This window comes from Mytilus galloprovincialis, chromosome 11 (assembly GCF_965363235.1).
Source record: "Mytilus galloprovincialis chromosome 11, xbMytGall1.hap1.1, whole genome shotgun sequence".
NCBI classification, from domain to species: Eukaryota; Metazoa; Mollusca; class Bivalvia; order Mytilida; family Mytilidae; genus Mytilus; species Mytilus galloprovincialis.
In genome coordinates this window covers 39,284,608-39,356,696 of record NC_134848.1, presented here as the reverse complement: position 1 = coordinate 39,356,696, position 72,089 = coordinate 39,284,608, and the positions used below count along the sequence as shown (strand labels likewise).

Below are 72,089 nucleotides of genomic sequence, written 5' to 3'. Positions count from 1 at the left end.
CTTATAAGTTATATTTAGACGACACTCCTCAAAACTATACCCGATAACCCAATGTGAAAAACAACACTGTGCCCAATATTAATGGAAACGCGGATCATATCGGTAACGGATTTGATTCCGGAAAAATAAATACTATGAAAAAGAGAAAAAAACAAAATATTATGTAAGTGTAATCACAATAATTTATCAAATATGTTTTGTGAAATGACTTGTGTTATGAATACTAATATTATGAAGAAATAATATCTTGCCAAATAGTGCCTCCCTTAACTATTAGGTAAGCTTACACGAGGAATACTAAGTTAAAGCTGTAAACTTAGTAAATTGTTACAGCAAATATGCAATATAGATGTTGTTATGTTGGAAAAAACAGATGACATCAAAATGACGACGAAACGTTTCGCGGGCCTTACATCACTGTAAATATAACGGGATTTGATGAGACTGGCATACAAAGTGAGAGGTTAAGCGCTATGAAAACAGGCGTATGTATGTTACCTTAGCCGTATTTGGCACAACTTTTTGAAATGTTGGATGCTCAATGCTGGCACAGTTTCAAACATTTTCAAGACTCAATTTGCAGAATTTCACAATCCCCACAGGAACAGTTTTTGGCATAATTATCACAACAAGTGGGTTTATTTCCTTCTTTTTTAGCAAGTTCTTCCAACTCAGTATCTTGCAAGAAATTACTGTTCAGAACGTGTCTTCTGCAAGTATTTGTTGTGAATACTGTCTTGACTTCCTTGTTGATACTTTTAAATTGAAGGAGTTGAGCAGTAAGATTGCAACAGAGTTAGCATTGTCCCGGACCACTCTTCATATTTCCTGAACTAAATCCAGTATACTTCTCGGTGACTCATAAACATATATATAAACATTATTAAGACTATGTACATGAGTCAACTATAATTATGTACAAATTATCATTATTTATTTCAACCATTAAATGTCATATAATTTTTTTAGCACTTAAATCTTTATAAGCTGCAAACAGTGGTCTTAGTGTTGGCATTGGTTCCTCGGATGTATTGCGAATCGTTGTGACATCAACAATTTTCTTGATAGATCTCATAAGTGTGTTAACGTATCCTGAAATATAATAAAGTAATATGTTTTACTTAATATAAATATCATTCAGAAGAAATTGTCACAATATGTATTAAATTATCAAATGAAAATACACAATTGAATTAATGTTTTAATTATTTTTTTACAGAAATGAAATATATATCACTAAGTTAGCAACCCAAAGACAAATAGAAAAAAAAAAAGAAATTTCCATTAACACATCTAGGATGCACACACAGTCTGAAGAGTAGACTGGTTTAAGCAAATTATATGTTTACCCCTATTAATGTTACCAACTATAAATTAAACACATGAAAATTTGCAGTCATCTTCTCAGGTAGAAAGCTGGTTAGATAGCAGTGTTAAATTTTGGATTGTCATACAATTTTCTATAACCTCTGAAATGAAAAACTTAATGATTGATTGGTCTTTTTTCCTTGTGATATAGCCGCCACTCTTGTACTTAAGAAATTGTATACTATATCTTGCTACTCCATTTTTTGTAACTGCTTGTGGTCTGGCAGATTTCACGTTGAAATGCAGTGCAGCAAAAAGCAGTCTGCAATAATAAATTTCAACATGATACGGTACAAGATTTGTCTAAATGTACAATGATGCAAGGCTTTGAGACTCAATTAACACTATTGAACAAATTTTTTTAAAAATAAATAATATGGTTAAAAAGTAAGTGTTTTGTGTCCATCTCCATGAGAAAATTATCTGATGTAATGTGATTGGTTTAATTTCTATAAGTTAACAAATCTATATTGAACTTTTTTACCTGCAGTGCATCCCATGAAAGGAGATAACTCTTTTAGTCCAAAAGTTTGCTCTCATAACTTGTTTGCTTTCATTAACACCATGTTTGCTTTCATAAACAACATGTTTGCTTTCCTTTGAAGTATTTAAAATACATATAAACAACTCATTTAATGACATCTGTGTGTTTCCCGGAAGTTGTTATATTATTATCATCTATGTGAAAACAATGCGTAACACTTCGAATGGCTATTATGTGCCTATAGTATACTTCTAGGACTGTATCGTATGCCCTTAGATAAAAATGACAAATTATAAATTATGTCACTCTGCAGAGTTAAACAGAGTGCAGCGTGTTATATTATTATCATCTTTGTGAAAACAATGCGTAACACTTCGAAAAAAAATCCTTCCAGCAGTATATACAAAAAAGTATTGAGCTGTTCAATCAAAAATAAAAATTCAAATCCATTAAAACATACACGGCATACACAAGGAAGACAGTTTTAAATTGCTGTGATTGCCCATCATGGCAAATTTATTACACTTTCAATGCATTTGATACCAAATCATATATGTGTGATTTTAAAGTGCCTTGTCGTGGTTGTATGCATGTTCTTATCGAACATCCCTTAACAGTCATTCATGTAAAGTTTATGGTATGAATAAGACTACATTATGTACAAAATAATACATGAAAAAAGTTTCCTTTTTAACATGATGGTTTATTCACAGGTGTCCATTAAAACCATATCATTATAAGTACAAAGTGGTAGCTTATTTTAAAGTGTTCAAATGTTCAATCATCAATTTATTTTTGGATTTGTCTCTTCAACTTTTTCCTTGCATAGGCAATGCATTCACTAATGGCATCATTCATCTCTAAATCTGTAGCTTGCTTGCAACTGTGTTTTCTACGGAATCCTTCAGCATACACTGAAATATATGGAGTACTATTTGTTTGTATGATTTATAATTGAACATGATATGACATTGACAATTACCACATATCTATAATATCTGGAGTAGGTTATAAGTTTATATTCTGAACAACAAAAATTAACCTTTTTATATAGTTTACTATTAAAAATACCACATATTTTCCATTCAAAATCTTATGAAGTGATTTATTGTACTAGTGATAAAAGGGAATTCATGTCAAGAAGATTTGAGAAATATCTATACAATAAAGAAATTTATGTTACCTTTCACCGTCTTTATTTTGTCAACATCTAGAGGTAATCTGATATCTCCAGTCTTGGCAGGTCTTAAGCCTTGGCCTCTTGAATTTGCCACTTCTTCAGTTCTAAATACCATTGGCATAAGTTTTATTACCATCCAAAATATACACAGGATTTTTTTTCCCTTTTTGCCTTATTTGTTATATTCCTCAACACCTCAGATTAAACTGTAAATGAGGCACTCTCAACTAGCTTGACATACTGAAAATATAAGAATATTAAATATGTTATAACAAGACATTTGTTTGGTTATTGTTTCTAATATGAAACAACAATTGAATTCAAATTGTATAATAGTGACGTATAAAGAATGGAAACAGGTAATGTGACTATAGACAAGAATTTTTTAAGTTGCTTATGTTTTTAAAAGAGTAATTTCGGAGCCTTCATAGTTTATTGTTGGTGTAAGCATACTTGTGTTGAAAGCAATATTGTAACCTATAAATACTTACTTTACGTTGTGCAAGTTGATAGATTGTTGTTTGCTATATATAATTTTTTATTTTTTTAAAAATATTTCTTTAAGTTGACATTATATTTTTTTTAAAGGAGTAGGTTCATTCAGTAAGACCTTTTTTTGGCCCAAAATATAGCAGTTTTACAAAATTGTTTAAATGTCTACTTCGTACTTTATGTGGACTATATGATGTGTTTATTTCCACGCCTCGGTCCGTAGGTGGCCTGTTGCAAGGCAAAATTTCTGTCCCTATCCATATACCCTCATTTTTTAGTGGCAGTCCAAATTTCCTTGACCATTATCTCAGATGGCCTCTTTTGTATCAACCTACCTATTGTATATATTGTGAACTTGTTCTCGTCCTGAATATACATGAAATATTTGCCACTGGACGTTAAGCAACCAACAATCAATCAATATTTCCACGCCTCTAAAACGTAAACAAGTTTTTGCTGCATGGTTTAATCCTAATTCTGAGGTGCATACGTTTTTTTGCGACTTTTAAGTAATTTTCTCCTATTTCTCCTGTTCTCCTTGAACTGTTTTGTTACCAAGTAGTGGAGTGAGTGTTATATCTTTTTCAACCCTGTATACCACCATTCCCCATGTGAAATTGAAAAATCGCCGTAAAGAAATAATCCACAATGACTTCCAAAATAAAAATGGCTGCATACGCTATAAATTGATTACTTTGGGATTTCATAAGGCATATTTCGTTAATAGTGGCAAACAAAAAGGTAAAACATACTACACAGAAGAACAAGTGGTCACAGTATGCTGAAGTTTCTCATCGACAACATATTTGTTGAGTTTGGAGGTAGACTTTTCTAACAAATTGTCGGCATTCCTATGGGAACAAACTGTGCGCCTCTTCTTATTTTCATATGAATCGGAGTTCCTCCAGACACTTGTCAAAACAAGAGGATCAAAGAAGCCAGATTATTTAATTTCACTTTCAGATATATTGATGATGTTCTTTCCATAAACAACCCGAACTTTACTGATTGGGTTCCATTAATATATCCCCCAGAACAAGAGATTAAAGAAACAACAGACACGGCTTCCTCCGCCTCAATTTTAGACTAATATCTCGAATTTGGCTTATACAGTCATCTCAGTACCAGAATTTATGACAAACGAGACGATTTTATTTTTGAAATTATAAATTTTCCCCACCTTAGTAGCAATATACCAACTTCACCTGCATATGGAATATATATTTCCCAACTTATTCGATATTCAAAAGCTTGCAGCTCCTACTCAGACTTTGTAAAACGTCATCAGTGTCTGAGTAGAAAGTTGATGAACCAGGGGTATGTCAAAGAACGTCTCTTCCTTTTTCTAAAAAAGTTCATCGGAAGGTACCAAGACCTTGTTGATAAATATTCCGTATCAACTTCTCAAATAATACACGATGGTCTTGATGTATAGATTCTGCGTACTGATGTTGTTTATCATCTTAACAACGTGTTTTGTTGTTCTTTCATTTGTCTTTGTTCTATTATTAATGTTACGTTTACTGTTGAATTGTTTTATGTGATATCCGTTTGACGTGGCTCGGTACTTGTACATCTCGTCAACGTGCTTGTATCAGCTTTCATTTTTTAGTGGTTTGTTTTGTATATGCAACTTTTTGTATTTCTTTTGTTCTTATAACGTGACTCTGTACTTTTAAAGATCCCGTCAGTTTGATATTCTTCTATTATATGTCATTATGATATATTTCTATTATGAAGTACTATATACGTTGAACCACAAACGTCTAAATCATTCAATCGCGTAGTGGAATCAACTGTTTTTAAATTCTTATCAATACTATATATAACATTTAGACTAGTTTAAATCTCGGTCTATTTCTGAAATTTATTCTTACATACTTTTGATTTTTTAACCCTGTATGCTAACATTGCCTATGTTAATTTTAAAATTGTTTGTATGCACATTGAACGACAAATGGTTTTTTTTTCTGTGCAAACTTTTTTTTTCGCCTGGGGCGAAGAACAATCTATTATTTTAGCGACAAACCGAAAACAATTTTTTCTTTCAATTTTAGCATTACATATAGTGGCAGCTGAGGGTGAAACAAACAATTTTTTTTCTCAGGGTCCAAAACAAATTTTTTTTCACCAAAACCTGGAAACAAACTTTTTTTCCAAAAAAAACCATAGCTCCCCCAAGAAAATCAAATGGTTGCTGCCTAAAGTGTTCCTTTTAGAATTGTTATACGATGATGACTGATGTACCCATATTGAGACTATTTTATTTATTTTGTCTGTTTAATTAACGCATCAATGTAAATATAACGGAATTTGATGAGACTGTTATTAAAGTGAGAGGGTTAGCGCTATAGAACCAGGTTTAATCCACCATTTTCTACATTTGAAAATGCCTGTACCAAGTCAGGAATATGACAGTTCTTGTCCATTCGTTTTTGATGCGTATTGTTATTTGATTTTGCCATATGATTATGGACTTTCCGAAGTGATTTTCCTGTAAGTTAAGTATTTTTGTGATTTTACATTTTTTTCACTACAATAAATTCTGCTTTGAATATAAATAAACTCATCATAGATACCATGACTAAATTTAGTATACGCCAGACGCGCGTTTCGTCTACAAAAGACTCATCAGTGACGCTCGAATCCAAAAAAGTTTAAAAAAAAAAGGCCAAATAAAGTACAAAGTTGAAGAGCATTGAGGACCAAAATTCCTAAAAGTTTTGCCAAATACAGCTAAGGTAATATATGCCTGAGGTAGAAAAGCCTTAGTATTTAAAAAAAATCAAAAAATTGTAAACAGTAAATTTCTAAATATAACAATATCAATGACAATTCATGTCAACACAAAAAGTGTTGATTTGAATTTAGCATCATTCTTCGGATTAATTAGTTTCACCTGGCAAGTACCAAGTGGTTTTATTGTAGTGTTTTTGTACATTTTAAGGACTTGGCTTGTTTTCTTTAATTCTTTAATTCCTGATTTTTTCAGTGCATTGCCATTTATAATGTTACATGTTGCACCACTGTTTAATTGAAATCTGACTGGCATGATTTTGTAACCTACAATGTTCATTGTTGCGTATACATGACGGCTATTCTTACCATCTACAGTGTTGATCGGTACAAGGGTAACTGCTTTGATTTAAAAAAAAATCATCACTGTCGTAGTCTTCTGATGCATGATCATCTGACAAAACATATTTCTTCTATGGCCCCACGAAAGCAACACAAATTTGGACCCAATGAATTAAAACGAATCCACAGTATTTTCATACCAACCTGAGCAGATGATATATGATGTACTTGTTGTACTTGTTCCATTTCCTGATAGAATCAAAGTGCTGTATAGCACTGCTGGAAAGATTGTAACTAAAGTTGTTTATTAATCATAGTTGCAGGTTTATATCATCAATCTGTAGTTTTTTTCAGACAGTTTTGTTACTAGCTATCATATGAAATCACCATTATGTATGCATGAAGTATATTATTGTACTTTTTTTATGTAGACTTACTTCTCAGTCAATTGGATTTATTGACTTTATGATGGATAATTATATAGCTTAAGTATGCCAAAAACAACTTGATAAGCTTATTTCTATTATTAAGCTATAACAATATGAATGTGCTGACACTATACATGTAGAAGTGTGTATTTCAATGGTTGCTGTTTATCATCATCATCTTTTACATAAGGCAATTTAGGAGCTTTATTTTTTTACCATGGTATATGAAGGGGTTCATTGTTGAAGGCTATATGCTAACTAATAGTTGGAAATTATAATGTTATTTGGTTGATTATGTATACTTGACTCATTGGCAATCAAACCATATCTTATTATCTTATGAAGACAGATTTCTTTTGTAACATTTTGATTCTTCTTTATGAGAAATAATCAAAATATATTTACTTGTATAATAGTTTTCAATACTTTCAAATTAAGAGATGAATTTGTAGTTCGATTGAATTATAGATGGCAATATGTAAACAGGAAAGAATATTATAAAGTTGTTTTAACAATTTATTTTCTGTAACATATGTACAATAATATAAACAAACATTTCTTTTTATCCTGCAATTGGGTGTCCTACTATACAGATACAGCACTACAGATATCGCTTTGCTGTATCTGTATACTTTACAGATATCGCTTTAAAGCTCCGCCCACTGCCGGACTGAGTATTGTTTGAACCTGTGTGACCTCAGAATGTGTATTCCAGTTGCATTCCAATGACGATGACAATTGTCGATTTCAAAACTTGAATGTGTATGATTGTGTTACAAAATCAACCATGTCAATTTCAGCATGCATGTTCAGTGAATGTCAAGTCTGAAGCGTAGGACAATTCGTACACCTTTGTTTCAAATTTGACAATGTTTTGTTATTTGTTTTTACTGTTGAAATAAGTTATGTTAAAATAGATAATTATTCACCTTGAGCGATGTATTATTGTTCACCATTCGAGATTCTTTTTTTGCGAACCCATCTTCAGCGTAATGTGTGATTTTGATATTACTACGCGGGCCTCAGTGGATTACAAATCGAAAATAAATGCTTAATATGTTAGTTTTTGTGTCTTTCAAAACACAAATAATATACAGAATTAATTGCAGGATAAAGACAATAACTGTTTGGTGTCTTTAGATATCAGCTGTATTTTGTATTCGGCTCGAAACAGGTGTAGTAGCTCGCTGAAAGCTCGCACACACCTTGTTTCCTAGCCTCACCACAAATACAGCTGATATTTAAAGACACTAAACAGCTATTGTCTATGTAAAGTATATAATATGTTTACATGCATAGAAAATGTTATTGCACCTTAACATATACGGATGGATTATTGTTATGACATAATGTTAAGGTGCAATAACATTTTTCATGCATGTAAACATGCTTTACATTATGCATAAGAATGTATATTATTAGTAAAAAAGTAAATACAAAATATAATGTTTATGGAAATGGCATTTTATCAAAACAAAAAGATTTTCTGTATGAGTAAAGCATGAAGAAATTTTAATTTGACATCTTTTTCAATGTTTGAAAGCAAAACATATGTTTCTTATCAAAAGTACCAAAAAAATCAATAACTTTTAATTATGAAAACATAATTTCAACATAAAAGTGTATAAAGACATAAACTATAACTTAGCATTTACTTATATTACATAATGTATTGGCACTTTATACATGGTGTCATGGTCTCAAACTTGGCAGTTAATAATAAATATTAATTTTTTGGCACTTTTTTGTAGAAGTAACTTATACAACTTTATATCTGTGAATAATCATACTATGTTTAGATTAAGGGACTCATTTGGTAGGTGTCAGTGCACCCAACTGTTGTGTTTATTATATTTCATATTCAGCACTAAAGTAGCAATAACTGCAGTCAACTTGGCAGTGAGTGTTATAATTCTTACAAGTAACTCTTGTATAAGAGTATCTGCACTCAACTTGCTTGTTAGTTATATATTTTCTTAATTGACACAACAGTATTCAGAGTAAATGATATAAACTTGACACTTAGTATAACAAGCTATGTTTTAATGGTGTTTACAACAATATATGTTTGTTGTATATACTGATGTTCATTATTTCTTATTTATGATATATATTGACGGGATCTATAAACTAATTAGACAAGTCATATAATTTTGTATCAAATGGTATTATAATAGAATAAGCTGCACCTGTCTTGCAGTCATGTAACATTGCATCAATTATGGCACTCTATTGAGAAGAAAATCATGTCACACATAATTGTGACTAACAACAATAACAAATATATTAAAAACAAAATGAAAAAATGTGTAAATTGTTTAGAAAAGTTAACAGAATATATTTTGTAAAATTGTTTAAAAACATTAACAGAATAAATTTAGAAGACTGTCTTTATCAAATCTTATAGACATGTGAGTAGAGAAAAGTTGCAATAATCACAATATACTGATTTTTTTTATATATAAACAAAACATAATATATTCTTTTACATAAAAAATCATAACAGCATTCCCATTTCAACATCTATATACATAGTTCTTTACAATACACCCATCATATGTATAACCTTTATAACATTTAATTCAATTTGAGTTCTCTCCCTTGTTTTCCAATAATCACATGTTCTTAAAGAATGTTTTTTAATATACAGTATAGTCATATACTTTGAAAACATAATCATTGGATACAAATTAAGTCCCTGCTTGAATTTTCATAAAATGGGATAACTCAAGAACAATTAAATTGATGGTATCTAAAAATTAAGCTTGGTAAAATTTAGAAAACTGTCGTAACTAGATCTTATAGACATGTGAATAAAGATCACAATACACTGATTTTTTTTTATTAACAAAACATAAAATACTTCTTTTACATAAAAAACCATAACAGGCATTCACATTTCAACATCTATATACATAGTTCTTTACAATACAAACATTATATTTATAACCGTTGTCACATATTCAATCTGTTTCTTATTTTCCAATAATCATATGTTCTAAACGAATGTTTTCCAATTAACAAATTAAATCATATAAATTATCAATATTATCATACAGTTTAGGTCCCTGCTTGAATTTTACACCAAAATGGGTATAACTCGAGAACAATTAATGTGATGCTATCCAAAGGATTAAGCTTTTTTAGTGCAATAATTAACCCTGGTTATAAAGTTTAATGTTAAAAGATAAATAGTTTGTAAAGTTGACTAAAGAAAAGTGAGAAAGTTTAAAAAGTCCTTTTTTTCTAAAGCATTGAATTGAAAGCCAGATAGGTCAGAATATGGCATTATGCTGGTATTTTACTTATCTGCTGAGTTTCAACCAAATTTGTAATAAAAAGACATTGAGTGCAGTTGTTGACATATACCATAATCAAGTTGGACAGGTAAAATGTCTTTACGAAAATAATTATTTAAGATCTATGTTGGAAACATTTTTCCTCTGTTGCCAATTTAAAAAACCAATGGATATTTACCCATTTACATTATAATATGTGGGAGATGATTTTGTAGTCATCACTATTTTATCAAAAAACATTCTATCAAGCAAGACTTTTACTGTTTATTCTACTTCCTTCTGAAGTGCCTGGTACAATCTCTGCCCTTACAGAACCTGGTAGGATGTTGGACATGCTTATGGTTATATCTTCTTCCTAGTCCAAGATGAAGAGTGCCTCAACAAGATACCTGGCACAGAGATAGTCTTTTATATCTCCACTCTCATCTGTGCACACTAGGAGAACATCTTCTTGCAAGCTAAACCCTTCAACTGTCAGCATTTCAATCTCTGCTGGAGCTTCTTCAGTCTGAAATATAATAAGGAGCATATAAAGTTATACTTACATGTTTAAACAGGTAGCTTTTCATAAGTTGATTTTGTCACCATGATAAGATTTAAGTTTTCTTTTCAAAGCATACTTGTTAATATCTGTGACATTTTGTCTCTTGTGGAGAGTTATCTCATTGGCAATCATACAATTTCTTATTTTTTATATACACAGTGTTAGACATGTAAGGCTTATTGTGATGAACTTCCATAGGATTTTATAATTGGAAAATATCCTTATAGTTAGATAGAAAATTGTTTAAGTAAAAATGAGTTAATGTACAGTGTTCTTTCAAATTACACAAATGCGAGGACTGTCAACTGAACACCATGTATGTCTAGTCTTAGAAGGTTGAAATAATATTGGCTAAACTTCTTACTGTGATTGTGGTATTGGAGAGACTATTAAAGCAGGTCTCATTCCTGAAGTAGTTGGTCTTTACATTTGCTACACAAACACAAGACCCCACGGTCAATGGCAGTTGTGTATGGTTCCTCCAAAGTGGTTTTTTTCCCTCTACACTTTTTTCTCGGATCCAGAAAAAAATATATACAACAAAAATCAGCGAAAGGAGATGTGGTATGGCTGTCAATGAGACACCTATCCACAATAGATAAAAATGAAGTAAATGTTAGAAATAAATAGGTCATACTACCCTCTAAAAAATGTGTTTAGAGCCTAAACATCAAGCTAAAAATATTTATACGTGTTATGCATTTGTAAACATTGATTGATTGAGTGATTATTAGTTGCTTTACGCATTTGTAAACTAGTTCGTATCCTAAATACTTATACGATCCTCTCATAAACGTGTAAAGGAAAGTGTTTAAAATTTAAACATTTAACCCTAAATGTATTTGACCTGACAACATGTTTTGGTACTGCCTCTTATCAACAGAAATAAAACATTTTCAGTTAATCACATGAGAACTTAAATACTAGTAAGACTAAAACCTCATTAAAACTCAATATATATTTGTTTTAACATGAGTTTAGTGTCCCATAAAACACAATAAATCATCATATATGAAGAGACCAAGGCATCAATAGAACGTTTTGTGTTCTATCCAGTTGAAAACCTTGCTGTGAGGCATGGTTCCTGACATCAGAATCAAAGAGCTGAATAGCTCTGAGGGGAAAGACGTCCCTTGTTTCTATTTTTGTTGGAGAGAGAGGGGGGGGGGGGGGGGGGGTTATCGTTTGATAGTTTTCATATAAAGAATGAAAAAAAGAACAGCTAGAAACATGTAGAAAGGTTGACAATATTGAAATCAATTGTTGTTTAATGTAATTTCGTTTCTTTAGTTTAGGATTCAATTTGGACCAATGGAAGAGATCTGCATCTTCTAAATCTAAACATTCAATTAAAGTTGATAGTTAATTATCTAAAATTCAACTAGTTGAATTCGGTCATTTAACAACAACTACAATATTTTTTGAAATCTTGATAGTGTACGACTGAACTGGAGGCTAGGGCCATTTTCCATTTCTTGTGACAGTACTTTTTTAAAAAAGATTTTAAATTTTTTTCTCAAGAAAATTAGGACTGAAATTTCCATTGATAAAGTTCCCAGTTAAGACTCTCATCACACGGGTACAGGTACTAATAAAAAAAAACAATATGATTAATGTAAACTGTGAAGCTTGTTTCCAAATCCTACATTTTAAAATATTTGTAAAATTTCATGAAAAAATAGGTTTAAACAACAAAATGCAACATTTGAAATTTAATTTTTTCTTGTTACCATTACAATGATTATGTTGGCACACACAATTTAGATTTAATGGAAGACTATATATAGCTACTTATCATATACCAAATGTTACATTTTAAGTGTTTATTTTAGTGGATAATTACTCATAAATTGAGGTGCTCCTGATTTGGAAGAAGATTCTCAAAACAAAGTTTTGCATAAAAAATGAAAAAAATCGATTCTCTCCCCAATCTCATGTAGCCCTTGGACTTTGTTTACTTTGAAAATTGATGACCTACAAATTAAAGTATTGCATATTGATGTTTGAATTATCTAGAGCAAACATAATTATGTTTAAATTAAACAAATACGATTTTTCATTAGTGCACAATCTTTGAGAATGTCTGTCATGTCTGAGACATGTGACAGAGTTGTCCAGTCACAACTGGAGATTTAGAAATTAAGGTGGCACAGTAGGGTTCCCTGGTCCCTGTTTACAAGGGATAATGATAGCCTTTTGAACACTGCTAAAATGTTTACATTCACTGTTAACTGAAGTATTTTCATTTAACTATTCAGAAATTAATTTGAATGTTTATCATGACCGTTTACTTGTTTTGCTTGTGTTGTGTACCTGGAGATATAAAGGAAGTCTAACTAGTTGAGTTAGGGAAGATCTTCTTTGGCTCAATTGGTTAGAGCGCTGCCTTTAGATCCCGAGATTGAGGGTTCGAATTCCGCTGGTACCATCCAGGGATTTTCACAATAATGGCGCTGCGAGCATCTGCTACTGTTACAAAAATTTGTATATATAATATTGTCTGGCAGTGAGATGTTAGAATTGGTCTTGAGGTTTGACCAGCCGGTCATAGGATACCATGACAATTCTAGGTGACATCTAAGAAACTGGCCAGAGGGTTTCCGAGTAGAAGTCTCGGGGTTGTACATTAGTGGACCTGTGAGTTGCTCGGATGGATGGTACGCAGCCCGAAAAAAGAAAAGGGGGAAGAGTGTTGTATACCTGGAGATATAAAGGTAGTCTAACTAGTTGAGTTAGGGAAGATCTTCTTTGGCTCAATTGGTTAGAGCGCTGCCTTAAGATCCCGAGATTGAGGGTTCGAATCCCGCTGGTACCATCCAGGGATTTTCACAATACTTGTAATTTACCTATATGAAAATGAAGCCAGGACCATTTTCTTCTCAATTGTAGAACGCTTTAATCCATGGATTAAAAACCCCAAGGTCGACTGGGGTATAGAAATATGGTCACTTGGTCGTCTCCCGACCTGTAGTAAAACGCTTGCCAAAGTGTGGCGTCCGTTTGGCTGTGCGGGATGTATCAAGTTCGCAGTCACGTCCGGTCAGAAGGGGGACGTTAAATCCGATGCCTCGTGTAAAGAGAGTGCCACGCTCTTTGCACGCTAAGAACCCTTGCAACAACTCTTTTGAGGGGTCCGTAGGTGGCCTGTTGTAAGGCGAAATTTCTGTTCCTATCCAAGATCCCCTCATTTTTCAGTGGCAGTCCAAATTTCCCCGACCATCATCCCAGATGGCCTCTATCGTATCAACCTACCTATTGTATTTATTGTGAACTTGTTCTCGACCTGAAAATGCATGAAATATTTGCTACTGGACGTTAAGCAACTAACAATCAATCAATCAATCCATGGATTAAAACCAATGATATATTCTTTTTGTGCTAATGCGGCGTAAAGCAACCAACAATCAATCAATCATATATTCTATTATGATCACATGGGAAATAATGATAAATTTGACACTAAATGTTACGATGTACCGACAACTAAGTCCGACCCTAACAATAGCAACTAGAAGCTCTCAAGAGCCTGTGTTGCTCACCTGTATTAACTGATGCTTTGGAAGTTGTGTAAAATAAGGCTTACATTGCAAATTAATCCATAAAACTTCCTAAAACAGATCCTCCCTTATTTGATGTTGAATAAGTGGCCATTGGTATCAATAACCAGGTTCCTATCCCTTTCGTGCCCAAACCAAATGCTTAAGAGCTACAATGCAGATAGGCACTTGATTCACACTAACCAGATTTAAGTAGCGGGACCAAGACATAAGCTAACTGGTTATTGTATTTAGTACAAACTGAACAAACACCGGTTTGGGAAAAGCACAGTTTAATATTTTCTTTTCATATCAATACGCAATAAACATATTTACAAAGAAAGCAAAATCAAATTGGCCACCTGGTATCATTTTAACACGAAAAAGCAGTGCATGTAAAGGACAAAGAGTGTTAACCACATGTGGAGCAGGATCTGCTTACCCTTCCGGGGCACATGAGATCACCTCTAGTTTTAGGAGGGGTTCGTGTTGTTTATTCTTTAGTTTTCTATGTTGTGTCATATGTACTTTTGTTTGTCTTTTTCATTTTTATACGCCCGTCAAAATTTTGACGGGACGTATTATGGTGTACAAATGTCCGGTGTCCGTCCGTCCGTCCGTCTCTCCGTCCGTCTGTCCGGCGTAAACATGTCGCACTGTAACTTGAGAACGACTTATCCAAATTTCATGAAACTAAATATAGTTGTTTCTTATGATGGTCAAATGATCTGTATACTTTTTGGTGAAAATAAGATTTAAACTTTTTGAGTTCCGGCACTTGGTAACTAAAACAGGGGTGTGTTTTTTTTTCACATGTCGCACCGTATCTCAAAAACGTTTCTTGATTATTGCTTAAAACTTTACACACTTTTTAGTTATATTAATCTTAATATCTGTATACTTTTTGGTGATGATTCAAAATTTAATTTTTGAGTTTTTTGAGTATTTTGTAAAAACGGGGGAGGGTTTTTTTACATGTCGCGCCATATCTCAAAAACGATTTATGATTATTGCTTAAAACTTTACACACTTCTTTGTTATATTAATCTAAAGATCTGTATACTTTTTGGTGATGATTCAAAATTTCATTTTTGAGTTATTGAGTATTTTGTAAAAAAGGGGGAGGTTTTTTTTTACATGTTGTGCCGTATCTCAAAAACGATTTATGATTATTGCTTAAAACTTTACACACTTCTTTGTTATATTAATCTAAAGATCTGTATACTTTTTGGTGATGACTCAAAATTTTATTTTTGAGTTATTGAGTATTTTGTAAAAAAGGGGAGTTTTTTTTTTACATGTCGCGCCGTATCTCAAAAACAATTTATGATTATTGCTTGAAACTGTACACACTTCTTTGTTATACTAATTTAAAGATCTGTATACTTTTTGGTTTGATTCAAAATTTTATTTTAGTGATATTTTAAAAAAAAAACAGGGTTGGGGGGGGGGGGGGGGGGGGGGGGGTTCACATGTCCCGCCGTGTCTCAAAAACAATAAATGGTTATTGCTTAAAACTTCCTCGGAAACTATTTATGATTATTGCATAAAACTTCCACACAAGACGTCGGGCGTATCATGCGCTCATGGCGCAGCTGTTTATTAGCCATGGCGTTGTCAGTTTGTTTTAGATTTATGAGTTTGACTGTCCCTTTGGTATCTTTCGTCCCTCTTTTTTTTTTTTAACTCTATGGCACTCATAACAAATCTTTATATCTCAGTACTAATATTTTGGACACTTTGGACTTTACTATTGAGTAATTTGATATGGGGGTTAAACTATAAAATTCAGTAAGATTAAGCATAACCAAGAACTGATATATATCATTTTTTATCGAAACAATTTACCGAGTTTGGGTCATAAACCCCAACTTAAATGATTAATCCTGGTTTCTTTATATGATATTGAACCTTTTGTATAATTTTAAATAAGGACCCATACTTTCATAAATTTCCTTACACTGATTATTGTGCAGAAACAAAAAAAAAATCTTTGTTTTGTTTCTTTATTCCTAAACTGTTGGAACCTGAACGCTAAGAATTACCCTGTAGTTCCTTTTATAGTATCGAATACAGGCAATCCATTTACTAATTAGATTATACTACAGTTATTGTCTGCAATAAAATTAACGGTACCAATTTTCTTGCACTAGATGCGCATTTCGACAATACATGTCTCTTCAGTGGTGCTCGTGGCCAAAATATTTGAAATCCAAAGCTTATATAAAAGATGAAGAGCTATAATCTGCAAGTGTGATGTACAACAGCGCGGAAGTACCAATATATAAACACATATTTTTGATGATTGTAATATCAGATTATATTTAGATAGAAACTCACAACATACTTCCACAATTAGTCCTTTTGTTAATAGCATACTACCAACTGGCATTGCAAGTGCTTCCTTTATATTCACAAACGGTGATGTAGGATGGTATATTAATTCTCTGGCCTGCCTTTCTCTTTCTCTGTCCACCATCACTTCACTTGTATTAGCCACTTTGGACTTGGTGTTAACCATTACACTGTCAATACTGACAGTGTAATTCGTTAGGAGGATTGATTTCCCTTCCTCTATTTTATCAGCTAATTATACGTCATACAAGACAGCCTTCTTTATACCAGTACTGTCGGCATTGACATTGTCATTTATTTGTTACCAGCTTTGGAGGTCATCTGCTGACTCATGGCTACTATCTTAACTTTTATTGGTGACGTGAATGGTGCAGACCTCTCCCTCAGCTTTTCCAATGTGTTCATTTGAACTGAAAAAGACTTTGTATTGCTTGGTATACGATACATGTAGAACACTATTTATTTAAAATTATGTTCAATTGCTGTACTTCTGATATTCTTTGTTAAGAGATGTACAGTGCTCACTTTAACTTGTATCATTTAACATATTTACATTTTTGGTATGAATACGGTCTTAAAATGACCTTTTGACAGTTTGCTGCTGAACATTATTGCTGTTTACAGTTAACCCTATTTATAATCTATAATACTAAAATAACGAGGTCCAATTTGTCAGCCGTCATCGGGTAAAAACGACAAATCAAAGAATTCAACTTTATATATAACTTATATAGGACAATGGTGTAGATTACAAATTACACCACTCCAACCCTTCTGTTTTCCACATAATTTATATTGCCAATAATTAACAAGTTCCGGGTCGAATCCGATACCGATACCAATGGTATATTCACCTGTTAACTGTTACCTTATCTGTACGTTCTGCATCTGACAGGCGCACCACCAAACGGTGTATTTAGGATTTTGCTATATACACGGGTCATAATCACAGGGTTGACACTTCTTAATTCAATCATTGTCAAATTGTTCTCTAGTGAAGTATTTAAATCAGTTAAGACTTTCTAAGATAACAATACGAATACTAAAAATCTGGACTCTAACTAAGGCGTATACATGTAAATGTAGGTACAGTTTTTCATTTGTAAGCGTGCATGACGTAAAACAGCGAAAAAAAGAATTAAAATCCATTCCGGGACCTTATGGTTTTCAAATAATTAATATTACCAATGATTGATAAGTTCCAGGTCGACGGGTTAAAACAGAAAGAGTTTGAAAACAGAGAAAACTGTGTATCTAGTAATCGTCATGACTTTATCACGTTTATCAGATGACAATATCAATACTTAAATAAGGCTTACACATAGTTATATACTTTAATTCAGTCACGAACCCGCAATATCACGGGTGTGTTCTTGATCTATTTAAGATAATAACCAAAAAATGCGAAATTTCCTTAAAATTACCAATTCAGGGGCAGCTACCCAACAACGGGTTGTCAAATTGTATGAATATTAGGGAACAGATAGATCTTAATCTGACGAACATTTTACCCCATGTCAGATTTGTTCTAAATGCTTCAGTTTCAGAGATATAGGACAAAATCTGCATTTCACCCCTATGTTCTATTTTTAGCCATGGTGGCCATATTGGTAGGTTGGCGGAGTCATCGGACACTTTTTTAAAAACTAAATATCCAAGTGATGATTGTGGCCAAGTTAGGTTAAATTTGTCCTAGTAGATTCGAAGTAGAAGATTTTTTTGTAAAATATTACGGACGACGGACGCCAAGTGATGAGAAAAGATCACTTGATAGTTGAGGTCAGGTGAGCTGAAAATTAAATTGAGTTAAATTTCTACAACCCAATTGTATGATTGATTGATGGTTGCTTGACGTCTAGTGGCCAATATTTCATGCAGATTCAGGACGAGAACAAGTTAACAATACATACAATAGGTAGGTTTTGTAATAGAGGTCACCCGGTATGATTGTCGGGGAAATTTGGACTGCCACTGGAACATGAGGGCAAATTGGATAGAGACAGACATTTTGTCCTGCATCAGGCCACCTAAGAACCCCTCAACGAGTTGGTGCAAGGGTTTCTTACGTGCAAATAACGTGGCGCCCTCTTACACGAGACATCGGATTCAATGTCCCCATTCTGACCGGACGTGGCTGCAAACTTGATACATCCCGCAGAGCCAAACGGTAGTTCTTCATTTCTTTATGAGATTACAGTATCAAATATCAGTTTCATAACGGTAACATATAGAAAAACTCCACTTCAGTTCTTATATGACAGAAATAGAATTATCAGAATTCAGAGAATTCTCGCATTTATCAAAACTGGGGTATTCACTCTGACGTGTTTATAATTTATAAAACACTAAATATAAATACTGCTTAATTCTGATTTTCCGTGTTGTTAAAAATACGCATATAAATCAAGGGAAATATCAAACATGAAGATTATGAGAATAACATTACAGGAAAGTTATTTAAGTTCAATCCTTTTGCTTGTTTTTACCTTTTAATCTGAGATGTTGCTGACTGTTTAGAATAAAACGGTTGAAGTGAGGGCATGGAGCCCTGAGTCCATGGTATAAGTCTACAGATTGCTTAGAAGTAATCGTATCCCAAAAAATGTGTGTTTATCATCTTGTGCAGTTATATAGTAATATAAACAAATATTTCAATAAATACTTTTTACATGATCAGGTGAGATGATAGTTGAGATCAGGGACGTACATGTCTATTGGGAGTATTGCATGATGAAGTTAAAATAATAAATATGCCACTTCACACGTATTTTTTTTTATCGAGTAAAATCGATAATCTGCAAAGATATTAACTTACTGTGCAGATTTTAACCACTGCATCTTATATGTTTCTTCTTCGGACGCCATCTTGGAACTCGCGGAATCGTGGTCCACTCGTGGGTTGAAGAGAGTTATTCGATGACGTCACTCGAGTAGGTACTCTATCCGTTTAATTTTCACTCGAGTTACTCGACTTCTTACCCTAGTAGACCAATAAGCTCGTCCCATAAGACTCATCAGTGACGCTCATATCAAAATATTTATAAAGCCTCACAAAGTTGAAGAGCATTGAGCATCCAAAATTCCCCAAAGTTGTGCCAAATACGGCTACGGTAATCTATGCCTTTGGGAAGAAACTAAGAAACTTTTAATCTCTGGATGTATGTCGTTTATGTGGTGTTTCAGCGTTGTAACTTGGGCAAATTGTTGCGTACAATGGAAACAAGCTGATTCGGCAGCTACATACCATGGCAGATGAAGTTTTGCTGTATGCCTAAATGGATGCCTCATGGGGAGCTGACAGATAAAGCAAAGCTTACATCTTGGAGGACAGGGTACCAGTACCTCAGGTTCTGAGGGAGATATACAGGGATCCTCACCAGCCTCCTTCACTATCTGTTGATATTGTTCTTCCTTTGTTGGATTACTCCTTACCACGATTGGTATCCCCATATCTTCATCTGCTGCCTTCAGTACTTCCTTGTGATAACCAGAGGAAGGCAATGGTCCTCGTCAGCCTCTCTCATTACTTGACGGTATCGGTCATCCTCTTTCTCCTGCCTCCTTCTTTCTTTCTCTCTAATTACTATCCTAACATCTTCCTGTTCTGTCTCCTGATGAGTATCTTCCTGCTCTAATTCCTGCTGGGCATTTTCCTCCTGCTCTATCCATTCATCTTCCTGCTCGTACTTTATTTGGCCTTTAAACCTTTGGCCAAACATATTGCCCCTGGCCCGTCCTATTTTTCGTAAGGATTACATGTGTCCTGTTATAATCTGTGCAACATTTTCCCGGTTTCATATTATGCATAAACCCCAAGGGTGACTGGGGTATAGAAATATGGTTACTTGGTCTTCTCCCGACCGGCAGTAAAACGCTTGCTGAAGTGGGGCGTCCGTTTGGCTGTGCGGGATGTATTAAGTTCGCAGTCACGTCCGTCAGAAGGGGACGTTAAATCCGATGCCTCGTGTAAAGAGAGTGCCACGCTCTTTGCACGTGAAGAACCCTTGCAACAACTCTTTGAGGGGTCCGTAGGTGGCCTGTTGCAAGGCAAACTTTCTGTCCCTATCCAATATACCCTCATTTTCCAGTGGCAGTCCAAATTTCCCCGACCATCATCCTAGATGGCCTCTATTACAACAACCTACCTATTGAATTTATTGTGAACTTGTTCTCGTCCTGAATATGCATGAAATATTTGCCACTGGACGTTAAGCAACCAACAATCAATCAATCATATTATGCATATGGCAATTATGTTATCAAACAGCAGTAACATTAAAGAGATGTTTTAAAACAACTATCAGTAAAAAGTTATGACATTGCAAAGGACTGTAAGAGCAAATCATACATGGGGAAGGGCCAGTATCACTCAAACATATTGCAATTATTAGGCTACACCTACATATTGTCAATAATTAAAATAAAAATATCCACATCATTAAGTATGAATTTTGTTAATTTATATACAATTGTAAAAAGAAAAATGTATCTTCTTTAAGACCATTATATATAAACTTTGCATGTTGGTTCAACATAAAGTTCTAGATGACTTTGACCTGATTTAGTTTTACGTTCTGCCTGTTTTCTAAAAGACTTAGATAGAGCAATGAAACATCACATGTAGGTTCAGGATAAAAATGGAAGATCTTAACTGCAAGATGACTTTTTTAAAACAATTATTACAGCTAAAACATTGAAACATGTACCTTTCTACCCTCCCAGGGAAGGCACTGTTACTAACTCCTACCATCCACACAAATATACAATATTAGGTCAATGTCAGGAAAATATCAACTTTTTTGTATGGGGAAGGGCGAGGTTCTACCCGGTTTTGCGCCGAGTACAAATAAGTTGATATTTTTCTGACATTGACCCAATATTGTTTTTATGCTGCAACTTAAATAACTAAATGCATAGCTATTCAAACTGTAACACAAATTTTAAACTTATTTTCATCCCTTAATAAACCCGACTCTGGAAAAAGTGTTCCATGATGAAATTTACATTGCACAAAATATAGATGTTACTATATTTAGGAAATGAACTAGTTGCAATACAATTAGCAATAAATTAGAACACCACTCCCTTTGCATTTTTATAATTTTAATACAACCACCCACATAATTTAAAAACAAATGGCTTCCCTGTGTGGAAAATAGAATAAACGGTAAATATCTTGAGTTGTGTAGATATAGTTAACTGAAATCTATATTTAAAATAAAGTTGCCGTACAGGATAATCATAACCTAATTATGGTGCCCAGACAAGAGACGAATATATAAGAGTCATTCTCAAAATCAGTAAAAATCTTTGTTTTCAAGCTATTAATTTATTAAATTGTAATACATAATTTCCAATCAAGACTTTTTAGCTCACCTGGCCCGAAGGGCCAAGTGAGCTTTTCTCATCACTTGGCGTCCGGCGTCCGTCGTCGTCCGGCGTCGTCCGTCGTCGTTAACTTTTACAAAAATCTTCTCCTCTGAAACTACTGGGCCAAATTTAACCAAACTTGGCCACAATCATCATTGGGGTATCTAGTTTAAAAAATGTGTTCGGTTACCCGGCCAACCAACCAAGATGGCCGCCATGGCTAAAAATAGAACATAGGGGTCAAATGCAGTTTTTGGCTTATAACTCTGAAACCGAAGCATTTAGAGCAAATCTGACAAGGGGTTAAATTATTTATTAAGTCAAGATCTATCTGCCCTAAAATTTTCAGACGAATCGGACAACCGGTTGTTGGGTTGCTGCCCCTGAATTGGCAATTTTAAGGAAATTTTGCCGTTATATGGTTATTATCTTGAATATTATTATAGATAGAGATAAACTGTAAACAGCAATAATGTTCAGCAAAGTAAGATCTACAAATAAGTCAACATGACCGAAATGGTCAGTTGACCCATATAGGAGTTATTGCCCTTTATAGTCAATTTTTAACCATTTTTCGTAAATCTTAGTAATCTTTTACAAAAATTTTCTCCTCTGAAACCACTGGGCCAAATTTATCCAAACTTGGCCACAATTATCTTTGGGGTATCTAGTTTAAAAAATGTGTCCAGGGACCCGGCCAACCAACCAAGATGGCCGCCATGGCTAAAAATAGAACATAGGGGTAAAATGCAGTTTTTGGCTTATAACTTAAAAACCAAAGCATTAAGAGCAAATCTGACTATTAGAAAATTGTTTATCAGGTCAAGATCTATCTACCCTGAAATTTTCAGATGAATCTGACAACCTGTTGTTGGGTTGCTGCCCCTGAATTGGTAATTTTAAGGAAATTTTACTGTTTTTGGTTATTATCTTGAAAATTATTAAAGATAGAAATAAACTGTAAACAGCAATAATGTTCAGCAAAGAAAGATTTACAAATAAGTCAACATGACCGAAATGGTCAGTTGACCCATATAGGAGTTATTGCCCTTTATAGTCAATTTTTAACCATTTTTCGTAAATCTAGGTAATCTTTTACAAAAATCTTCTCCTCTGAAACTACTGGGCCAAATTAATCCAAACTTATCCACAAACATCTTTTGGGTATCTAGTTTAAAAAATGTGTCCGATGACCCGGCCATCCAACCAAGATTGCCGCCATGGCTAAAAATAGAACATAGGGGTAAAATGCAGTTTTTGGCTTATAACTTAAAAACCAAAGCATTAAGAGCAAATCTGACTATTAGAAAATTGTTTATCAGGTCAAGATCTATCTACCCTGAAATTTTCAGATGAATCTGACAACCTGTTGTTGGGTTGCTGCCCCTGAATTGGTAATTTTAAGGAAATTTTACTGTTTTTGGTTATTATCTTGAAAATTATTAAAGATAGAAATAAACTGTAAACAGCAATAATGTTCAGCAAAGAAAGATTTACAAATAAGTCAACATGACCGAAATGGTCAGTTGACCCATATAGGAGTTATTGCCCTTTATAGTCAATTTTTAACCATTTTTCGTAAATCTAGGTAATCTTTTACAAAAATCTTCTCCTCTGAAACTACTGGGCCAAATTAATCCAAACTTATCCACAAACATCTTTTGGGTATCTAGTTTAAAAAATGTGTCCGATGACCCGGCCATCCAACCAAGATTGCCGCCATGGCTAAAAATAGAAGATAGGGGTAAAATGCAGTTTTTGGCTTATAACTCAAAAACCAAAGCCTTTAGAGCAAATCTGACGGGGGGGGGGGGGGATAAATTGTTTATCAGGTCAAGATCTATCTGCCCTGAAATTTTCAGATAAATCGGACAACCCGTTGTTGGGTTCCTGCCCCTGAATTGGTAATTTTAAGGAAATTTTACTGTTTTTGGTTATTATCTTGAAAATTATTATAGATAGAAATAAACTGTAAACAGCAATAATGTTCAGCAAAGTAAGATTTACAAATAAGTCAACATGACCGAAATGGTCAATTGACCCCCTAAGGAGTTATTGTCCTTTATAGTCAATTTTCAACAATTTTTATAAAATTTGTAAATTTTTACTAACATTTTCCACTGAAACTACTGGGCCAACTTCATTATAGATAGAGATAATTGTAAGCTGCAAGGATGTTCAGTAAAGTAAGATGTACAAACACATCACCATCACCAAAATACAATTTTGTCATGAATCCATCTGCTTCCTTTGTTTAATAGTCACATAGACCAAGGTGAGCGACACAGGCTCTTTAGAGCCTCTAGTTATGAACTTAATAGTGAAAACTGTATATATTTGAGATGTTTTTTTTAATGTCACCTCTTGCATGAATAATAAAAAATAACAAAAAGTATATCCATTTCTGTAGCTTAGAACGTGTTCCCACTGCCAAATCCATTAATGATAAGTATTTTGAATAGATATTTGCCTGTTCCCCCCTCCAAATATAGCATACGATTACACACATTGACTTAATTTCTATTACTAAAAACTACATTTATGGCTCGCTGAACTAACGGTCATTCCAGTAACATTTGCTAAATTTATAAAATAATGAAGGATCCTTACAGTTGATTAGGCTGCAACTTCCTGTTAGAGCCTCACTATCATAACTCTTTGAATATAGCATGCAGCTGCCAGAAGTTGAAAACCAAAAATTTTGAAAGAAAACAAATTTGTAAGTAGCCCATTAAAATATATTATGCATATGTCAATACTGTAACAGTGTTTTGAAAAACAAAATTAAAGTTTCATGATTTGATCTTTTAACAGAGATAAGACAGAATATGTTCATCTCTTTTTTAGTAGAAGGCAAAAGCAAAAACAGAGGAACAGACGAATACTGAATTGCCATTTGACATAAATGAAACAATATATTGCCTTAAGAATGTGAAATAACACAGACAGTTAAAGAGTAGATGTAGCCAACTTATAAAAGACCTTGGTACCTTGGAAAGTAACCCATTAATGGTTAATATCATGGACCAAAGAATGGAAGTTGATGCAAAAGCAACGGATAATTATCCAGATGATATTCCAGATACAAGGGCAATATACCCCTGTAACGTAAGCAGTGATGGCAATTGTCTCCCATCATGCAGAAGTGTCTTTGCACATAAATAAGAATTTAAAGAATAAGAAATAAGACGAAAATTGTATTAGAACTTGTCCAAAATGAACATCTGTACTTGGGTAATAACTTTCTACTAAAAGGAACAACAAACACAAAATCGTCAAAGAACCTACCCGCAATATATGCACAGTATTCAGACATGTATTTGCCTGATCATTTATCATTATAGGTTCTGATGATCAGGTTTTTGATGTCATTTATAAGAATAGAAAATACGGTGAATGAAAACAATGAAAGGCTGAGAAGACTTGTCAACAAAAACAAAAGCAACTATGGGGACACAGACCTGGAAGACTTAATTCCAGTGCAGATCTAGGAGGACCTTGAATGGGAGGAGTTGCAGACCCGTCTGAAAAACTTCAGTAAAAAGCTGGTATGATATAATTGATTTCCAAGAAGCGTATTCTTCTGATAGGGAAATGCATTTATAGCAAGGTGGCCAGTGCTACAAAATAATTAGTTTCTACTGAGATTTAGCTGAAAATGCATGTATCATTTGTTATCCTTTCTTCTTGTGGTTACTGTAATGTCCATTTGACGGAAAATGTTATTCTTTTGCTTTTTATGCTCCACCTACGATAGTAGAGGGGCATTATGTTTTCTGGTCTGTGGCTCCGTTCGTTCGTCCGTTCGTCCGTTCAGGTTAAAGTTTTTGGTCAAGGTAGTTTTTGATGAAGCTGAAATCTAATCAACTTGAAACTTAGTACACTTGTTGCTTATGATATGATCTTTCTAATTTTAAAGCCAAATTAGACTTTTGACCCCAATTTCACGGTCCACTGAACATAGAAAATGAAAGTGGGAATTTCAGGTTAAAGTTTTTGGTCAAGGTAGTTTTTGATGAAGCTGAAGTCCAATCAACTTGAAACTTAATACACTTGTTGCTTATGATATGATATTTATAATTTTAAAGCCAAATTAGACTTTTGACCCCAATTTCACGGTCCACTGAACATAGAAAATGAAAGTGGGAATTTCAGGTTAAAGTTTTTGGTCAAGGTAGTTTTTGATAAAATTGAAGTCCAATCAACTTGAAACTTAGTACACATGTTCCCTATAATATAATCTTTCTTATTTTAATGCCAAATTAGATTATTATCCAATTTCACGGTCCATGGAACATGGAAAAGGATAGTGCAAGTGGGGCATCCGTGTACTTTGGACACATTCTTGTTAAACTATGCACGCTAGTAGGTCTGCAAGCCACTTTTTAAATGATCAAAATACAAATATAAAAACAATTTACTAAAATAAATGGCAACTTTGTTGAAACTGAACACAACAACAACAGGTTTGTCACTGAGGAGTTTACTTCCAACTAGATATTTTCTAAATGGTCATTACTTTCAATCTAAAGATGTTTTTTAAATGAATTAGTTCTGAATTCATACTAAACTTTCGATTTGAATTTTTTTTATTTATTGTATTTTTCAAACTACGGGCGCCGCCATTTTGCATAACCCACCGAAGGTGTTTATGTAACGGCGTTTCTCATTGGCTAATATGTTCAAATCTCGTTACTTTGATTACGAGATTACAAACTGAAAGCCATGCTTTCCAATGATATTAGACAAGACTTACTTTCACTTTATTTTCTCAAGGTATGATTTCATTGAAAATAGCTAATTTTGGCTATTTGAACTCAAACACAAGATTTTGCTGGAAAAAGCTGGAAAAGCTAAGGGAGTTAGTTTTGATTTTGATCAGTAGTTTGGTTATTACATTGATGAAATCGAATGAAGCGCATTTCAGCGCAAACGTAAACAAACATACCTCCCCCTTTTTTTGTGATTGGAAAATCTACTTCCGGTTCCAAAACTATTTGCATTAATCAATAGCAATAGTTGTTTTTGTTTTATTACTATATAAATATCGATATTTTATGTATGTCTAAGTATAGTATAGACAATCAATGCCTCATATAAGCCCAATCTGGCACCACAGTTATAAACACAGTACAATAAACTTCACAACAATCCTTGAAAAAAGGGTGCAGTAAATTTCTGAAAGTCAAAGATTAACTGATGACAGTGATGATCATGTTGCCAACAAAATTGTTATACAAAAAATGTGGATGTTGAGAAAGTTTCCTACATGACCTACATATACCCTTATTGCTATTCTTAACATAGCATATTTCCTGAGAAGATGGGGGGGGGGGGGGGGGGGGGGTCTCAACGTGTGAAATTGTTTGGTACAGGCATGCAGCTCAAGACTTCAACACCTGTGAGAGACTATACCCCACCCTCAAATTATGGCAATTCATATATTGAACATTTGTGTTTAAGGTATTTCTACAGGTATATGTATTTTTTTTTCAGTCTCGATTAACCTTGAAAAACACTCTATGGACGAGGAATACACTTACAGTTCAGATTTATTTGAAGACCTTGTGGTAAGACAGAGCTCTAAAGTAAGGGATTCTATGTTCACACATATATATTAATATAAGGCAGGTGTTACCTAATGAGCTGCTCCAGAAGGGTAAACATATATCAGGAAATATGTTTCCATATCTTCCATGAAAAATAATAGAAGGGAGGATTTGAGACTAGAAAAGTTAAGAAAACAAGAACTATATACCACTAACATTCTTAAACATGGATTATGGCAATCAGAGAATCAAATCGACAATATGGTTCTATCATATGTGAAAAAATCTGACAAAATAGAATCATTAAAAGTTCAATTGAAATTCAGGAAGGAGGTATCAAACCAGATACCAGATGGTAAATCTATGTTCAATTTTACTAAAACCAAAGAGGGCCCAAAATATAGAAAGAATTTAACTGTAGAAGAATTAATAACCAACCTCAAAATGCTAGTGCGACAATCAATCGTGAGGGACAATTTAGATGAAAGCGACAAACACGTCTTAGTTGGGAAAAGTTGATACCAATGGAGAAGACCAATGGTACACTGGAAAGGTTGTATCTCGGGTACAAATCTACCATAAAATAGCGACCAAACCGATATAGAAAATGTCATGTAATGATCTATTTATATGGCATATTAACAATGTTGTAGTTTTGGGCTTATACAAAGACTAATAGATATGGGGTTTACATTGAAATAAACCCATTTCTGTTCTTGATATTTGACATGCAAAATAATATTGATTCTTAGTAACCTAGATTTATATTCTAAACTGACACAAAATCTATTTGCAAGTTTCTGTATATTCCTTGGTCATGTAATTTTGCCATTGCTTTGCATGTAACTTCATATATATATTCTTATCATAACCCTGCTTATTAACACTATACTTTGTAGATGATAGCCAAGCAAACGTCATTTTCAACATCATAATATTATAATCAACTTAGTTATAACAGTCCAGGAAATTAACGCAAGTAATTGTGAATTAAATAAATAAGAAGTGTTTATTTGCATATACTGATACAGAACTAAATTAATAAATTTATAATTTGGTAAAACAATGAATGCAAGACATGTTTCCTTAAATTAAGATATTATCATTGCAGTGGTATTTTCTATGTGCTTATATATACATGTATTCTATGTAAATCTCAGGTGAAATAAGTGTTTGATACATTTTAATTTATTTTCAGGTTCCTGCATTCCAGAATGGTTCAACATTGTTTATGACGAGGACAGTGCGGTCTACACCTACCACCATCTAGATGATGATTTAAGCCGTGCTGACCTCGTCATATTGATTTAATTAAATATAAAAAAAATTAACATTATTTATTTCTAAATGTTACACTTGAATTACATACTCCCAATATACCATATTAAAACAAGTGAAACTGCGAGCTACTGCTCACTGATGATACCCTCGCCGCAAGTGGATAATATTAATAGTGTAAAAATATGCAAGTGTTCGGTAAACAGGAAGTTGTCGAGTGATGAATCTGAAAACGCATCACACGGTATAGCTGACTTATAAAAATCCTGAAACCAAATTTCAGAAATCCTTGTATTGTAGTTCCTGAGAAAAATGTGACGAAAATTTTTAACTTGGTTATCATGTGTAAAATCATACAAGTGTTCGGTAAACAGGAAGTAGTCGAGTGATGAATCTGAAAACGCATCACACGGTATAGCTGACTTATATAAATCCTGAAAACAAATTTCAGAAATCCTTGTATTGTAGTTCCTGAGAAAAATGTGACGAAAATTTTCAACTTGGCTATCATGTGTAAAATCAGACAAGTGTTCGGTAAACAGGAAGTTGTCAAGTGATGAATCTGAAAACGCATCACACGGTATGGCTGACATATATAAATGTTGATACCAAATTACAGAAAGGGTGGATGTGTAGTTCCTGAGAAAAATGTGACGAAAGTTTCATGGGACGGACTGACTGACGGACGGACGGACGGACGGACGGACGGACTGACAGACAGAGGTAAAACAGTATACTCCCCCTTTTTTAAAGCGGGGGTATAATTAGAGATTTCACATTATTTGCAAACAGCAAGGTTCAATGAGAATGAAGAGATGGTGGTGATGCAGGAAATTCATATTCCCCTGCTCAAAATCTGAAGCCTCAGAACTCATCCAGAGGTCATCTATATGTCTTCAAACACACCCTATCCTATACTTATTAGCTTCTTGAAGAAAATTGTTAATGTTGTTAGCCTTCTTCAAGTTATAACAAAGTATACTGTATAGACCGCACAGTACGCTACGGTACATTATTAGCTTGAATTAGAAAGAAAGCTTTCGGCTGTCTTCGGAAATGGTATCGTGTCGTTCCGAATGCCATTTTTAGCATCCCGCTACTAGTACTTATTCGAAGCGTTCGTTACCATTGTTTTCGTCTCGACATTTTGATCAATAATTAAGTTTTTGTCCTGTTAATTACATCTTTCTTACACATATTTCGTTAATCTTTATACAAGTACCAGAGAAATGGATTCAGAGGCTGCAAATAATATTGTAAGTAACTTGATATCATAGTAGCTTTATAAAATAATGACCACGCGGTGCTTTCCAACTACAAGACTAAATCGTAGATTCAAAGCCTCTGGTCTTTTTACTTTAATACGTATTTATTAATGGAATGCACATTTATACCCCTAAGGTTTGAAGGCATATAAACAATACAATACACATTATATGTCAAAAGTTAAAGGCGGATCCTGCCCCCCCTTTTTTCGTCGGAAAAAATTGGCTAAATTGACTGCATTTTCCTCAAAATTAACTCAGATTACAGACACACATAAGCATCTGGAAAAGTCTCAAGTAATAGCATGCCCTAAATTAATAAATTTCAAATATTTTTCATGTTTTAGAAAAACAAAATTTTAACAGGATTTGGCAGTGCCCTTTTTTCATTCCGCCAGAAGGTGCCAAAACAACCTATGTTGGGTAAAGAAAGAGGTTAAAGAACTTCCCCACCAGTATTATTGAAATTAGCTGTATTGATTAATATGGTAAATAGCTGGACAGTAGATACCTGACAATAATTGGTGATTTATAAAAGCAGGAACATATATATATTAGATATGCTGTCCCCAGTTTAAACTGTGTAGTGGACCATATCAAATGAAACTGTTTGTTTATTTTATTGGTATCTGCCGAGTAAAGAAAAAGTGCACTGCAACATCCAATTAGGTTTTCAATTTTCTGAAACGTACAATTCATTTGAATTTTATTTATCTACGACAGGAAGGCGTCCCAGAAAATAAAAATAGCCTTGCCAGATGTCATTGGACTAGGAAATGCCTGTATTGCTATGCCTTTACAGGGGGATCCAGCCATTTTTAAATGGGGGGTTCAACTATATGTCCCCATTCAAATGCATTTTTGTCCAAAAAAAGGGGTGGTTCCAACCTCCTTAAAACTTTTCCAGATGCACAGGTTTGTCTGTACATAAATGCTGTACTCAGTATATTTTGCGTTGAAAAATTTAGCCATAGGGTTGACATGAACCTTGATAGGGTTTTGTTTTTATTTTATATGTGTTTTCTTTTTATATACCTACCTATGTTGTACTGTTACACCACTTTCTCAGGTTAGGTTGGGATCTCGCTAACATGTTAACCCCATCAAATTCTGTATGCATGTGCGTGTCCCAAGTCAGGAGCCTGTAATTCAGTTGTTGTCTTTTGTTTATATAGATATAGGAAGATGTGGTGTGAGTGCCAATGAGACAACTCTCCATCCAAATAACAATTTAAAAAGTGAACCATTATAGGTTAAAGTACGGCCTTCAACACGGAGCCTTGGCTCACACCTAACAACAAGCTATAAAGGGCCCCAAAATTACTAGTGTAAAACCATACAAACGGGAAAACCAACGGTCTAATCTATATAAACAAAACGAGAAACAAGAAACACGTATATATTACATAAACAAACGACAACTACTGTACATCAGATTCCTATAAGATGTTCATATTTGTTTTTGTTTTTATTTATTTTTTACATAAATTAGGTGGTTATTTTTCCGCGTTTTAAGGCCTTTTTTTGTATCCAACTATCATGACTATGCAGCATTGGCTTTGCTCACTGTTGAAGGCCACACATTGACCTATACTGTGGATTCATTTATTTTCATGGGTACCAATTTTCGTGGATTAAGAAAAACTTGCATATTCGTGGATATTAAATTTCGTGGTTTTGCTGAAGTCTGCATGCAAACCTTTTGAAAAATTATCATTCTTTGAAAATATAATTTCGTGTTTTGACTGTGCCCACGAAATCCCTGAAAATTGGTATCCAACGAATAATAATGAATCCACAGTATTTGTTAATTCCTGTGTCATTTTGTTCTGTCTCATTGGCAATCATGCCGCTCCTCTTTTTATATCCATGGTAGTTTATCGATTTTTAGTTAAACTCGGCTAAGGGCGATAATTCAATGTTTTTTAACTAGAAAAAAAAAGGATATTAATTCTGTAAATTCATTTATACTTTGAATTTAATTTTTTATTATGCCAGAAGAGAAGTAGAGAAATAATCTCTGATGCAACCTTAACTATCTTGGAAGAAGCCTGGAATGATGGATTGAGGTCTACAAAGGAAAAGGAAAAGATACAGGCATTAGGAGTAAAGACCAATCTCTCAACAGAAAAAATTGAGGTAAAGTGGATTAGTTGGGTCTAGGCCAGGCATTCTGTATTAACAGTGTAACTTGTCTCATCTGACACACTTGGACCAGATTTTTTTAGGATTATGTAGGGTGTCGGAATACTCAGGTTTTTTCTATAAGGATAAGCATACTTTTGGGACAATCAAAATGTGTCTGTTAAAGCACACTGTTAGAATACTCAAGTGTTGGATTAATCAAGTTACATTGTATCACCATATGGAGTAATTATATATCATTGCGTGCACTTTTTTCCTAACAACAGCAGGTACTTTACACATTTAGATTGTAAATTTCAAAGCAAAAGGTTTATATTAAAGGTTTCAATGAAAAGAAAAATAAAATGATACTTAACCATGTTAACTGTTTTGAATATTGTATTTATTTTTTATATTTAGGTGTGGATTGGGAATAGAAGGGCAAAGGATAGGAGGGGTGGAGTAGCACCAGCCTACAGCAAGAAGAAGGTGGCTGTAAGGGGACCATCTTCATATACTTTGTTTTCACAGCAGTTTAAGAGAGGTATTTATTCAAGTTATTGTAAATGACAGTAAAGTGTTTGTTTACCTTATTAGCATTGTAAAAACAAATTGAAGGTACAAGTCTAGTGGAATATCCCTCCAAAGAAAAGGTACATGCTGAAACTAAACTTAATGTAGAAATAAGAAGATGTGGTATGAATGCTGATGAGATGACTCTCCATCCAAGTCACAATTTATAAAAGTAAACCACTGTAGGTGACTATACATGTTATATGACGATTTAAACTTTTTTTTGCATTTTGACTCATGGATAAAAATTAATATCCTATTTGAGGATTCAAGGACATTTGCCGTATACATGACATAAATTTTCTGAATAAAAAAATTTAAACAGTCTTCAAAGGGACACTAGCTGTCATGGCTGTCAAATTAATGTTCATGGATAATAATTAAATTCTCAAATTTGATTTATAACAATGTAAAACATTTATCCAAACTATTACAAGTCTAAAATGATAAATTAAAAGGGCACGGGCATTGAAATGCGTAGCTTTGTTTAGTGTGTATTTTAGTCTAGACACCTAGGAATCTGGTGTACAGAAGTTGTTGTTTGTTTATGTTATTTTATACATGTTTCTCGTTTCTCAATTTTGATATAGATTAGACTATTGGTTTTCCTGCTTGAACGGTTTTACACTAGTAATTTTGGGGCCCTTTATAGCTGAAGTTCACATGAATACAGAATCAGCGAGGTTTAATTATTCACTTGCAAGTGAATAATTCATAATCAACGTTTTTTAGTTTATTTTGACAAAATTGAACCTTATTGGTTTGCTAAAGCCAATTAGTATTTCACTATAAATTGCATTTCATTAATGGTTTATCAAAAACAAATATATTAGATTTTTTGTTATATACCTCGTAGCTAGTGCCCCCTTAAATAATCTAATTAAACTAGTAAATACATTGTAATCTATCTTTGAATAGAAGGGTCTTCAAAATCAGAGCACTTTCAAGATGTTGCCAAAAAGTGGAGAGAACTTTCACCAACAGAGAGAGAAAGGTTCCAAGAAGATGCTAGGGGAATCAGGGACAGTGAGCTGAAAGGGATGCCAGAAGAGGGTGCTATTGCCCATCACTTCAAACAAATTAGATGTTCGGTATGATAGCATTGTTAAATATTTTCCCCCCGTAATATAAAAGTGCTTTCATTGTCTTAAAATATGGAAAATTAGTTTTTGAGAGTGGTAATTTTTCTTACAGGAAGCAGATCTATAAGCCAATTTTGTTTATTTAACTGGACAGTAACACATTACATTTATTTTACAGTTAACCCTTGAAGGTTATTGTCTCAATAAAAACGCAACCTACTGGTACATTGTGCTTGTAAGCAATAGTCTCTAGAGAACACTTTATTTTTACTATCACTTTCTCAAGGGAACCACTATCATTATGCATTTTATGCAAAATATTAACATGAAATTTATCACTACATAACCTTACACGAAGCCTTACAATATATGTCATTTAATTTGGATAGTTAGTGATATAGATATACCTGTAGGATCCTTAAGGAGAAAAAATGCAAAATATACAGATGACTGTGTTTAGAAATGACAAAGTATAACAGTATTTTCTTCTTATAATTTTCTTCAGATTAATATCTTAGAATCTATGGGTTTTGAGTCTGTGATGGTTGCCACAAGAGAGCATGAGGATCCCCACCTGTTTGGAACCAACAAAGGACTAGAGTACATTGTACAACCTCATGTAATGGAGAGTTTCCGGAAATCAGTGTTTGGTATGTTTATGAGTTTACCTTTATCGCTAAACTCCTTAACCACTTCCAATAATACAAGTTACTATATATAGGGGGTCTGATCCAGGATCCTGCTTTCTGTTTTGTCAGATTCCCGTATCCCGCTTACACTATGTACATAAGCAATTCTCATTTTTTGTCATTTCCCGGGTCCTGCAAGACATTATTTTCCGCAGCTTACAATAAATCTGCAATCCCGTGCCACGCTTAGACCCCAATGAGACCCACTACATATACAAAGCACAAAATAGCCATAAAATCTATTTTAATACCCCACCTACAATAGCTGATAAATGTGACATTCTTTTTTTATTTTCTACACATATTTATAGCCTGGACAGTTTCAGTTTTAGACTCACTAAAATGTCAAGATAGGTTAGACAATACTCAGGTATTTTAAAAGTTCAGAAAAATAAACATTCAACAATATGGTTATCTTTTTATAGAAATGTCTCTGTAAAGGACTTCATGAATTTTGTACATGTTGAAATTAGCAATTCAAGGAATATCTTATTTATTTGCAGGAAACACAGTGTACATGAAACAGCCAAGCAAGAAAGGAAAGGGTGACCTGCGGACTGAAGTGAGACATATTTTAAATTCTTGCTGGGGTATGCTACCTTTTAATTTAAAATGACTGAGAATAAGGTATATAGAATAACCAGATGTTGATGATGTCGTATCAAAACAACTGTGAATGCAAAAGATATAGTTCCTTTTATTGTCTTCTATAATTTCACTAAAATTTCTACTGTCAGATGACTGTCAGTGTAACAAAAAGAATAGCTAAACAAAGAATTTTTAAAGATATCGAAAAATATTCAATCGTAACATAACATTACTGATAAAAAGGTAAAAACAAATTATAGTGAATAGGAAAGAGGACAAACAAATAGGTAGTGTACATTAGTTGAAGTTTATTTCAGCAACATGCCTAAAATTAGACATGTTTCCTTTTTAAAAATTAAAACTATTTCTGTAGGTGGTTGGAAGGAATGTGAAATGCCATCAGACACTTTTTTTCTAGAACAGCCCTATATGAGATTTCATCACTAGTTTTCCATTTTTAGAAAAGGCCACTGGGGAATCAAAGCCAATACCGTATTCCTCACTGCTGAAAGGTAAGATTCCATGGAAGCTAGTGGGACTTCCAGTACCTGTGAAAGAGCCCAGCAACTATGGAATAAGTGATTTAAAGAAGATATTGGACAGGAAGGGAGATATTAGATTCGAGTGAGTTTTAATATTATAATTTATAGTAAAAGCTTTATTAATATAAAAATAAAGAGATAAGGTATGATTGCCAATGAGACAACTATCCAATTTCAAATAAAGTGCATGTAAGTATTGTAAGGTATTATACAGGCAACTATGTTGCATAGTAAACTTGTACAAAAACTATTGAAGTTAAATAAATTCATCCATAAAACCAGGTTCAACCCACCATTTTTTCCTTTAAAAATGCCCTGTACCAAGTCAGGAATATGGTCATTGTTATATTATAGTTCGTTTCTGTGTGTATTACATTATAACGTTGTGTCGTTTGTTTTCTCTTATTTTTTAGTGTAAATTCACATTGCGATAAGACGTGTCACGGTACTTGTCTATCCCAAATTCATGTATTTGGTTTTGATGTTATATATATATGTTATATTTGTTATTCTCGTGGGATTTTGTCTATATGTGTTACATTTTAGTGTTATGTCGTTGTTCTCCTCTTATATTTAATGCGTTTCCCTCGGTTTTGGTTTGTTATCCCGATTTTGTTTTTTGTCCATGGATTTATGAGTTTTGAACAGCGGTATACTACTGTTGCCTTTATTTAAAGCAAAAAAAGATGCTTTTTATCTTTAATTTCGGAATTCTTGTCCAAATACATTAAAGTTTGGGTATTTACTAGTGTTGTTGACAGTTAAGGACCAATATCAAATAGCAAAATTTCTAACTGGTTAACAGGCCCTTTTTTCAATACTGACTGATTACTTATATATAAATGTGTAATGAAATCTTTTATCAATTCATGAAATGATAGTCGTGCTAAGTAATTTCACAGATCAACTGTCCAATATACTATTACCTTTGTTATTAACCATAAAAACACTCAAATATTACAGATTATTTTTTACAAAAAACTTGTGAATATGAACCTTCTGTTAAAGCTGACTAAAAATTATAAAATTTAAATTATGTGAATGAAGTTAATGTATACTATTGTGACACTATTAAGAGTTACATGTTTAATCATCTCTTATTGAAACACTGCACAGAATTTTTTGAGACATCAGAAAATGTAAACAATCATTGGTTATAGACTTTGTCAATTTTAATATTACTTGTTACACTTACCTGATATCCTTACATTATGGATTATCTTTCCGGTATTTGGTCACATCTCGCTCAAAACGCTTGACTGATCAAGAATTCAAACCTCTCGGTGAATCAGTCCAAGCGTGAGAACCCCTTCAGTATTCTTTCCGGCGAAATCCAAAGCGGTCACGTTTCTTTATTCGTCAGAATTAACGTGTCTATGACACAATTTTTGCAATTTAAGTTTTTGTATGCGTGCAAGGATGACGGAAGCTACCGTTCACCACACGCTCAGTGAAGACAAGGTATTTTCTACTGCCAGCAGTCCAAAGTCGTCAGTGGCAGGTGATACTCGGGATAAAATGGCGGAACCCAAAGCCTCGAGAAAGACCAGTTCCCGTAGGTCCAAGAAAAAGGACGAGGTCGAGGAACTGAATAAGAAATGGGAAAGCCGTTTCACACAGATAGAAACCAGGTTTGATAAATTTTTTGATTTATTTAGTTCAAACGATGGTATAAATATAAACAAGGATACTGTCACATAAGGTGAGCAGAGACCTTGTCAGAATCAATCTGAACAAGATAGTGGCTCTTCAGGAGCGCACAGACTTGTTGAGGATTCTAACCATGAACATTTTCCAACAGATTCAGTTCGTGAAAGGGAAAATGATGATGTTGTATCTTTGGCACCAGGTCATAGAGAAAGACATGACATAGGTTTACTTTCAGAAGATGAGTCTTCTTTAAAAAGTGAAACTGAAAATCCTCAAAAATCTTCATCAAGATTTAGTAAATATGTGAAGGGTAATGAAAGTGATTCAGATGAGAACAATAATGATCACTTAAAGTCTTTATTTGGGGATGATGTAAAGACTAAAAAAGAGACAAGCTCTGGAGGTCTTATTCTTGACAAAAGTCAAATCGATATTTTATCTGGTTCTTGGAGGTGTAAAAATCCAGAAAGGTTGACAGCCTATAATGATGAGTATAGACACAGTTTTCCTGTTCACGAGAAAACTAGTGACATTTTAGAAGTACCTAGTCTAGATAATATGGTACCTGATTTATTAGTGAAAAAACATGGTGCTAAAGCTTATGCAGTAAGCCAGAAAAGCAATCCTTGTTTAAAATCCCTTGAAAAGTTGGCATATCAAGGCCAGGTAGCTGCACGCATGGGGATAATTACTACAGCATACACCCAACAAGCTTTGGGCAATTTGTTAAATACTTTGTCAGAAAATGAAGTTAATTTGGATAAATCTATCCAACTAGTAAGAGACATATTTGCAATGTCTACAAAATCTTTGGACCAAGTGGCACGGGCTGGTGCATTTCACCACTTAATTCGTAGAAAAGCTACTTTAGAGGACACAGGTCTTAATGATATTAAAGAGCTTAAGCATCCAATTGTGTCGTTACCTTTGACAAAGTCAGGTGTCATTGGTGACAATATGGAACAAACTCTTAAAGACAGGGTTGACAAAAATAAACAATTAAAAGAGTTACTGCCTGAATTACATGTGAATAAAACTTTTTCAGTGAAAAGGAAAGCTACAGGCAATAAATTTTCTAATGATTGGTCTAAGAAACCAAAATTTGACAATGCACAAGGTTCTACATTCACAGGTGCAAAATCTGGTACACAGCGTACAGTGCAAAGAACTAGTACAGTAACAAGACCAGATAAAGACGACAAGAGTTCTGGTACAACAAACAATTTTCGTCGCTTTAACAACCCATTTCATGCAAAAGGGCAACAAAAGAAATGACTATCAGAACAAGGTAAGCAACTTTCATGTGAAAATGTTGCTTCCAGAGATACCTGTAGGGGGTCGTTTAAGCCTATTTCTAAAGGAATGGACAAAAATAACAAACGATCAGTGGGTTTTATCAATTATAAAAGAGGGCTACAAACTGGAATTTCAACAGTTTCCTCCAAAAACAGGGGTAAAAATAACTTCTGTTCCTGCAAAAGATTTAGAAATTTTACATTTAGAAGTAAAAGAACTTATGGAAAAAAGCGCTGTAGAATATGTTCCGCAAGCGGACATTCTAAACGGTTTCTACAGCACATTTTTCCTAGTTCCGAAAAAAACAGGGGACTCAACATATCAATTGTCTAGAGTTAGAAGCTGTACTGAAAACAATACAACATTTTCTTCCTCAGTTGAAAGGGAAAAATGTACTTCTGCGATGCGACAACTCGACAGTTGTACAATACATAAACAAACAGGGGGGCACCAAATCAATTCAGCTTTGTCAAAAAACTTGGGATTTGTTGAAACTCCTAATAGAACACAAAATTCAGATAAAAGCAGCAAAGCGAATGTGTTAGCAGATCTTCTATCACGGACAAAAATAAGACACACAGAGTGGTCTCTTCAGGAGACTGTAGCTCAACAAATTTTTGTCAGGTTGGGCAGACCAATGATAGATTTGTTTGCGTCAGCGGAAAATCGCAAAGTGAAAATATTTTGTTCATGGTTTCCACACCCGGAAGCATATGCAATAGATGCTCTATCCATACCATGGGACAATGTTGTCGGATATGCATTTCCTCCGATCTGTCTAGTACCGAAAGTGCTTCAACACATGAATCGATACAATTGCCAGATAATTCTAGTAGCTCCTCATTGGCCAAGGAGACACTGGTACCCAGAACTGCTAAAAATGATATCAGATTATCCCATAAAAATACCAGTTCAAAAAAATCTACTACATCAGCCAAGAACAAAAATATACCATCCAAGCCCAGAAATATTCAGTCTGGTTGCATGGCCTCTATCAACAGAATTTTCAAAAAGAGAGGCTTTTCTAAAGAAACTAGACAACTCATGTCAGCTTCTTGGAGAACAGGAACTCAAAAAGACTATTTTAGTAAGTTCAAAAAATTCTGTGGCTGGTGTAGTGAAAGGGAAATTGATCCCTATTCTGCCTTTTTAACAGAAACTGCAGATTTTCTTACAAGTCTGTATACCAGTGGTCTCCAGTATAGTACAATAGGGGGCTACAGATCTATGTTATCAAGTGTTTTACCACCAGTCGAAAAAATACCAACATTATTCGGTTATTGAAGGGTGTTTTCAATTCAAGGCCTCCAAGGGTCAAACTACTTCCTGAATGGAATTTAGATTAAATACTTGAGATGTTAAAGAAAAAGCCTTTCGAACCAATGAAAAAGGCTGAACTCAAGTTTATCACTTGGAAAACTGTATTTTTAATTGCTATCACTACTTTCAGGCGTTGCAGTGATTTACAGGCCTTACGTTTGGGAGATGGAAATATTTCTGTACATAGCAGAGGAGTTTATTTTATTAGAGAAGGATTGTCAAAACAAGACCGTCCTGGACATTTTGGTGCTAAGATTTTTGTACCTGCTTTTGATGCAGAAAAGCTTCTTGACCCTAATAGGGCATTAACTGACTATTTAAAGAGCACTGACAATTTTCGTGGTGAAAACAGACAAGATAGTAAATTGTTTTTAGCAATAAGCAATCCACATAAGCCAATTTCAAGTCAAACAATTTCATCATGGATTGTGAGTACCATTCAGATGGCATATAACGACAAAAAGAAATCAGTTAAAGCTCATTCGACAAGAGCTATTGGTCCTTCTTGGGCTCTTTATAAAGGTGCATCAATGAAGAACATCATGGAAGCTGCTGATTGGAGCAGGGAATCCGCATTCACCAAATTTTACTTACGTCACATAGACCCTCATGTTTTATCGAAGTAAAAAAAAGAAAAAAAAAAGAAGAAAAATACATAAAATTAAAAACCAATTGTTCAGAGAACAATTGAAGGTCTTTCCACCAGTAAATATCTATTTTGATATTAAAATATTAAAAATCAGTCTAAAATGTCAGTTCCTATGGCTTTATGATGTATAGATATGAATTTTAACCAAAGGTCATAATCTAAAACGCCAAATTTACCTATGACCTTGACCTCAATTTCAAGGTCACAAACTGAGGATCTCAAATCAAAAGACCCTAGGTCTCTAATATGTATGGTTAATAAGTAATATCACTTTACGCATAATTTTAGATGTGGTAGGGGCTAAAACTCCCATTTATTGTCTACGCATCCTTTCAACCAAAATTATTATGTTACGACATGTCGCAACTAACAATTTAGTAAAAATAATTTGTCGATATCTGATAAGGTTAATGAAAATGAGTGAAAATAAGCCAAAATCAAAATTTAGAATATGACCTTGACCTTTGACCTTGACCTAATTTTCATTTTTTTGGACCAAGGATCTCAAATCAAAAGACCCTAGGTCTCTATCACTTATGGTTTTCCAGTTTAAAATACATTTCAAAATTTCAAATACAAAAGGGGAAATAACTCTCATATGGGATCTCTATACGGCTTCGGTCAAAATAAAACAGCACATCCTGAAGATGTAATGAGCAATTTGCAAAAATAAATTTGTCGGTTTCTTATACGGTTGTGAAGATTATGCGATAACAAGAAAAACAGTGTTTGGGGAGATAACTCTTATATGGGAAAGATTTTGGTTACACGGTGTCAGTTACAAAAGCGTAATAACTGTTCGATATCATATACCATATGTCTAAGCGACATCTTGCGAAACAAAAAAATTGCGGAGGAACAAAAAGTTGGCGGAAGAAAAAAAATAATAATAATAATCAGAAGAAAACCAATAGGTCTTTCCACGGAAAAGTGGAAAGACCTAATTAAAAAAGAAGAAAAATGTGTACAGTTTTTAACTTGTAATATAGTTTGTACAGTGTTGGAACTATTCATATCCGACGAGATGCGATGCAAGTTTTTTAAACCTTTGTGTGTGAGATGAAAGACATCTATTTAGACTTTGTATATAGTGTAATATAGTGTACATTATTTGAACAAAAGAATTACAGTCCACCGCTTGAGTTGGTACTGCTTTGGAATCTAATGATATCCACAATGTAAGGATATCAGGTAAGTGTAACAAGTAATATTAAAATTGTACAATTTTGTTCACAAATTGGAATTTTGTGAACGTAGTTACACTTACCTGATATACTACCCACCTCCTCCCCATTAGTAATTCTTTTGGCAATCTGTTTGGATTTCGCCGGAGAATACTGAAGGGGTTCTCACGCTTGGACTGATTCACCGAGAGGTTTGAATTCTTGATCAGTCAAGCGTTTTGAGCGAGATGTGACCAAATACCGGAAAGATAATCCATAATGTAAGGATATCAGGTAAGTGTAACTACGTTCACAAAATTCCAATTTGTGAACACAATTGTACAATTTTACTGAGATCAAGGAAATAATCTTTAGTTATTACAAATGCCATTGTATAGTACTGAAGACCTTTTAACCATCAACTTAAGTACCAATTATTGTGAACCCAATTTTACCTTTAATTTCATCTGTTGGCAGTTCTATTGTCCCATTGAACATATACAATAGTTATTGTTTTCTATGTAGTTTATTCACCAGGACCTTTAAATTTCATATCCTAGAAATCTATCACTCATTGATTAATTTACCTTGATCTGATAAATTGATGGAAATAATATGGAAAGGTATAATTGCATGGCTTTGCAATAACTGGTGGTAAGATTTCCCAAGTCATTTGTTAGTAAAAACTGTTCAATTTGACAAAACTAAAATTTACAGGCAATTGTAATTTTTGTGGTCCTAAACCCATCTGACAGACCTAAATTTGTTAGTTATATATACCGGTGTATAATATTTCTTTCTTTCAATAAAAATTTGCTGTGAAAGAGGCAAATGAATAGAAAATAAAACAAACTATAAAGTTTTTATGAAAGTATCTATTTAAACTTTCTATCCATTTACATTAATTAATATAATGCTCAATTTTAGGAAGACACAAGCAAGCCAGAGTGAGCCAGACAGTGCAGAGGATATTGTGGACTCTATCATTTCAGATCCATCAGCACTTGAACCTGTTCATGACTTAAGTGAAGGTATGCCAACAAGTTATTTTATTACATTTATTTCAATTTATATATTTAAAAAAATATATCATTTCAGATATTTTTATGCTTCCTGTAAACAGCCAATTAAGCATTTTCAATCAACTATTCCCGTTATATTTCTGTCTTTGTCATTAACTATTTCTTAAAGCATGCTTATCCAATGAATCCACTGAACTAAGAACTTTAGAGGGATAATGTTTGGCATGTCCTATACTTTTTTCAGTTATTGTTATTTTATTGAAAATTGTCCGATTGAAAAGAATCCCAATTTGAACAAAAAGGCTTAAAATTTTTCCCAAAAAGACAACTTTATTCCCAAACAGTGTGATCTCAGTAGTATTTATGTATAATCACTGACAAGAAGGGATCTTATTTCAAAGCAGGGGTTGATTCATGAAAGGGGGTCTGTGAATTGAAGTTTCAGTCAAATTTGTGGTTTACTTTAAATTTCCCAATTTGATGAGAAGGACGCATATTTTCCCAATAAAAAAGGGTAGAGGTAGTTTTGAAAAAAGCCAACTGTTTACAATATTGGAAAGAAATAATTACTTTTGAATGATACTTGACCGTTAGGAACCAGAAAAGGGGAGAAAATAGGCCCCCCCCAAAAGAAAATAATAAAAAAATTGATAATAAATCTATATTTAATTACAGTGTGTCATTTATTTAGATTCAAGGTATATCATAATTCTAATATGCTTCCTATTGGCTAAAAACATATTGGAATTATTTTCAATATATTTAGTGTGGAGAATCACAAAGTATATAAATGCATTACTGTTTTTAAAAAGTTGAAAATATAAAAGTAATCATTTAATATTATCAATTTTACTTTAACATTTTTTTGGTAAATATCTTAAGTCTTTTAATGCTTTTTCCTAATTTGAGATTTATCTTTGTTGTTGTTTATTATTTAGGTGAGAACTCTGCTACAGAAGAACAAGTGGGTCCTGCAATACCATTAGGTAAAGCTATTATGTAGGACATATTTGGGTTCTTGTCTCCCAAATTTTCCGTCAAACTAGTTGGAATCAACTGAAGTAGTCACTTGGATGTTTAAAAAGTGTACAAAATATTTCATTAGATCTATGAACCTTAAAAACTTGAGGCCAAAATGGGCCCTTCTCCTTCAAATATGTTTTTAAGGTGGTACCTAACACTACAGGGAGATAACTCTGTAAAATCAGCTAAACATTTTAATTATGTTGTGTTGTTAAGAAAATATTAAGCTTCTCAATGATCAAATTAGTGTTTGTCAAACTGCTATATAACCAGTGTAATTTTTCTGATAAAACGGTTGGTTCAAATTTTCTAAAAATTTTATATTTTTGTCAATGGGTCGAAGTAAATACTTTGTTAAAATTTTAAGAAAATTAAACAAGCCAAATTAATTTTAGTCAAAGTGTTGGGTACCACCTTAAAAGAAAATTATCTTAAAAAGATTTTCATTGACATTTAATGTTTAAGTAAGCAGATTGGTGATTTCTCTGAAAATGGAATTTCCTTTGGAAGATGGTCCATGGCAGGTCATTACTCTGATCCAAAACACCACATGACCTCATCTTCTTCTAAAATAAAGTATTAACAATGATAAAATTTATAAAAATAAATAACACTACACTTTTGTATTATAGAATTTTATCACATTGGTTGCAATGAATTACATTTATTTCCCAGTTAAATAAAAACCGATAATTTCACATGTGAAATAAACATGGTTTATGTCATACAACAATAGGCGTTGTAAAGACGTCGATAACTGGATAAAAAATATTTGTGAATGCATAGAAAAAAGATATAGTTCCTTACATGTTTTTATATTAATTTAAAAAAAAAACAACATTTGCCAATGTAATAAAAAGAATAACTCATTAAAGAATCAAAACATAAAAAAAAAAACTCTTGGCTGAAACAACACTGAAAATTTTCTCATGCGCTAGACACATTTGTGAATTAATGTGTTGTTCGGTCACTCATCAAATAATTTTCTTTATTTTAATTCCTTGATTGGTGATTCTATCAATATCTTATTGAAGACAACTTGAAGATGGCCCAGCTGATTTCATTAACTTGAAGCTTATTCTACTAATGTATTGTGGTTTTTTTCTTAAACTTTAATTTGTGATATTTTTTTTTACTTTTTATTACATTGGCAAATTTGGATCCTCAATGCTCTTCAACTTTTTACTTGTTTGGCTTTATAAATATTTTGATATGAGCGTCACTGATGAGTCTTATGTAGACGAAACGCGCGTCTGGCGTACTAAATTATAATCCTGGTACCTTTGATAACTATTTACACCACTGGGTCGATGCCACTGCTGGTGGACGTTTCGTCCCCGAGGGTATCACCAGCCCAGTAGTCAACACTTCGGTGTTGACATGAATATCAATAATGTGGTCATTTTTTTTTTATAAATATCCAGTTTACAAACATTGAATTTTTCGAAAAACTAAGGATTTTCTTATCCCAGGCATAGATTACCTTAGCCGTATTTGGCATAACTTTTTGGAATTTTGGATCCTCAATGCTCTTCAACTTTTTACTTGTTTGGCTTTATAAATATTTTGATATGAGCGTCACTGATGAGTCTTATGTAGACGAAACGCGCGTCTGGCGTACTAAATTATAATCCTGGTACCTTTGATAACTATTTGATGCCATTGGACTATTTTAGTAAGATTTCAATGTGTTATTATTTTAATTTATATATATTAAACCATACTTTTGTTTCATGTAGCTATTTTTAATAAAAAAATAACTATGTTAGTTGAAATGATGATGATAATGAGATGTTGACTCTTTTTAATCAATGGGTCGTCAACTTGCAATATAGCAATACTTGTATAATCTTTCCAAAATTGTGTTTGACTTCACTTATTTAACACTTTCAGAGCTAGTTGATAGTCTTAATAACTTGTTGGGGTTGAAAAAAGATGACGAATCTGCAATAATCAGCATAGGTAAGATAAAGAGTGATTGGTAAACAATGTTGTATAAATTACCAAAATGAATTTTTGTTTCAGAATTACAACTTGCAATATATGACATTATTTTTCTATACCTGTCTTGTAGTTTACATGATTCTCATTTTAATTGTATGATGTAAAAACTAGTCTGCTAAGAAATGAAATTAATATATTTGAAAGAGTCTGGCATCAATTTTGTGTCTTAATTGATAATTTGTTTAAAAAATAACCAATTTATTTTCAACAGATAGATTTTAGAAAAAAGTCACAGATTAGTAATAGTTGTTGCTTTTATATTTTAGGTAAAGTTGAGAATGATATCACGAAGCGAAAGATAACTGCTACAAGTAAGCTATTATAAGTTATCTACGTTCATATCTGTAGATATGGATATTTTAACACCCTGAAGTATCCAAGTACACCCTGAGGTGCAGCCAAATGGTGTACAGGGTACTGAAGGATATGAACTTAGATAATGAATTTATCCCCGATCTTAGTCTAAATTTGACAATTTTTAGAGCAATTCGACCACAAAGTTCAAAGTAAAAGTAATGTTTTTTTTTCAATTTCAATATCTTTTATTGAAATTTGGGATTTCCACATATTTTTAACGGGGTGTAGGGTAGAAACCTTCTAAAGACTGAAAGTGAAATGGGTGGAATTTGGCGTTCAAAGTTGTGTGACGTCAACGTGGGTCATTTGCATAGCTAGGTCAGTAGTTCCATTCATTGACAATGTGACAAAATAGTGATGCATTTACTTAGATGAGTGCAAATAATCGACATAATAAGATAAAATCAGTAGTGGATTAAGTATATAATTATACAGACATCATGCATCATCTACAGAATTTAATATTTCAAAATGAATTAGGGACCAGCTGAAGGATGCCTCTGGGTGCGGGAATTTCTCGCTACATTGAAGACCTGTTTGTGACCTTCTGCTGGTTTTTTTTATTTGGTTGGGTTGTTGTCTCTTTGACACATTCCCCATTTCCATTCTCAATTTTAGACATAGAAAATGCACATGACTTTCACCGATGTAATTGGTAGCAAAGTCTGGGGTTATGGGTTTTGTAACGCTGTGAGTTAACCAATCAAAATCCTAGAAATATACTAAGCCGAAGATAATATATTATCTCTATTTGAGTATTCATTTCATTATTTATGACTCGTGTTTTCATACTTCCCTAACTTTGATTGTTGATAACCTTTGGTAGAAATAAGATGACACTAAGATTTATTTTTAAAAAGCAAAAGACTGGACAATCAGAAGGATAACAATAGATTAGTCAAAATGTCAAGTAAGGCTTTTGTTTCAATTTTTTAAATGAATGTTGTGATATAATTGTGTGTTATGAACTTTTATTTACAGATGACAATAAAGGGAAGGTAGTCGTTCCTCCAAAGAAAAAAAAGTCCAGTATAGGAAAGAAAGGTAGTCAACTTATTTCCTAAGCTCCATTTGGACTGTTATATTGTCTTGTTTCAGTTTAAATATGATTTTGTCTGAATACATAAGGGTATACGATAGACTTTTTTTCAAATTTCAAGATATTTCATAGGATTAGTTTTACAACAGTACATATATCTTTATTACCAAAGTCTATATAAACTATAGGTATACAATTATATCAACATCAATAATACATATAATACATACATAAACACAGACTATGTGACAGCAGAAGGTGTTGTAGTAATAAACACACATTACTTTAACATTTCAGATCTAAGCTTAAGAGATCTAAATATAAATTTACCTAAATTACACAATTCTTTTACATTATTAGTACTCATCAGTTTAATAAATTTGTACATCGACGGTTTTTCCCAATAAAATGGCTTAATATAAATTGTTCTAAAACCTTGAAAACGTGGACATTTGAGGATGAAATGAAACTCATCCTCTATATTATTTTTACAAAAAGTACATATTCTATTATTTCTTGCTATACCATAAAATCTTCCATTTTCTATAGCTAAGTTGTGGCTACTTAATCTTATTTTCATGTATATGTAAACAAAAATATGTTCAAAAATTACTTTGTGGAAAACAATGATTTGACAACATAAGACAACATCATATACCTGGTTCATGGATAGTTTTTCCTTTTCTCCAAGTCTTTGCTCATTAATCAAACACAACTTGAAGACTGTGTACAAATTGTTTCAAATTGCTAATAAGTCAACATTTGGTATTCCTGTGTTCCAGACAGTTGGGTTTTTTTTTTATTCCCTGTGGTTGACAGTACAATCCAGCAATTTTGTGTTTTTTTTTTATTTTACAGATTTTTAATTGGTAGAATTAACAAAAATTCATAACCACTTATGATTTATCTTATGGTGGGATGGTAATGGACAATATTTTTTGTAAGCTGCATTTATTTTTATGTATTTTTTCCACTACCTTTTGAATATTTATAAATACAATGAAACACCATATTCTTATATTTCTTTCAGATTCAACGAAATGTGACATTGACTATCTTGTTGAGGATAGAGATGGGAAATTGGGCCAAGAGTTCCTTGTGCATTGGAAAGGCTATTCACCTGATCAAAGAACATGGGAACCTGTTGTATCGTTACCCACAACTGCCTTGAGTTTCTATTGGCAGAAGAAATACAGCAAAAAGGAATAAAAATATGTATAAGTAAAAAAAAGATGTGGTATGATTGCCAATGAGACAACTCTCTATTAGAGACCAAAACTGAGACAGAATTAACAACTATAGGTAACCGTTAGATCTTCAACAATGAGCAAAGCCAATACCGCGTAGTCAGCTTTAAAAGGCCCTGAAATGACCATATAAAACAATTCAATCAAGAAAACTAACAGCCTTATAAAAAATGAATGTAAAACAAATATTTATCACATAAACAAATGACAACCACTGAATTACAGGCTCCTGGCTTGGGACAGGCCAATACTTACATTAGGTGGCAGGGTTTAACGAGTTAGTAGGACCCCAACCCTCCCCTTTACCTGAGACAGTGGTATGTTACAGTACAACATATGAACGAACCATAAAAATAAGTTGCAAAAGGCTTCACTCATCAGATGGACAAAAATACAAGTGGATTATAAAAAAGAAAATGTGATATAATTGCCAATGAGACAACTCTTCACAAGAGACCAAATGACACAGTTATTAACAACTGTTGGTCACTGACAAACCTTCAACAATGAGCAAAACCAATACTGCGCAGTCAGTTATAAAAGGCTAAATAATGACTTGTATAGTACAAATAGCCATAAATAATAGATAAACTTGCAAAATTTGTTTACATTGCATAATGTTTGTTATTGAAAATGTAGAAAGCACAGTAAAAAAAGATTTCACAAAATGATTATTGTATATAAATCAGCTTAATGCATTACAATGTACAGACAACAAAATGTAATCGGTTATTCAGGTTGGGTTTGCTGAGGATTGTTCTTAAATTAATATAGATAAATTTTGAAATCTATGGAGCTACATTATATGTATTTAAGCAGCTTTTTTTTTGGTATGTTTGAGTTACCACTATGCAATATTTTCTAAAATTGGTTCCTTGTAGACATATTTTGAATGTTCCTCCCTCCCTACCATATACATTTTAAATGGAATAGCCCTTTAATAGCGCTCTATTAACATGTCAATTTTAATATATTTCAACATGAAGCTTGTTTAATCTTTCACCTATTCCAACTTTCTCCTATTTGGATTATTTTTCTGGTGGTTTTTTTTTTAATGTTTTTCAGATATATGCTAAGTTGGTGATCCAGAAGACTGTAAACAGACCAAGCCAGAGATAATGGTTTTCTGACTGAATGGAGTATCAATTATTACAGAGATATTGCAGTGGTTGTGTCCTGTTTAAATTTTAATTGTTATTATGATAACAAGTTTTCTTTCATGCTTTTGAGGATGGAACATTTTATTCAGTATTGTGCTACTGTATTTGAATAATGGATACTTATTAGAAACAGATATCTGCTAGTAATGGTGGACATTAACTTATTTAGAAATGAGAGAACTATAATTTTTAGAATTTCATATATATATGTATGCCTTTTTAAAGAAGGATATCTTGTTAATGCATTAAGATATCTTTAATTGTTTGTTTGTAATATTTTAAATAAACAGTTGTCGCAGTTCTCATACAGAGGGGATCTGGCAAGATGATGGGGGTCATTACACTTCTTTAGTCCATATGCTACAATATTTTACTAGGGTATCTTGTGGAAGATTTGTTTTTATATAAATGGTTCTCTCTAATTTACGACAGCATCCGTTTCATTACTGGTACCAGTTTTGACTTATTGTATCCATCCAATACACAGGCACTAGTCTCATAAAAAAAATTCCTATATACCTTTATATAACACAAGGTACTTAACTTGCGATAACATAATTTTGTTACTGCCTAACATTTTCATGCCCCCCACCTGCGATAGAGGGGCATTAAGTTTTCTAGTCCCTCCGTCCTTCATTCTATATATGTTTATTTTTTCGTTTCTCCTGTGAATATGAATTTCAATTTTAGAAAATATTACAACATGTTTATTATTATATTAAAATTAAATAATTTCAGTTGATAGCAAGCAATGTCTCATTCTTACTTGATATGAAAACTTTAAATGAAAAATTAGAACAAATTGCAAAGTTTTAAACTCAATTGGTAAATATTTGACCTGTATTATCCTGAAATTACAAAAATGTTGGTCAAACAGCTACTTTATTCTAGAGAAAATAATTTAATAGTATTGAACAGTGTTATGACTTACTATCATGCATCAGATAAAAACAGTATATAAATAAATTAGATGGTGGTACCAAACACCTAGACTATAATTAATTGGGCTCCTTTGCTTTTCATTTAATTTCGACAAATTATTTCTTCTTATTATTTCAGTTTCTAGTGATCCTTCAATTATTGAAGATTATTCACTTGGTGTAAAATAAAATTTCATAATTTAGATTGTAGCTAGAAAATAAAAAGAAACAAAATCAAAATAATATATTTACATTTGTAAAAATTATAAAAAAATCAGTATTCAAAGTATAAAAATCATTACGTTTGACGGGGATCCGCTTCTGGATTGCCAAATCGTCGACACACGTGGTTTTCCAAACTGACAACGTTCCGATGAATTTTCAAACTTCTCAATCAAATAAAGTCACAATAGTCACTACTTCTGACACCAATGTGATGCCTAAAGCACTTCTTAAATAACGTTGGTCCTATTTGGCACCGCAAAGAGCAGGTATCAAACACAAGCTTGGCTGAGACGTCTGCAGTACTCAAACTTTATTGATAGAACGAACATGAAAACTAGTTTACAATCCCGAACCCAATAACCGTTACAATACCATTGAAAAGCTGCAGGACACAATTATAATTTTTCAGTTACTATTATCCTATAAAGAAATTACGATTATCAAATAAGAAAATGCCATCAAATTACGATTATCATCCCGAAATTGTTCACGGCAATTTTCTAAGCGCGTAGACAATTATAGCGCACTGTTACGATTCCAATATGATTTAGTAGTATAGAAAATCTTGTAAATGAGTAGCTCTTGTCAACAACAGGCTTCATTTGAGAAAAATGACTGATAAGATTTTTTACCTATTTCTGCCGTCGCCATATTGGGATTTAGTGGGAACAGGTGAACTACGAATTTATAGATTCATCAAAAATGTTTTCTTAATGCTAGTTTGCAGATTTTGGCAAAACATCGAAATCACACCTCAACAAAAATAGATGTTTTACAATAAACGTCTTTGGGGCCCACGAAAATAAATGAAGCTACAGTAGTTAAGGTTTGTTTTTCGATTATTTGTCACTGCAGTTTTAGTTACGGTAAATTGACTTAAAGTGTTTTACATTATACTCACAAAATAACACAAACGCGAGACATACAGATGGGTGCAGTCCTAACCTGTACAGCAAGTTAACTTGATAACCAGTCATTTGGACTGGTCAAAGTTAACCTGTGACCGGATTTAGGACTGCTCTGACCGGTCCTAGGACCAAAATCTAGTTAACTTGAAAAGCGGACTTCGTCCTAGGACTGTTTTTATGTCTGCCAAAAAAATAACTTCGAAACAGGTCCGCTACTGATACAAGTTAACTTCGAACCAGTCCTGCCGTAACGTTAACATAAGTTAACTTCGAAGCCAGTCCTGCCGTAAAGTTAACATAAGTTAACTTCGAAACCAGTCAAGCCACAAAGTTAACATAAGTTAACTTTTGCTTTGACAAATCTGATCGAAACCATACCTGTTCCCAAGTTAATTTTTGACTGGTCTGCTCAACACTAAGTTAACTTGTAACCAGGACCGCTCTACATCGATTTAAAAAAAAAATTAATATCTTTGATTCGCAGTTTAAACATCGAAAATAAAGTAAAATTAATACTTCCATTAAATAAACAGGATTAAATACAAATATTTGAAAATAAAGTACGCATAAAACGTTGCTTGTAACACAAATTTATCTGTGATCTGTCAATCTATAAATTAAAAAACTATCTTGATTACTATGATAACGGACACTGAATATATATTCCAATACCTATCAAATTCAACCATATTTGAACATTATTTATATGTTTATCTATGAAAGGACGTATTTTAGATGTTAGTTAATATACGTCCTCGATAAATGTAGCCATAATCAGCAATATTTTAATTTCAAGATAGAATTTACTATACAAAATATAAGCATCATTTACGTAACAAAATTTCAGTAGTTTTGATACCTCATGCTGACTTGGACAACACAATCATTTGACTGCATTGGCCAAAACTGACCATATGTGCACTTTTATTTGTAAATCTATATACCGTCATAGTAAAGCAGCCATATTTTTCATGTCAGGATTCAAAGTATAATACAATGGAAAGCAATATTGCAATTCAATAACAACAATTTTTTGTTCGCATAAATTAAGGGTGCCAGCATGTCCTCCTTTTATTCAAAATATTGATACGTAACAAAATTTCAGTAGTTTTGGTACCTCTTGCTGACTTGTGCAACAAAATTATTTGACCGCATTGACCAAAACTGACCATATGTGCACTTTTATTTGTAAATCTATACACCCGCATAGTAATAAATCAGCCATATTTTGTCAAATTTTGTTTCCCACAAATTAAGGGTGCCAGCATGTCCTCCTTTTATTCAAAATTTTGAAACTTAACAAAATTTCAGTAGTTTTGATACCTCATGCTGACTAGTGCAACAAAATTATTTGATAGCATTGACCAAAAACTGACCATATGTGCACTTTTATTTCTAAATCTATATTCCCGCATAGAATTAAATCTGCCACATTTTTTTATGTCAGGATTCAATGTATAATACAATGGACAGCAATATTGCAATACAATAACAGCAAATTTTTGTCCGCATAAATTAAGGGTGCCAGCATGTCCTCCTTTTATTCAAAATGCTGATACACAACAAAATTTCAGTAGTTTTGATACCTCATGCTGACTTGCACAACACAATTATTTGACTGCATCAACTAAAACTGACCATATGTGCACTTTAATTTGTAAATCTATATGCTGGCATAGTAAATCAGCCATATTTTTTATGTCAGGATTCAATGTATGATACAATGGACAGCAATATTGCAATACAATGACAACAATTTTTTGTTCGCATAAATTAAGGGTCTCAGCATGTCCTCCTTTGATTCAAAATATTGATAAGTTATAAAAATTTCAGTAGTTTTGATACCTCATGCTGACGATTGCAACACAATTATTTGACCGCATTGACCATATGTGCACTTTTATTTGTAAATTTATATACCCGCATAGTAAATCAGCTATATTTTTAATGTCAGGATTCAATGTATAATTTTTAATACAATGGACAGAAATATTGCAATACAATAACAAATTTTTGTCGCATCAATTTAGGATGCCAATTTGTCCTCCTTTTATTCAAATTATTGATACGTTACAAAATTTGAGTAGTTTTGATACCTCATGCTGACTTGTACAACAAAATTATTTGACCGTATCAACCAAAACTGATCATATGTGCACTTTAACTTGTAAATCTAAATACCCACATAGTTAATCAGACATATTTTTTATGTGAGGATTCATGTATAATACAATGGACAATAATATTGCAATAAAATAACAAACAATTTTTTGTTTGCAGAATTTTAGGGTGCCAGCATGTCCTCATTTTTATTCAAAATATTGACACGTTACAAAATTTGAGTAGTTTTGATACCTCATGCGGACTTGTACTAAACAATTATTTGACCGCATCAACCAAAACTGACCATAAGTGCACTTTAATTTGTAAATCTATATACCCGCATAGTAAATCAGTCATATTTTTAATGTCAGGATTTAATGTATAAAACAATGAACAGAAATATTGCAATACAATAACAAATTTTTGTTCGCATCAATTTAGGATGCCAGTATGTCCTCCTTTTATTCAAAATAGTGATACGTAACAAAATTTCAATAGTTTTGATACCTCATGCTGACTTGAACAACCAAATTATTTGACCGCATCGACCAAAACTGACCATATGTGCACTTTAATTTGTAAATCTATATACTGGCATAGTAAATAAGCCATTTTCTTTATGTCAGGATTCAATGTATAATACAATGGACAACAATATTGCAATACAATAACAACAATTTTTTGTTCGCATCAATATAGGGTGCCAGCATGTCCTCCTTTTATTCAAAATATTGATACATAACAAAAAATTCAGTTGTTTTGATACCTCATGCTGACTTGTATAACAAAATTATTTGATCGCGTTGATCAAAACTGACCATATGTGCACTTTAATTTGTAAATCTATATACCCGCATATTAAATCAGCCATATTTTTTATGTCTGGATTCAATGTATAATACAATGGACAACAATATTGCAATACAATAAAAACAATTGTTCGCATAAATTTAGGGTGCCAGCATGTCCTATTTTTATTCAAAATATTGACACGTAACAAAATTTGAGTAGTTTTGATACCTCATGCTGACTTGTATAACAAAATTATTTGACCGTGTTGATCAAAACTGACCATATGTGCACTTTAAATCTATATACCCGCATATTAAATCAGCCATATTTTTTTATGTCAGGATTCAATGTATAATACAATGGACAACAATATTGCAATACAATAAAAACAAATTTTTGTTCGCATAAATTTAGGGTGCCAGCATGTCCTCATTTTTATTCAAAATATTGAAACGTAACAAAATTTGAGTAGTGTTGATACCTCATGCTGACAACAAAATTTTTTGACCAAAACTGACCATATGTGCACTTTTATTTGTAAATCTATATACCCGCATAGTATTGTACCGAGCGCCTTAATGTTTTTTTCCTGGCGCTCCTGTGCACATTTAAGTAGGACCGTAAATGTACATGTAATCAATAATATTGGAAAACTGATAAATACAAAAATTTTACTGCATAAATTGTGAGAGTCAGCATTTCATCTGTATGTTCATAATATTGAACAGTCACTAGATATAGTAGTTCATGATGGTGTGTAAAACAAAACCATTAAGCTGCATCACTGACATGTCTGGATTCATTTGTACTATTTAATAATAAAAAAAAAGTATATGAGGTTCTCTTCTGGGAATAGTATACTGTTAATCTATTGTCGGTTGATTGATTTTGTTTGTAGTTAAACGTCAAGTGGCAACTATTTCATTCAAGTGCGCATTGAGTAAAAAAAATTTGGGACGTCCCATATATCAATTAATGGGCAAAAAAAAATCTCTCGACAAATCTGACGAAATTGTTGATAGTTTTACCACACCGTATGCTTACGGACACTGTAGAATATCTGTTCGAATATTCTGCGGAAAATAGAATAGTAAATCCAATGCAAACAAGTTGAATAACAATGAAATATCTATGCAGCATGTATAAATTTATGCATAAAGTTAAATTGAGGAAGGGACAGGTAAAAAACGGGGAACGAAGCGACGTCGACAATGTTTTTGATCTCCCGTGATATAAGAATATTGTTCCGATGCGTTGGATAACCTTTCTATCCGCCTTCTAATAAAAAAAAACCCACTCTCATTTCCTTTATGAGTAGCTCTATGTGATTGTATAGCCATTGTTTTATGTATATAAGAATACATGTATATCAAATAAAAAAAATAGAATTTTGTATAATATCTAGTAGAGTCTAGCGAGTAAATAATTAAATTTGACATTTGTGTAAAAACAATGCTATACAATGTTGTTTACATGTTGTAATTAAAGCTCAAGTCTGACATGAAAACTATTATAACGATAATCTGTCATAAGCAGACCTGTCCTCTGGTCTGTTCAAAAGCAGACTTGTCCACAGGTCTGGTCAGGAGCAGACCTGTCCACAGGTCTGGTCTGAGGCAGACCTGTCATCAGGACTGGTCAAAAGCAGACCTGTCCTCAGGATTGGTTAAAAGCAGACTTGTCCACAGGTCTGGTCGGGAGCAGACCTGTCGATAGGTCTGCAGCAGTCCTAAAAAAGCAGACCGTAGGTCTGGTCAACCAACGACGAAGTTAACTTGCTTGACTGCTTAAAAATTCTCAAGTTAACTTAGAAAGCAGTCAACAAGTCTGCTTTAAGTTAACTTTTGTTAGGTTAGGACCGCACCCATCTATACTTCTGTGTCAACTACTCATTTAATTTGTATTTTGTATTTGTAGACACACGATTACTGATCTCATCTGAAGATAGCATGGATAAAGGCCAGTATGTAAAACTAACAGTTGCTATTATCATAACAGGGATGTGTTTGATGATATATTCTGGAATATTCAATTATATAGTTGAAATAAAATGGGACACCACATTGATTAAATTGAATTGGAACACACGATTGGTCGACTTAAAGTCGAATACAGTACCGTTCCATTCGTGCACTGGCCTCAATTGTACCAACTTTTTAAAATTCTATTTGGGAAGAAACCTATAAATCAATGGTTTTTTTGGGTGATTCATGTATGTATCATTTGTTTATGGCTATATTGGGAAAAAAGAGATCTTGCAAAGTTCAAAAACAGGCCGGTCGATGTAACCTTATCTCGTATTTGGGTCAACAAAAACTTTCTAACTGGACTAAACCATCTAGTATAGAAGGACCTGTTTGGTATGGATTGACACATCCATTTTGTACAGATTGTTCTGGACGTAACAGTGCACTGTTTAATTGTGGAGAAATCAAGATGGAATATATCTCAGTTGAATATGCACGAGATGTCAAAATTCAGTCAACAATCGGTAATACTACGCAAGAAGCCGTTTCTCTGTACATCAATTCAAACTTAACAAATGTATGTGTGGTTAATTCTGGTTTTCATGATATGGTTCTATCAGCCCTAACAGACCAACTTTATGTTAATAAAGTACAGTTCTTTGTACAACATTTGGTTCAAACGTGTCAGAATGTAATTTGGATTTCCACGACAGCCGTTAGAGGTGACAAAGGAATGCCTCAAAATAATCGCAGGATTCAGCTGTGGAATAGATTAATTAAAGAATTGTTACGTAACAAGTTTCCAAAAAATAGGTTTTATGGATTTTTTTCCTATTTCTAATTCCACTAAAGCGCACAGTGATAATGTTCACTTAACTGCAGCTGTGTATAAGTTGTTAGCAAGTTTTTTTTAATAAATTTGTATAAACGAAGCATTAACAAAATAGTTTTTGTACTGTTCGAATATTGATTTAATATTTTTATTATATAACATGTCCAAAAATCCTTAAATAGCGGATATTTGAAATCATAATGATCCGTTCAAAGCGACAGACAACGTTATAGAGGTTAATAAAAAATATCCCCATTTAGGTTGCACTTTGTAAATATAGATGTTTTTCAGATAATTAATGTTGTTTACGTACGTACTGGTCTCAAGATATGATTCATATGTTTGAAAAAATGCCGCACAGCCCTATATTTCAACGTCTGCTTCAAATTGTTCCGAAATATAAGACTCATCAGTGACGCTCGAATCCAAAAAAAGTTCAAAAGGCCAAATAAAATACAAAATTGAAGAGCATTAATTGTGATGAGGTTATTAATTAACCCATTTTATTTAATTATATTGATTTCAATAGACGATTTCGACAAGGCCCTTGAAAGAAGGACTAATTCCGTAAATACATTAAATGTAGACACAAATTAAGAGGTTGGAGTAGAACAGCCCAGAGAAGTGAGGCCTCCTTTGAGATTGTTAAAAAACCACAGTGATTCTGAAGGTAAAACACAAAGTTAATGTATCATAAAACTAGAGGCTCTAAAAAGCCTGTGTCGCTCACCTTGGTCTATGATAATATTAAACATTGTACACAGATGGATTCATGACAAAATTGTGTTTTGGTGATGGTGATGTGTTTGTAGATCTTACTTTACTAAATATTTTTGCTGCTTACAATTATCTCTATCTAAAACAGTAGTTTCTGTGGAAAATGTTAGTGAAAATTTACAAAATTTGTGAAAATTGTTAAAAATTGACTATGACTAAGAATGTGAAATCACACATACAGTTAAAGAGTAGATGTAGCCAACTTATAAAAGACCTTCGGACCTTGGAAAGTAACCCATTGATAGTTAATATCATGGACCAAAGAAGGGAAGTTGATGCAAAAGCAATGGATAATTATCCAGATGATGTTTTAGATACGAGGGCATTATTTTCCTGTAAAGTAAGCAGTGATGGCATTGTCTCCCATCATGCAGAAGTGTCTTTGCACATAAATAAGAATTTAAAGCATCAGAAATAAGACTAAAATTGTATTAAAACTTGTCCAAAATGAACATCTGTACTTGGATAATAACTTTCTACTAAAAGGAACAACAAACACAACATCGTCAAAGAACCTACCCGCAATATATGCACAGTATCCAGACATGTATTTGCCTGATCATTCATCATTATAGGTTCTGGTGATCAGGTTTTTGATGTCATTGTTAAGAATAGTAAATACGGTGAATGGAAACAATGAAGGCTGAGAAGACTATGCAACTATGGAAACACAGACCTAGAAGACTTTAATTCCCGTGCTGATCTAGGAGGACCTTGAATGGGAGGAGTTGCAGACCCGTCTGAAAAACAGACTTCAGTAAAAAGCTGGTATGATATAATTGATTTCCCCAGAAGTGTATTCGTATGATAGGGAAATGCATTTATAGCAAGGTGGCCAGTGCTAAAGAATAATTAAGTTTCTACTTAAATTTAGCTGAAACTGCATGTATCATTTCTTATCCTTTCTTCTTGTGGTTACTGTAATGTCCCTTTGACGGAAAATGTTATTCTTTTGCTTTTTAAACTATGCACGCTAGTAGGTCTGCAAGTCACTTTTTAAATGATCAAATTGGTCATGAATACAAATATAAAAACAATTTACATGGCAACTTTGTTGAAACTGAACACAACATGAGGTTTGTCACTGAGGAGTTTACTTTCAACTAGATATTTTCTAAATGATCACCATTATGAATTATGAATAAATTATAAAATTATTGTTTTATTGCAGGTACACTCTTCTTAACCGCATTAGGAGGAAGTAGTATTAGAGATACTGCAAGAAAAATATGCCGTAGATTGACTCTAAACAATCAATGGTCCAAGTTCAGTTTGAAGGTGGAAAATAAAAAGAAGTCCCTCCCGGCAGAGGTACTCCACAAAGTTATAATCAGTAAGCAGTGACGTTTTACATAGTGTAGTTATCACCTAATTCTGCAACACAGACATTTTAAGGAGATCAATTGATATTATGAAAAGATTTCTTTGTAGACGAAGTCCAAATGAAAATAAATGTGCGGTTTCAGTTACCTGACTGATTAAATTCATAGATTTCTGTCTTCTATGAATTTCAATCACAAGTATCTTTTAAGACTAAAATGCTACACATTTTATTTTACAACCAAACATGTCAAATGGCGAACTTCTGGTAGGGGCGTGCCTTGTACAATACTGGATACAATTTTTATCTAGAATTTTACGCTTAATCCAAAATAAAAAAATAAATTTACATATATAAAAATTTTCCGACCTACCTAACCTATTTTTAAAAGTATGTAATCTGGAACCACACTGGCCCAATCCTAAATTATAAAGACCACTTAAGCACTCTTAATAATTTGTCAACAAATTGCAAATTTACCATAATAAAATGTAGTAACTTTAGCAGATAATGACTTGTTTTACAAGATATTTAGAAAAATGTTCAAGTAGTTTACTAAATGTGACATATTGTAATTACAATTCTTTAAGAATGTTAGGAGTTTTAAGTATTCAACATTATAGACATTCATTTGAAAATAATGACATGTCAAAGATTTGTCCTTTTGATTTAAGAATTATAACAAGTGTCAGTGAGTTGTAATGAGGAATTTATGGGTATAAACAAATTTCAGAGTCCTTATGTCATACGTAAAATCTGTGTGTGTAAAGGGGTATTAGAAATTTTATTGTTTGATATTCTTCTCCGTCTTTTAATTATATTATGTATTTTGTTGTAGAGGCCGTGTTAAAGAGTGCATAAGAATGCTAAAGAATCAGATGATGATGACGCAATATCCGCTTTCCTTCGGCATACCCCTCACCAACCAGGTGGAACCCGTTAAAATACCAGGTTTCCATTGACTAGATTGATTAAGTAATTTTGGTTATTAGTTATGCATACACATTGTATTCAAAATAAATCAATATAGCGATAAAAGTGTCATTACCTTATAGTGCTGAAACAACTTTATTTTTTTTCAGAAATGGACAAAAATACACAGATTTATTCAGAATGTCATACCGATGAAGATCACTTAAAAATTTTGGAAACATCAGAACTAGGGATTTCAATATGGGACAACATCCCTAATGCGCCTCGAAATGAGGAACTAAAAAGTCACGTGTAAAGAAAAAATCTCTGTGTAGTGATACTGGACATGTTTCTATTTTTAACAAATGACTGAAATTAATTAGTTGTGGGGATTAGGAAAGTGGAGGAACATAGAATAAATGTTTATAAACTATGGAGCTATTGAACGTGTTCAGAGTTAAATTTTCAAAGAACTTATTGAGTTAAAAAGGGGATATTTTACCACAAGGAGCCGCATCACAACGGATGTTCGGGGTTTGCTTATTTACGGAAAAAGTAATCTCATTTCGTACCCCGAAAATTTAACCACATATGAGAAAATGTCACAGCTTCGAAACGAGCTATCATACATATCCAAGTTTACGATATGGACTGAGCTACAGGAAAAAACGTTACCATTACTGCCTATGTAAAAACAATAAAAGATATTGACCAATCTGCTTCCCACCAATAAAAACTCGCGTTATTATATACATGTAGCCGAAGGCACTGATAGTGGCATACAAATACCCCAAGAAACACACATACTGTAATACAGTCAGTGGATTAAATATATTTTATTATGTAATAACAAAGTCAAGAAAGATTCTAAAGTTCAAATGTTCGAATGTTCACAAACTGTCTTTAAAGTTGAATTGTTCGAATGTTCAATATCTCACACGGGCACGTGATCGTATAGGTATAACTGTTCAGTCCTGATGGAGTATGTTCGAATATTAAGCGCATGAGTTCCAGCCTACCCACGAGGGAGGGAGACCTTGGTGGAATCTCCGGTACCAATCTCTTGTACTGATCTGTTCTCCTCCAAGTCCAAAGCTGGATCTTATATAGTCCAGTTGTCAATAAACATTGGCCCATAGCTAATGGCCGGTTACGTAGTAGTCTGGATGTTAAATAATTCTAGTCTATGGTTAATTGTCAAACTATGCAATTAGCCCCTGAAGGATACATGTTATTTCACAGTAGATATGGTCATTTATTGGCTGCAGGGTATATGTCTATAATATTTGAACAGATCATTATTAAGTGTCCAAAGCGTACATGATTGTCATTGAATTGTTTAATTCCTTTTTGATAAATTTCCTAATTAATACTCCTTGATAATTAATGATATGAAACACAATAGTGTTACATTTGGGACAATACCCCTAATGCGCCTTGAAATGAGGAACACAAAAGTCACGTGTAAACAAAAAATCTCTGTGTAGTGATATTTGACACATTTCTATGATAAACAAATGACTGAGCTGAAGCATTAGTGTTAATTTAGAAAATAAGGGAACACAGAATAAATGTGTAAAAACCATGGAGCTATGAAATGTGTTCAAAGTATTAAAATTTCAAAGAACTTATTGTGTTAAAATTGGGATTTTTTACCATGAGGAGCGACATCGCAAAAGGATACTCGGGGTTTGCTAAATTACGGAAAAATGAATCACACTTCGTACCCCGAAAATTTAACCACATATGTAAAAATGTCTCAGCTTCGAAACAAGCCATCATACATATACAAGTTTACGATATGGGCTGAGCAACAGAAGAAAACGTTACCATTACGGCCTATGGAGAAACAATTGCGCATATTGCCCCATTTGTCTTTCCTCCAAAATAAAACGAAAGTTCAATAAAATACGGTAGTTTTTCTTCCTGTAGGTTATTGTGATAGTTCATTGCAAAGTTTCTGGTAACCATCATCACACATCTAAAGTTTATAAAGTTCCATAAGTCCAATATCTGGATATAATAAGTTCATTACATTCACCAAGTCCAATAGCTGGATATATTTACACATAGTTCATTTGAAACATCAGTTAAATAGTTCGATATACATAGTTCATGTTTTATTTCCGTCACCATCATAGTATAAAGTTCATCAACTGCTGGAAAGGGCGCAAATCTTTGTACAAGTGTCGTCATCATCAACTTCATTACATAGTATTTGAGGCATCTAGCTGGTTGGTTCGTCCTTCTTAAGAGGCTGTTAACATTGGTCTTGGTTAAGTTTCGTCATTGGTCAATGGCGCAGAGGAAGACATCTCTCTGGAATCAGTAACATCTGTTCGAACCAATTGCGTTGACACCATTTATTTTAACAATTGTTCGTGGCATTAGAACCAGAACTCACAACATTCTTTTTGGCTAACCAAGATATATTCTTAATTAATTAACAGTACAAAAATATGGCTATTCCAATGGAGATCGCACCTAAACCATACTGATAAACTTATCTCAATTTGAAAAAACTAAAACTTGTTTACTTCCCCTTATTTCTTTTTTGTTATTTATAATTATCTATCAGATTATTGATAATTTGTTCACTCGCCTTGAGTTCGCAGGATTGTCCTAGCAATACTTTGTAAAACAATTTATACATAGAAATCAATACAATACGTTCTTTTTTTTCCGAATTATCCGTTAAAACAAAAATAAAATAAAAGGGGAAATCTGTCGTATACAACTTCTGCAAGTTTTAAAAATCCTACATAATAAAAACAATATAAACTTATTAACACAAGACATAAAAAAATAAATTTAAAAATTCACAAATTAAAAAAATTATATAATGTGATCCTTTTCTATAACCCCTACACCTACATGATACGTATAACAAATAATATATACTAAAAATTATGTGTGTTACTTTATTCCCAATTGTAATACTTTAACAGTTTTAAATTTTGTTTCATTAATTAATCTTAACATTAAATATATCTACCACAAATTTATCTCCTTACTCTAAAAAAACCGTTTAAGATTCAATTAATAAAATTTTAACTACCTCTTGCGCAATTTGTTGCTGACTCTACATTTCATATTTGACAACAAAAACACCTTATTGCGAAAAAAACAAATGTCGTTCTCTGTAGTGTATTACATTTTTCTAAAATTAGTATATAGTTTCCTCATCATTCTATTTCCTTTCTTTTTTATATATCTATTTTTCATTTGTTTTAAAATTTCAAACCTACTGCCTATCCCTTTTATACATTTCAATACGACTCAGTGTTAGGGTACATGTTGAGATCTGAGTTGAAAAATAGTATATACATTTAAAACTTAACTAACCTCATAAAAACTAAAACAATAAAAAAAACATCTATGCCTACTTATGAACAAAACACATTGTTAAGATTCTTTTTTCAACTCCTTAATTAATTATATTTCCTTATTCTTATCTTAATTTATAATAATAATCCTTATGATTGCTTATGAAAAAAAATCAATTTAACTTTAAAGCTAGTTTTCCTTTTATATCAATTATGTATTACATTTACATTTTTGTCATTAGTTATGAAGTTCATATGTCTCTCATTTTTCTTTACAAATATCAGTCTACTACAACAATACTAGTAAATCCCTAAGGGCAAACATATCCATGTTTTTCTTTAATGTGCTACTTTCTGAAGATACTTCTCTTAATCTATAAAACATTATAAAAATTTGGCGTAATCTAACACCAAAAAACAACTTGCACTATTTAATAACTTAACATCACTTATGTTAAACATCCGAAGAAGGGGTTGGAATCTAAAATAATAGACTATTTGTTTTCTCTAAATAAATGTGCGTAAACACTACCCAACTGCGTAAACCATAATCACCAATGGTTGATTGATTGATTGTTGGTTGCTTAACGTCCAGTGGCAAATATTTCATGCATATTCAGGACGAGAACAAGTTCACAATATATACAATAGGTAGGTTGTTACAATAGAGGCCATCTGGGATGATGGTCGGGGAAATTTGGACTGCCACCGGAAAAGGAGGGTTTATTGGATAGGGACAGAAATTTTGCCTTGCAACAGGCCACCTACGGACCCCTCAAAGAGTTGTTGCAAGGGTTCTTAACGTGCAAATCACCAATGGCTATAACACGCAAACAATGTATCCTCAAAAATACAAAGAACTTTTTTTTTTGTTTACGATTATTTATCAACGGTGCATAAAACTGTAATTAATAAAGTGTATGTTTTTGCAGCTGACAGAAATATCTTTAAAATCATGGAAACTGTGGAGACTATGAAGAAGCCAAAGGACAAGAAGTTTAAATTAACAAACTAAGAGTGGAAAAAGCAGGTTGGAGAAATTGGCAAAAGTGCCTCTGGGCGCCACATATTTGATCCCGACATGCTATTCTTTGTACGTATCAGTCTCGTTAAACCTAATTTAATATTGTAGAAATAAACATGTAAAAACAACACTGTATGTGACTGAGGTCCCGGTGATGAATTAGGCATTTATTTGTCGGAAGTTTCAATATCATTTACGGTACCAATTTTCTTTCACCAGATGCGCATTTCGACAATACATGTCTCTTCAGTGATGCTCGTGGCCAAAATATTTAAAATCCAAAGGGTATATTTTCATGACCAAACCGAATATTTGTACATTTTTCAGTTATACGCTATAATCTTGAATTCAGATAGGGAAACAACCTCTAGTAATTTCACCAAATCGTCAGTCAATGCCATTTTGGAGTATTGGAGTTATCTGAAAATTGATAGTTAATTTCGGATTGTCGTTGTGGTGTAAAGAATTTGTCCGAAACACGTGATGTAAAATTTGAATTGAACTAACATATTTGCACACGTTCAAAAATTTAACAAACCTTTTTTAATGATAATACATTCATGATATCGCCATTGTTCTTACAACAGATTTCGTAATTGAATAAAATTATAATCTTGAAATTTATCCAAATTTTGAATGTACTTATTAGGCAGCAAAATTTAATGTACAATAAGCTGCAAAAGTTTCTTATCTGTACCCGAGTTCACCAAGGTCGTGTTCAATACCGCAGCGGATACGTCGCTGCTATAAAAGGAAAACACCTACTGTTAATCGTGTTTTTCAATGACTTTCTATAATATTTACCTTTATTAATTAACAACACTGTTATTGGACTTAATATGATGAAAACTGCCTATGCAATATAAGTGTGTGTTTTATTTGTTATAGTCAGCTATAATGTTAACTCAGCCTCTAAAGCTACTTCTACATTGTAATGACGAGTTCCTTTTTATCGTGTGTCTAAATCAACAATACCGTAAATACGTGTGTCTACTCTTCGAACACACCTTTACCTATAAGTACACAGATAAATCAATACTTGACATTGATCTCAAAATACCTAAGTTAACTACAAATTGAAACACATGTAATCGGACAATTATATTAAATCAAGCGTAATTGATCTTATGGCTCGAAAATAATTAATTCCCGAAACTCAAGTCTACTTGATATTTCCGATTATAAATTGTATAAAACCGTCTGTTAACCTTGTGTAAAGGTTCGAACCAGTGGGCCCTGAGTCTCCTTGGCTGAAGAGATCGAGATAAGTAAGTTTATATAATTTAATAAGATCTCTCAAAATATCAACAGATGCAAATAATATTGCAGTAACAATACAAAGTATCAAAGTCAAATAAAATATTACATTGTAAAATAATGTAAAAGCTGTTATCAAAAATGTAAAATGAATATTGAGTTTCGGATTCTAAACAAATGGGATTTAACCGTAAATACCCTAAACTTTTAAACTCTATCGTAATCTCATTAAATATTGAATTCAAAACCCCAAAATATAAAAGCTACTTTACTCAATTCTCACTAGAACACGCTATGGACTAAAACCTGACAAAATAATCACCCTGAGAAATAAAAAATATCGGTTTTATTCAAACCAAGTTGCAGTGTCCTATTCAGACATCGGGGTATAATACACCCGTAATAATAAAGATAAACAACGGCGGTTTTAGTCAAACCAAATGTCGATTATATCTTATACAGACCTTGGCTTTATACGATCAAGCGGCCGAATTAATAAAATATCTGCTTTATATACTTATTACAGGTGAAGAAATAACAAATTTAACCAACCGCGTACTTCGATACAAACTTGTATGTAAAGGAAGATTTGCATTGAAAAGGGAGATCACTCTGAAAATAAGACAGAAATAGCAACAAAATGTTTTGAGATAAACCAGATGAATAAATTATATCAGGATTATAGAGAAATGTTTGCCTAGTGTACATGATTTTGATTGATAGGTCTGTTGAATGAAATCACAATTTAGTAAGTAAATGATATTTGATATGCGCTTGTTAAAGCTTTGGAGTATCTCAATTCAAAACTTTGCTTTTTCTTTCATAACTACATTGTACAGTTTGTGTCATTATGGTATAAAAATTGCTTACAGGCAAAAACAAATGCTGAATTATCTTATTTGCTAATTTTGTTTGGAACTTTGAAGGGATTTGTGTACGACTAAAAAATTATAGGTTATATAAGGAATGCCTTATGTTTTTTGTGTGTTTTTATGTTATTGCAGATATGGCACTCTACGTCATGCTGTACCAGCAGTTTGCTCTGCTGGTCCATATGGTGCACATATTGAATAATGTGCCTTTGAAGGGTAGATAAAGGCAACAGTAGTATACCGCTGTTCAAAACTCATAAATCCATGGACAAAAAACAAAATCGGGGTAACAAACCAAAACCGAGCGAAACGCATTAAATATAAGAGGAGAACAACGCAACACACACAGAAACAGACCAATCATCAGACAAAACACCACGAGAATAACAAATGTAACATGAAAACCAAATACATGAATTTGGGATAGACAAGTACCGTGCCACGTCTTATCTCAATATCTCAAAAATAAGAGAAAACACAAACGACTCAACGTTAAAATGCAACACAAAGAGAAAAGAACAATATTATAACAATGACCATCTTCCTGACTTGGTACAGGACACTTTTAAAGGGGAATAAAAGTGGTGGGTTGAACCTGGTTTTAAGGCATGCCAAACCTCGCACTTTAATGGCAAAGTTAAATATAACATTGAAATGACAACATAATATTACAGGACTACAATACAAATAAATAGGAGAACATATTAGATACAGAAAAACATGATTAATAGATAACAAAAAGCATCAGGTTTAAAATTCAATACGCCAAAAACGCGCCTTGCCCACACAAGACTCACCAGTGACGCCCAGATATAAAAGATCGAAAGTGAAAAAAGTACAAAGTTGTACAGCACTGAAGATCAAAAGTTGAAAAGGTTTCGCAAAATACGGCATTGTTTTTATGTCCGGGATAAGAACATTCTTATTATATAGAACAATTCATGCTATTGCAAACAGTAAATTTTATCAAATGAATATGAAAGAGATATACACAAAGAAACTAAAGTATTAACTAATTACAGAAAACTAAACCTGAATACATAACGCCTAGATATAAAAGATCGAACGTGAAAAAGGTACAAAGTTGTACAGCACTGAAGATCAAAAGTTGAAAAGGTTTTGACAAATACGGCATTGTTTATATGCACGGGATAAGAACATCCTTATTATATAGAATACTTAATGCTATTGCAAACAGTAAATTTTAACAAATGAATATGAAAGAGATATACATAATGAAACTGAAATATTAACTAATTACAGAAAACTAAACCAAAGTTTATCACAAAATAGACACACATCCGAATCAGTCCAAGCGTCAACGTAATTAAAAAAATTGTGACGTCACATACGATGGCGAAAAGGCAGACACGTTATGCCACATTTGAATTTATGAAATTTAGAAACAGCATGACGTCACATATGAAAAACTATCATTCAAAAATGAGATAGAATTAGGATTGATTTAGAACTAAATACTGATAATTCATTTAAACAAAATGCATATTGCAATACTTATTAATTGCAATTAACTGTAATATATATATGCCCAGTTTGTTATGAATCCAACTTCAAACGTAAATAATCGTACAAAATTTAATATAATTAATAAAGAGGAGGTGGTTAATTTTTCTATACGTCATACCTAAATATATAATAAGAAGACGTCAACACATTTGACAAAATCTGATGAGAATTACAAATATAACATTAAACATGTAAACTAAATACATGAATTTGGGATAAACAAGTACAGAAACACGTCTTATAGTAATGCGAATTCACATTCAGCAAAACGGTCACAATCGGGAATAAGTCACGTTTGGTAATTAAAAGATTAGACGACATAATGACAAACCACAATCTACCATGTAGTAAAAATGTCCTTAGCTAGTTTGGTTAAAGAGACATCATATGGATCAACCAATTCGTGATGGTGTCCATAAAATTTACGGAGTGTCAATTTTAGTCTGTCCTCCTCATAACTTTGTTGGAGCAGTTTCTGCGTAAGGAGCACACTCCTGTATATGAAGTCCGTATAGTGTGAACAAGCACGTGAATAACGTATCAATTGTGATATGTAAACACCATACGAAGGGGCAGAGGGTATGTTACTGCTGAGAAATGGGAAATTGATAATTGGGAAGTTGAAATCGTCCCGTTTATCATAGATTTTTGTGTGAAGTCGTCCATCTACGTCAATATTGAGGAAAAGATCAAGGTATGAAGCAGTCCTTCTAGTATCAGTAGTATCCTTAATTTCAAGTTCACTGGGATATATGAGATGTAAGTATTGGCTGAAGTATGGGTTGTTCAACGATAAAACATCATCAATATATCGAAAAGTAAAATTAAAGAATTTCGCAAGGTGCTTTTTCTTTTTGTCTTTTAGAAGGTTCTGAATAAATTCTGCTTCATACGAATACAAAAACAAATCAGCCAGCAGGGGTGCACAATTAGTACCCATTGGAATACCGACTGTCTGTTGAAATATAAATCCTCCAAACTCAACAAATATATTGTCGATCAAAAAGTCCAGCATTTTAATAATATCATCTTCAGTATATTTTCTGGAAGATTCAGTGTGATTCTTCACAAAATATGAAGTATTGTATCCCAAAACAAGAAATTTGTATCTACGATTCCCATTTTTATAGAAAAAGCTCTGTTTTATGAGTTGGTGAAGTCGATCTTTCAACTGAGCATGGGGAATAGTAGTATATAGCGTAGAAAAATCAAAAGTTTTTATGTTGCTGCAAAATTGCAAAGATTGTGATCGAAGGTTAAGCAGTAGATCTTTCGAATTTTTGAGAATCCACATCTGGTTAACACCACTGGTAGAATATATCTCCTCACAATATTTTTGAAGCCCATCTTTAACTGTAGAAAGAATAGTAGTCAATACTTTAGAAAGATGTTTAGTCGAACATTTTGAAGACCCAGCTATGTATCGTTCTTTATATGGAGTTTTGTGTAATTTAGGTATCCAGTATAATGAGGGCAAGTTTTCTTCGTTTTCTTTGATGTTGATACCAAAAGAAAGAAGGACAGATTTATGATTTTGTAAAATTTCATCCTTGGTAAATGATGTTAAAGAATATGTAGGATTACCAGTAGTTTGATCAATTCCAAGCTCTGTAGTGAGACATTGCAAATAATGTTTTTTACATATGAAGACAATATTATTGGAGGCTTTATCTGCCGGAACAACGACATATTTGTCATGCAAAGAGGATAAAGCATCCACAACCTCCGGATTCTTGAAAGGGTTAGAAACTCTTGTACTCATATTACATCTTAGTTTTTGTATGCGCCTCTGAATGCATGATCGAATAGCTTTGATCCATTCAGACAAAGTGTCCAGTTCGGGTTCGTCTGGTTCGCGCTTTATCCATTTTCTTGCATAGTCCTCAACTGCATCCATCAGTAACTTGAAATTCTTTTTCCAGTTGATGGGCTGGGGGATTCTATACTTTGGTCCCTTGGCTAGCAACTCTCTTAGTTGTTCATTGGTTACAATACCAAGGTCACCAGTAATAATATGACCAGCTGGACTATAATTGTATTGAGAAGATGCACATGAGCAATCCGGAGGCTTGGATTTTGTATCTTTGAGGTTAAAATCCTCTAAAACTCTCTTGTGGTTGAAAATCTTTGATGCAATAGACTTGGTGTAAGTATAAGAAATAACAGGTGTAGCTTTATTTTTGAAGTAATCAGGTATAGTTTTTTGTACAGATTTTTGATGAAAAATATTGCCAATATTTACAGCATCTAAACCTTTATTGGCGAATTCTACCTTAAAAAAGTAACGCTTTTCCTCACTATTGGATGTAGTCAATACGGGTTTAAATAGTCTATGGTTAGCAATGTCCATGATAATTGCAACTAATCTATACAAAACAGAACGAGAATCAGTAACGGAAGTATTTTTGGCATCTTGAAATAGTAGAGAAAGTTTTGACAATGAAATGGAGTATAATTTAGTTCTAATGTGATGAATACCTAAAGGTTTTTGAACAGACGTTAATAGACTATCAATTGTCACGGTGTGTACAGCAGGTGGTATATATTTTCTGTGACCATGACTTCTATTTCGTCGAGCAGAAGTATTAAATAATTTTAATTTATTGACAGTACTACACCTGGGACTAGATAAAATACCTACACCATCAATTTTGTCATTGCATCCATAGGGAATGGCTGTTCCCAACTCTCTGATCCAAAAGTCTTCTCTTTGTAAACGATATGGTGTACTCAATATGGGGTCATTTGTTGGATGATATATTTTCTCTATAATCCGGACTTTCATTGAAACAATAGAATGGTCAGGCTGATTAAAATGTTTATAGAGAAATTTGTTGTTATTAGGATCATTAACATTAGACCGATGATCATTCATCCTAAAATTGAGTCTTTGTCGAGTTTCCCCGACGTAGATCAATCCACAAAGAGTACATTCAATACCGTAAACAATATTGGAGGCAGTGCAATTCAAATCCTCATGGCTATGTGTATTGTAATTTTTGGTGGTTAAATTACTTTGAAAGTGGGTATCAGTTATAAGAATATCACAGGTTTTACAATTTTTACGGTTACATTTGGAAATAGAGCAATATTGATGGTTGTCATTGAAATCTAAAATATCTGAAAGTTGAACAGTACACGGCCGAATATATTCAAACTTGTCTGCATTTTTATAGTACAATGAGGATTCAGAAGACTGCACATGTGTCATTTTCATAACATCATTTAAGATGATCCTGGGGACACCTGATAAAATCGGTGTTGTTGTGTCCTTGACAACAGCCGATTGACACCTTTTTATCCTGGGCGTCGTGTCATCCAGTATAATATTATTTTTTCTACTAGTTTTCATGCTGTTAGGCTACCGGACTGGTAGAATCCTCGGGGACAGATTGTCCACCAGCAGAGATTCCGGTCCGGTGTGGTAGAACTGCTGCTTAAAAACATCAAAAGCAAATCCTCAGCACAACCCTTCATGGGTTGAATGTACCCTCTGCGGGCAGTGGGTACATGATATTTGTGTTCATGTCAAAGCAGAAGACATAGGAGAGGATTATCCTTTTCTATGTGGA

General features: G+C 33.1%; 1 protein-coding gene across 1 annotated transcript; it reads left to right on the top strand.

Moving 5' to 3' along the window:
* Positions 1–29,866: 29,866 nt before the first annotated feature.
* LOC143052151 (uncharacterized) lies at positions 29,867–49,356 on the top strand. The gene is made up of 13 exons (XM_076225109.1): positions 29,867–30,217; positions 32,225–32,365; positions 32,771–32,894; positions 33,842–34,014; positions 34,511–34,655; positions 35,198–35,284; positions 35,744–35,906; positions 42,830–42,933; positions 43,863–43,910; positions 45,841–45,909; positions 46,218–46,262; positions 47,290–47,352; positions 48,378–49,356. Exons 1-13 carry the CDS (start codon positions 30,191–30,193, stop codon positions 48,554–48,556), a joined length of 1,368 nt encoding a protein of 455 aa, XP_076081224.1. The 5' UTR covers positions 29,867–30,190; the 3' UTR covers positions 48,557–49,356.
* The last annotated feature ends 22,733 nt before the right edge of the window (positions 49,357–72,089 follow it).

Excerpts from the sequence above, each read along its gene's own strand:
- LOC143052151 (XM_076225109.1), top strand. The coding sequence starts at position 30,191 with ATGGATTCAGAGGCTGCAAATAATATT. Across the intron at positions 30,218-32,224 it reads CAGAGGCTGCAAATAATATT|AAGAGAAGTAGAGAAATAAT; the intron begins GTAAGTAACTTG and ends TTATTATGCCAG. Across the intron at positions 32,366-32,770 it reads TCTCAACAGAAAAAATTGAG|GTGTGGATTGGGAATAGAAG; the intron begins GTAAAGTGGATT and ends TTTTATATTTAG.